We start from the raw sequence: 72,089 nt of genomic DNA, 5'->3' as shown, positions 1-72,089 counted from the left end.
AAGATCAAAATGAGTGCACCACCTGCGAACTGGGAAGGGCGATCCACTGCTAGGCCTCCACTTTTTAATGGTCAGTACTATTCTTGGTGGAAGAACAGGATGAGGGATCACATCATAGGAGAAGACTATGAACTCTGGAACATAGTCACTGATGGTCCTCTAGCAACCACAAAGAAGAATGCTAAAGGAGTGGATGTGCCAAAAACAAGAGTTGACTGCACTACTGAAGATTTGAAGAAAAGGGAGAAGAATGCCAAGGCCATGGAATGGCTTGTGTGTGGACTGGGTCCAGACGAGTACAGTAGAATTCAAAGTTGTACCACTACTAAGGAAATCTGGGACACTTTGCAAGTGGCCCATGAAGGAACACATCAAGTAAAGAGGTTCAGAGGAATACTACTGTATTCTCAGTATGAGAATTTCACCATGAAGGAAGGAGAAACCATTCAGGAGATGTATACAAGGTTCACCACACTGACAAATGAACTTAAGTCTCTTGGAAGGGTTATTCTTAAATAAGACAAAGTTGAGAAGATTTTGACAAGGGTTCTGCCAGTCTCTTCGGAAAGCAAAATCACTGCTATTCAGGAATCAAAGAATACTGCTACCCTCAAACTGGATGAACTGATTGGAAACCTCACTACCTATGAACTAAGAAGGCAAACCATGAAAATGAATGCGCCCAAGAAGAAAAGAAGTTTGGTTCTCAGAATAGCTGAAGGTTCAGATCTGGAGGATGATGAAATGGCCATGATTACAAGAGATTTCAAAAAGTACCTGATGAGAGAAAAGTATTCTTCAAAAGGTACAACCTTCAACAAACCAAGGGCTCCTGAGAAATAGACCAACGAGGGCTGCTACAAATGTGGTAAGACTGATCACATGATCAAGAACTGTCCTCAATGAGAAATTGAGTGGAAGAAGGAAAGGGCTGAATGAAGGAACAGGAAGAAGGAACAAGTTCAACCAAAAAAGAACAAAGGATAAACAAAGGCTATGGTTGTTGCTTGGGAGAAACATCAGATGAGGACTCAGAAGATGAAGCTGGAGATGAACAAACACTTATGGCCATTAGAAAATCAGATGATGAACAAGAGGTAAGCATCATTCATCTCAAAGACAAGATCAAATTCTTGTCTAAAGAAAGGTTGTCTCAGCTATTGCTAGACTTCATTGATGAGTCTAAGATAATTAACAATGAGAAGGAAGATCTGTCTAGGGAATGTGTGATCCTAAAAGCCAAGTGCAAAAATCTAGAGTCTAGGGCTAATGAGAGTGATAGTAAAAATGCTGAGTTGAAGAACCAGGTTCTTGAACTTGACACCAGTGTCCTAGAACTTAGGTCTGAGAACTTAAAACTGAAACTAGGAACAGGTAAAAAGAAAGTTGATCACACATATCTCACTCTAGAAGAAAACTTAGGAAAATGAAGGATGAGTTGTACAGGAAGGATGAGCAGATAATAGTCTTAAAAGAAGATCTACGGAAGGTAAAACATGAACTAGACAGAACTTACAAATGGAACAAGGCTTTTGATGCACTTTCCTGGCTACAAGAACATCACAGTAGCAATAAAAGAGGACTTGGTTATGGGACTTAAGCACCTCAGTGGGACCCTAAAGGTAAGTACCTCACTCTTCCTGAGAACAAAATTTGCACACACTGTTGCAAGACTGTCCATTACAAAAATGAATGTAATGCAAAAGAAAAGGTCAGTCAAAAGAACAAGCTTTTGTTCAAGAGAAAAATAGGCTGCCTAGGTAGGCTAAAAGGAATTTGATTTATCCTTTTGCCTATAGAAAGGGATCCAAACTAGTTTGGGTTCCTAAGACTAACCCTTGATTTCTTTGTGCAGGTCCAAGTGAAGGGAAGTAGCTAAATATGGTATATGGATAGTGGCTGCTCAAAACATATGACTAGAAGCAAGAACCAGTTCCTTTCACTTGAGGACCTAAAGGGAGGTAATGTCTCATTTGGAAATGGGAAGAAAGGTGAGATTATTGGGGTTGGAAAGGTAGGTAAGATAGAGTCTCACTCCATTGAGAATGTCTACTTGATAGATGGCTTGAAATACAGCTTGATCAGTGTGTCACAACTGTGTGACAGAGGTAACCTTGTAGCATTTACCTCTACTAAATTCTTTGTGATTAACCTTACCACTGACAAGATTATTTTGCAGGGAAAAAGAGTTAACAATATTTACATTGTAGATTTGTCTACTCTTTTAGAAATGAACTCACCTGTCAAAGTGTGTTGGATAATGATCCCCTCCTGTTGCATAAAAGACTTGGTCATGCTAGTCTGAATCAGCTAAACAAATTAGTCTCTAAGGACTGGTGATAGGGTTACCTAACATCAAATTCAAGAAAGACAAAATTTGTGAGGCCTATGCAAGGGGGAAGAAGGTAAGATCATCCTTCAAAAGCAAGAAAAAGGTAAGCACACCCAAGTCGTTGGAACTGGTCGATATAGATCTCTGTGGTCCAATGAGAACCATAAGCAGAGGTGGAAAGAAATACGTAATAGTACTTGTTGATGACTATTCTAGATTTACCTGGGTACTATTTCTAACATCTAAAGATGAAGCATTTGACATGTTTACTGCTTTTGTTAGAAAAACTCATAAACAATTAGGAAATCAACTTGCATCCATTAGGTCTGATCATGGAACTGAATTTGAAAATGCTAAGTTTGCTGAATTCTATGATGAGAATGGTATAAATCATAACTTCTCTACCCCTAGGACTCCTCAACAAAATGGAGTAGTTGAAAGAAAGAATAGGACTCTTGAAGACATGGCTAGGACTATGCTTCTTTCTAGTAAATTGCCCTACAGCCTCTGGGCAGCGGCTGTGAACACTGCATGTTACATTATCAATAGATGCATGACTAGAACTCTTGTTGAAAAGACTCCCTATGACTTACTTAAAGGGAGAAAACCAAATATATCCCATCTTAGGGCATTTGGATGCAAGTGCTTTGTGCACAATAATGAAAAAGACTCCCTAGGTAAGTTTGATCCCATAAGTGATGAGGGAGTATTCTTGGGATATTCTTCACATAACAAAGCATATAAAGTGTTCAATAAAATAACTTTGTGTGTAGAAGAAAGTGTGCATGTAGTGTTTGAAGAAACTAACTTTCTTTTTAAGAGACAGGAACATGAAGATGAAGCCATTGGATTGGTAAAGGATATGACTGAAGCCTCAACACAAGTTAAAGTGGCACCAAAAGAAGGAACATGCGATGGAACAGGTTCTTCCATTCAAGGCAACCTGACATGGGAACTGATCAAAGAGGAATTGAAACAAACCCTCTAAAAGAACCTGTTCATGAGCCTGTTCCTCAGCAACAGAACATAGGAGAAACATCTGGCAGAAACCAGTTGGTTGTGAAACCTCACAAGTATCAAATTTCTCATCCTATTGAGAAAATTATCACTGATTCAACATCTAGAGTCAAAACTAGATCACAATTAAAGAATATGTGTGCTTTTGATGCCTTTTTATCTCTTATTGAACCTAAAAATATTTTTGAGGATTTGCAGGATGCAGATTGGGTGAATGCAATGTATGATGAACTCAATCAGTTCGAGAGAAGTCAAGTTTGGCATCTAGTTCCAAGACCCAAGGACAAATCAGTTATTGGTACAAAATGGGTCTTCAGAAACAAACTTGACGAAGATAGAACAGTTACAAGAAACAAGGCAAGACTGGTGGTCCAAGGTTACAGCCAAGAGGAGGGCATAGATTATGATGAGACTTTTGCTCCAGTTGCAAGACTAGAGGCAATAAGACTCCTCATAGCCTTTGTAGTACACATGGAATTCAATCTTCATCAGATAGATGTCAAAAGTGTCTTCCTAAATGGTTACCTGAAAGAAGAAGTGTTTGTGAAACAACCTCCAGGGTTTGAGAGCAAGGAATGTCTTGAGCATGTGTACAAATTAGATAAGGCTCTCTATGGACTCAAGCAAGCTCCAAAAGCATGGTATGAACGACTATTCAAATTTCTGCTTGAACATGGGTACAAAAGAGGTAAAATCGACAATACCTTATTCTTAAGGTAAAAAGGTAAGGATCTCCTTGTGGTACAGATATATGTTGATGACGTAATCTTTGGGGCCACCACTGATAAGCTAAGTAAGGATTTTGCAAAATTAATGGGGATTGAGTTTGAAATGAGTATGATGGGTGAGCTTAACTTCTTCTTAGGCATACAGATCAAACAAAGCCCAAATGGAACCATGATCCAACAGCAGAAGTATGCAAAAGAGCTTATCAAAAAGTTTAAAATGGAGGAATCAAAGGAAATAGACACGCCCATTGCAACTGCCACAAAATTAGACATTGATGAACCTGGTTCATCAGTTGATCAAAAGTTGTATAGGGGTATTATTGGTTCACTCTTGTATCTTACTGCTAGTAGACCTGACATAATCTTCAGTGTAGGGCTTAGTGCTCGCTTCCAGGCCAATCCAAAAGAGTCTCACTTGACTGCTATCAAAAAGATACTAATATACTTGAAAGGCACCATTGATATGTGTCTTTGGTATCCCAAAGGTGGTAATTTCAATCTAGTAGGATATGCTGATGCTGATTATGCAGGTTTCCTTGTGGATAGGAAAAACACCTCAGGTATAGCTCACTTTCTTGGTTCATGTCTTGTATCCTGGGCCACTAAAAAGCAAAATTCAGTGGGTTTATCCACTGCTAAGGCTGAATATGTTGCTCCTGCATCTTGTTGTGCTCAATTGTTATGGATCAAACAACAGCTGGTAGATTTTGGCATTGAAGTTGGTTGCATTCCTATATTCTACGACAACACTAGTGCTATAAGTATGACAAAGAACCTTGTTCATCATAAGAGGACTAAGTATATAGATGTTAGACACCACTTCTTAAGAGATAACTATGAGAAAGAATTGATCTCTATAGAATTCTGTGCTACTGATAAGCAAATTTCTGACATCTTCACTAAAGCACTGAGTAGAGAAAACTTTGAGAGGAACAGGTTGGAATTAGGGATGATTAAGATCACCTAATAGGTCCAGCTCGGGATGCACAATGAAAAAAAAATTGGCTAGGAATTTTGAACTTGTGTAAATATCTAGATTAATTCTTACTCAACTTCATACTTTAATTAGTATACTCATGTGACATGTGTTTATATGACTCACTAATCTCTTAAATTTTTTTCTCTATTATGTCATTTGAGGCATGTTCAAGAGACTACTAAATGAAGAACTTGGTTCATCAGTATGGGTTCATATGAAAACTCAGGTATGTTTTCTATACTCTGCACAATTAGAAAGATTAATAATTCAATCATGAGCAGAAGTCCTATACTTTTCAAATTCCTAGAAAATTCTATCTGTTAGCATTGAACCAATTCCGTCCACCTAGAAATCTAAATCGTAGTTTTTGCCTAATATCTAGGGAAGCCAAATCGATCATTCAAAATCAGAATTCCAGGTTGATTAGACTCTAATTGACCACTGCAAAAGGCTATCGTTACTTATTAACTGTGTATTTGTCTTTAAATACACATCAACTCTCCTGCCTTCATCATAATTTTAAACCGTCAAAAAACTTTTCTTCAATTTCACTTGGCCACTTCTCCAAAAATTCCCAAATTCTCTCAAGAAACCTACAATCATGTCTAACCCACAAGACAATCCTGGAACTCCTCCACCACTATCTCCTTCCAATTCATCCTCAACTACTCCTCCCAGTGCATCTCCAAAACCTAGACTACGAAGGGTGAAAATGCTTGCTCGAAAGACTGTAGCATCTGGGGCTCTAAGGAAGGCTTTAAATAAAAGGTTGAAAGCAAGCGAAGTGAAAGAACTCCAAGCTCCAAATTCTGACTCCAACTCTGAGTCTGAATCCTATCAATCCACTAATGAGGGGGAAAGACATGGGTTTTCTGACTCTGAAAAGATTCAAGAATCTCCTTCTAAGGTAAGTTCATCTGTGATTGAAAATCTAGAGACTAAATTTGTTCTGGTTGGACCAATTAGGGATGTTGAATTGCCTGGGATACGTAGGAGTGGAGGTAAAAAGAATTTTGAAAAAGAAAAAGAGAGAGAGGGTGCATGTGGTGAAGAGAGGGGAATTGGGAAAGATGTAGTGCCTGCTATCTGTGGGGTTGAACATGAAAGGGTAGAAGAGAGTGGCATGAAGTCAGGGGGAAGTGGTTCTGGGGAAGCTGTTGAGGGGTTGGTTCATCTGAGCATACAGAGAGATGAACTTGTTTCATCTACTGAAGAGACCCTAGCTGATCTACTGAAAAAGGTTGGGGTAAGCTATAACCCAAAGAAACGCAGAACTCCCACAACAAAATCCCCAAATGTTCCTAAGCCTTCCAAGAAAAGAAAGGCTTCATCCCCAACACCTACTGCCTCCTCATTGCCAAGGGGTAGAGCCACAAGAAGCAAGGTGAAATAGAGTGAAGCTGATCTACAAAGGGCCTTAGAATAAAGTAAGAAAAAGAGAAAGGATAAAGGAAAGGGAAATATTGCAGAATCCTCAGAGGCTATTGAGGAAGAAGAGATAGAACTGGTCCATCAAGAAAAGGGTATAACAGTAGAGGTTCCTATACCTAAGCCTAAAAAGCCCAAGACCTCTTCCAAGAAGTCTTCCTCTGTGCCTGTGACTGACAAACCCACACTAGCCAAGAGGACAAGATCTGCAGTGAAAACCAAACAATCAAAAGTTTTTGATGATGATGACTGGAGTGGAGAAGAAGAAGAAAACGATTCTGCGAAGGAACAGGACAAGCTTGCCATTTTTGGCAGAAGAAATATTTTAAAGGGTAGACTATTGAAGGACCTGGTGGAACCAAGAATGATGAGATTGGTGGATGCCTTAGCTGCTCAGGGATGGAAGGACATGGTCCTTCAGATGGATGGTAGGCTCGCCAGAAATAAGCTGATTGAATTTATGGCCAATGTTGTTGTTAAGGATGGAGTTGTCAGTAGCCTATTGAATGGAGTCCAAGTGCAGTTTGATGCAGAAAAACTAGGAGAGATCCTGGACATACCCTCTGAAGGGTTTGATGACTATACAAGGCAAAGGTGGCTATGTCTGGACTCCCTCCCTACTGCCCTTCCAATCACCAAGAGGTTTTATGATTCAGAAGAAGTGAATGAAGCCAGGGCTGTGCAGAGAAGTGAGATGAGGCCTGAGCACAAGGTTGTGTTTGAATTTGTCAACAAGTGCTTATTGCCCAGACATGAGAGAAGGTACACTGCTAACTACATGGATCTGGTTCTTATGGAGTGCCTGGAGAGAGGAAATCAAATCAATTGGCCTGCCTTCATTATCAAACTGCTAGACAGGGTCATAAATGGCTCCAAGGCTCATGCTACTCCATATGGCTTTATACTAACCACGGTTCTAGACAGGCTAAACATACCTCTAAAGAAATGGGAAATGGCCTCTAGAAAGGAACATTTTGGCATCAATACTCTTCTTGCCTGTGATTATCCAGTCAATGCCATCCCAATTGAACCTGGTTCATCCCAAAAGACACCCATCAACAGCAAAGTTAGGACTCTGGTTTAGGAATGTGCAGCCAAGGATGCTGAAATTGCTAGGCTCAAGGCTCGTGTGGTTAAAGTGGAAATTGAGAGGGATGGTCTCAGAACTGAGCTTGCCAAAGAAAAGGAGAAGAATGATGGAATTCTCTAGAACATGCTGAATCTTCTCCAAATTCAAACCCAACCCTCCAGTTCATCCAAGCCTTAAGACTCATAGCTTCTGTCTCTTGAACTTGTTCAGTACCCCTAGTGACCCAGATTCGGGATTTTTCTATTTTTGCTCTTGGTTTGAATGTTTTTCTTTCTTTTTGTGGATTGTAGGTGGCAACATATCTCTATCAATGATAACTGTTGTTTCTCTCTTGTTCAATGATTAATCTGTCCTTGATAGTTTAAATATGCTTGTTGATTACTAATGATTGCACCATGATTGCACTTGCAGTTGCCCCAGTGGCCATGAGTATTTATTAAAATCTGGGTATCACACATCGTATGCAACTTTTCGATGATGCCAAAAGGGGGAAGAAATATTGTGATTCTAAAAATATGTGATATTTATAACCTAATTAACCTGGTCCTTGATGATAAGTGAATTTTCTAAGTTTAGTGTTGATGGTTATGTTGAGTTCCTACAAGTTCCAAATAAGTAAAAAACAAAGAGTTTGTCATCATCAAAAAGGGGGAATTTGTTGGCCTAAGAACATGTGAAGTTTTGAAGAATGACAAATGAACTCAGTTATGGACAAGGTCCATCTTGTGAAGCACATTCATGATCAACCTATACATGTGAGATGTACGTGAAGGAGATAAGTCCTACTAATCAAGCAGCAATATCTCCTAATCTGATTGAAAAGGTTGCATATTATATAAGGGGAGAAAGTCCCCTTATATGAAGAGAACAGAATCCGGATAAGAGTTTGAGATCTTCATGAACTCTTCTACGATAGAAGATCAGCAATTGAGTCCCAATCAAACTCTGATTACTAACCTATTAAATGATAGTGATTGTTCTCTTTTATAGGTAATGCACATATGCTGAAGTTAAACTAAATTGAGAGCAAAAGAGCAAGGCAATTTTGTAAGCAAATTATGTGTGATTTGAGTGTGCACTCCTGAAGCTACTTGAACGAGATAGAAGAATCAGTTCCATTGTGTCTATCTTTTATTCTAGTTCAATTGTAGTAGGTGGTTTAAAGTTGTACCTTTCAGCTTTCATAGAAGTAATTATGTTAGGTACCTAGAGTGTTCAAGTTATAGCTAACTTGAAGTTGTCGCAACAGTGGATGTTGTGTGCCACAACGGGATTAGAGTTAATCCTTAGGTTTACAAAGAGTTTTTGTAAATGTTGTTTTGGCTCAGTGATTTTAGTAGAAGTTTGGGAAAATCCTACTGAGTAGTAGGTCGTGGTTTTTTACCTTTTGAGCAAGGTGTTTTCCACGTAAAAATCTCTGTGTTATTTATTTTATGTACTTATTATTCCGCAAAAGTAGTAGTTAGAACACCTAGAAGAACCATATTCTTCTATAGCAAAAATTGAGTACCACACAAATCACCCCCTCTTGTGTGGTATTGACGCTTAAAACATCGCATGCTTTCTAATTTTTAGAGTTAACTTAACTCCTATAGACATGATCTCTAAGTGTTGACTTGATTTAAACCTCTATAAGCATGGTTTGTAAGTTCACAAACTGATTTCACCCTATAGGCATGACATCTATTAGTTTAAATCCTATATATATGATTTCTAGGTTTTGAAACTGATTCCTTTTATTCTTATAGGCATGGTATCTAAGTTGAAACTGATTTTTTTTCATATAGGCATGGTATCCATTAATCATACATGGGAAGAATATTTTTTTAGTCAAATTGCAAGGAAAATTTGTTAATTCACATAAATTGAATCTTTTTATACATGATCACTAATGCACGTTGGGATTGAAAATATGTGTAGATTGTATAAACAGGATTCCTAATGCAGAGTTAACAGAAGACCCATAGGCAGTATCTCTAGTATGCCAAAAATGTGGAAATACAGAGTCACAAACAATTAGAAAAAATCCTATAGGCAGGATCTCTACAAGTATGACATTCACATAATAAATTAACACAATAAACCTATAGGCAGGATGTCTACCCGAGTTTAACAAAGATATAAGGAACCCCCCCCCCCCCCAGCTTTTACTAATAAACCCCAGATCTGTTTATTACAGAGATTATTACAGCCCAGAATGAATAAATTACATAACAGTACCCATTACACTATAGGGAGCCTTAGCAGGCCCAAAATAAACCTGGGAACTAGGCCTTCAAACATAGCAATTTTGAAGCATAAAGGGCCTCAGGGACCTCGGGCAATGCTAACACCAGGACCATACTTAAAGAAATAGTTCATAAAAGATTGGAAGACCAGCCCCAATGTGTCAGAGTTCGGAAGAGTCTCAAGGACCCTAGGCAGTACTCACACTGGGGTGGTAGGGGCCTAAATAACTAAGAGTAGAAGTTTGAAAACCAGTACATAGAGGGTAGGGGGAGGGCATATTTAGAAATCATTACATACAGAATAGCAACAGAAATGCACCAAGGAACAAACCAAATTCATGTTCAGCACATAGTTCGAACAAGTTTGCATTTTTGATTAGGCTAGATGTTAATATTAAACAACCATGGCTTAGGCACAAAATCAATTAGTAAACAAACAGGACACATGAATTAGCCACACATTGATCACATGTTTCTAGCAAAGTTCAGAACAGGAACTAAATTAGGAAGAGTTTCATATTATTGAAAATAGCTTAGCTTAACATCATCACTAAGTGGAATCAAGCAGTCACATAGCAAACAAAATCATGTTGTAATTTGAAATAGACTAATTGAATAAAGCGTATAGAACAGAATGGAATACTAGGAGTTAAGGCATACCGGTCGAGAAGAAAGCAAATAGGGATGCAACAGTAGCCAAATTCTAGAGAGTTAGGCCTTGGCTTTCAGCCGGCCAAATAGTGCAGAAACCTGTACAGTAGAACAAAGAGAGAACTTAAGTTTTTAAGAAACAGAAAGTTTTAAAGTTATGAAGTTGTTCAGTGAAGAAGTTATTTCTCAATGGTTTTAAAGCGTGTCCGTGTTTAAAATCAGGGCAAGGGAAAGGTTTTTATAGCATACAATAGACTAAAAAAAGGTATGAAAATTAATTACACACAAATAAGGTACGAAAATCAATTAATCAATCACTTAAGGTTAGCATGAATCAATTAAGAGGACATAATCAAAAAAGTACCACTTAATTTAAGGAAAATCTCACATGGAATCAATCAGTAGCTAAGAATGAGGTTAAATAAAGTAATAACTAATTTTGAAATCAATTAGGAGTCGGCAACACAAAATCAGCCAGTAGTACGGGTACATGAATAAGGTAAGAAGAAGTAAGAACTTAATAAGAAAATACGAGTACTAAATTCAAACCCTAATTTAGGCAAGTAAATCAATTAACACTTTAATTGACAGAGCTAAGTTCAATTGGAAAGAATAGTAGAATAAATGGCCAAATAATCGAAAACCTAGGAACTACAAATACAAATATATGGAGCTTAATTAAATTAATTAAAAAAATCATTCGAAGAAGTAAATAAAAAATTAGAGATGAAAACACTTAAGTGTTTAAAATATTTTTTGTAGAAATGCATTAGAACCAAAACCCTAGTTTTTTAGGGTAATGAAATTGGTCAATAATAATAATAAAAGCAGAAAATTTTAAGGAGAAAATACCAAACAAACAAAATCGCTCCGGATCGAAAGAGATCTAAACGAATTCTACCAGAAATAGCTAGGTTCATGAAAATAGACAGAAGCGAATCAAATCTGGTTTGAACCAGAGATTTTGAACCATAAACATACCAAAACATTCGTGCTTATAGATTTCAGAGTGAACATAGACGGAATAGTCGAGAAAAGAGAGACTTTGAAGCAGATTTGGTTCGAGTCTTTGAGATTCATATCAAGCAACATGAAAACCATACAACCAGTAAAGAGATGAGGCCGGATAAGGCATGAAATCCAAGGAAAACCCCATGAATCGAGGAGGATTTGTGATGGTGGGCTAGGGTTAGAGGGGGGAAGGTGAGAGAGAGAGAAGAGATGAGAGAAGGGATCCAGAGGCGGCGGGTTGGGGTGAAATGAGGGTAGGGTTTATGATTAGTATAATTAAAAAGGGAAGGTCGTTCCTGGACCGTTGATCTTATGAGATCAACAACCAGGATTAATTTTAGGCTGGGGCATGTTATTGGACGGGTAGGGTAGTTGGGTTTGGGTATTGGGTTAACAAAGCATCGCACATCACTGTGCAATAAGAAGACACGTTAATTGCTTGGGTTTTGATCAATGAGGGCTCAAGTCTAAACATATACCCTCTGACTACCCTGAAACGATTGGGTATAGGTCTATACATGAGAAATGATAAGCATAAAAGTTAAAGCGTTTGATGGATCTCAAAGAGCTACTATTGGAGAGATTAATCTGGATCTAAAGATGGGCCTAACCTAGTTCGAGGTTGAATTCAAGGTGTGGATACATCTGCTACCTATAACTTGTTGTTGGACGACCATGGATACACACGGCTGGGGTAGTTGCTTCTACTCTACATCAGGACGTGAAGTTCGAGTAGAATCACCAAGAGGTAATTATCCACGGGGATGGAAGTAATCATATACATACCAACCAGACTGTGCCAACCATTAAGAATAGAAGAAATTGGGAGGAGAGACATTCCACAACAGTGATCGGGTGAATACAGTCGAGAAAGGATGATGGTGGAGCAACATAGTTCTAATCATACTCTTGTGGTTAGGGTATGAACCAGGCAAGGCTCTTGGTGCTAAGCTCTAGGGGATCACAGAACCAATACGACAAAAATATAATGGCACAATCTTTGGTCTCGGATATGAATACACTGCGTAGGAATATAATGATTGGACACCACCATGGCGTGATTTCTACTATCCATTGGAACAACCCATACCACCGCTACACCAAACATTTTGTCAAACTAATGTAATATGGGGATCTGAAAAGGATGAGGTCTTAGACAGCATGAGGAACCTGTTTTTGAACGAGGAAGATATGGACTGCATTGCAATCTTGGAGGAGGAGGAGGAGGAGTAGGAAGACCTCACCATTTAGACGGTGGGGGATGGAGCCATTCTCAGGAACTAGAATGCTACACCATCTTGGGCTCGCCGAGCACCTGGGTAGCCATGGTAAAACTAGCAAGATTTCTTTTAAAATTGTTTTCTGGAAATTAAGATATTTTTAGTATTTTGTTTTGAAACAATTACTCAAGACATTGAGTCGTATTTGTTTGATAATTTTATGTTTTAATCAATGCATCATTGCTTTTCATTTATTTGTATTATTATCATTCTACACTTGTTTTCAGCATAATTATTACCTATCTCATTGAATCTACGACTGTGAGATGTAATGAGACAATGCAACATGAGGAAAGTGATTTAGAAGATTGGGAAAGTGATGTAATACTTGAGGAAATTATCAAAGAAGTAGAGGATTTTGAGAACAGACCAAAGTCCAATCTGGAAGAAACTGTGGCAATTAACTTGGGGGGTTCTGAAACAGCCAAAGAAACTCGCATTAGCATTCATCTATCACCATCATAGAAGGAAGAGTAAATCAGATTCCTAAAGGAATATGAAGATATTTTTGCCCCTATGAAGACATGACATGATTGAGCACATCCATAGTAGCTCACAAACTACCTACCACTCCTATGTGCCCTCGGGTAAAGCAAAAATAAAGAAAATTCAAGCCAGATATGAGGTTGAAGATAAAAGAGGAGGTTACCAAGCAAATCAAAGACAAGGTCCTTCGGGTGGTTGAGTACCCAACTTGACTAGACAACATTGTACCAGTACCAAAGAATGATGGGGAAGTCAGGGTGTGCATCGACTATCAAGATCTGAACCGAGCAAGTCCTAAGGATGATTTACCGCTACCCAACATACATATACTGATCAATAACTGCGCCAAACAGGAACTCCAATACTTTGTAGATTGCTTCATAAGATGCCACCAGATTTGGTCGGACGAAAATGATGTAGAAAAGACAACCTTGATCACGCCAAGGGAAATATATTGCTATAAGATGATGCCGTTTGGGTTGAAGAATGCCGAGGAACTTACCTGAGGGTCATTACTACCCTCTTTCACAATATGATACACTAGAAAATAGAGGTGTAAGTGGATGATGTCATCATCTAATTTAAGAAGAGTTTGTATCACGTAACAGATCTGAGAAAGTTTTTTGACCGACTACGAAAGTACAATCTAAAGTTGAATCCTGCAAAATGACCTTTCAGAGTCACTACCGACAAATCGCTAGGTATTGTGTTGGACTCGTGAAAGATTATAGTTATTCAGGATTTCCACCGCCAAAAAACAAGAAAGACGTAATGAGTTTATTGGGCCGTCTTAATTATATAAGCCGCTTTATAGCACAATCGACGATAATATGTGATCCAATCTTTAATATCCTCGGGAAGGATGTTACGACAAATTGGACTGAAGTGTGTCAAAAGGCTTTCGATAAAATCAAGGAGTATCTCTCCAAACCACCTATGTTGGTCCCACCTGAACCCGGGAGACCTTTGCCTTTGTACCTGTCCGTTTTAGATGGAGCCTTTAGTTGCGTCTTGGGACAACATGATGAAACTAGAAGGAAAGAGCAAAAAATATACTATTTGAGTAAGAAATTCACGCCTTACGAAGCTCGGTACTCTTTTTTGGAACCTACCTATTGTGCCTTGACGTGGATAGCCCAAAAGCTGAGACATTATTTCTATGCATACACCACATATCTCATATCAAGGATGGATCCGCTAAAATATATCTTTTAGAAGCCTATGCCTACGGGAAAGCTAGCAAAATGGCAAATACTGCTAAGTGAGTTTAACATCATCTATGTGACTCGGTAGGAAGTCAAAGGGCAAGCATTGGCTGATCACTTGGCAGAGAACCCCATGGACAGAGAACACAAACTATTAAAGACGTATTTTCCTGATTAGGAGGTATCTTTCGTAGGAGAGGATATTGCTGAGGCATATAACGACTGAAGGATGTTTTTCGATGGAGCCACAAACTTCAAATGAGTGGGCATCAGAGCTATTTTGGTGTCAAAAACCGGTCAACATTATCTGGTATTTGCCAAGCTCAGGTTTCTGTGCACCAAAAATATAGTGGAATACGAGGCTTACATCTTTGGACTCAGTGTCCATCGATATGAATATTCAGGAATTGTTGGTAATTAGAGATTTAGATTTGCTAATACATCAGGTACTTAGAGAATGGGCCACCAGGAACACCAAGATATTGCCATACCTACATTGTGTGCAAGATTTGATCAAGAGGTTCATAAAGATAGAGTTCACACATGTTCCTAGAATTCAGAACGAGTTCGCAGATGCATTGGCTACCTTGTCTTCTATGATACAACATTTAGACAAGAGCTATATTGATCCCATCCTAAATATAAATCCATTAAAAGCCATCTTACTATACTCATGATGAAGAAGACTTTGATGGGAGTCCTTGGTTTCACGATATCAAGGAATACTTAGAAAACAGCGAATACCACGAAAATGCTACACACACACAGAAGTGCGCGCTTAGTAGATCGGCCAACCACTTCTTTCAAAGTAGAGGAATTCTGTATAGAAGAACTCCCGACTTGGGTATTCCACGATGTGTCGATACCAAGGAGGCATCTAGGTTGCTCGAAGAAATACATGCTAGAACCTGCAAACCTCACATGAACGGGTTTGTTCTAGCCAAGAAGATATTAAGGGAAGGATATTTTGGACGACTATGGAGACGGACTGCATCACATATGTACAGAAGTTCCACAAATGTCAAGTACATGCTGATATGATATGGGTTGGGATTGGGTGTTTGTTATACTTGTGGTTATCCAGGCCACGTTATGAGGCAGTGTCCGATGAGAGGTAATACAAGTATAGCTCAGCCAGCGGGATTTGTAGCCGGTTCGTCATCATCAGTACGCCCCCATGGGCAATGTTCACAAGCACAATAGGTCGTGGTAGAGGCAGAGGCGGAGCATCTAGCTTGAGCGGTCCTCAAAACCACATTTATACATTGGTAGGACAATAGGATCAGGAGTCATCGCTTGATGTTATTACAGGTATATTATCAGTCTCCCCATATGATGTGTATGCACTGATTGACCCAGGTTCCACCTTATCATATGTTACTCCATTGGTTGCTAGTAAGTTTGGAATAAAACCTAAATTGGTTAAACCTTTTGAGGTGTCTACACCTGTTGGGGACTTAGTGATAGATAAGCGAGTATATAGGTGTTGTATAATAGTAGTTCATAGTCGATCTACCATAGCGGACCTATTCTAATTAGATATAGTATAATTTGATGTTATAATGGGTATGGATTAGTTGGCTTCTCGTTATGCCGACGTTGATTGTAGATCAAAGATAGTCCGATTTAAATTTCCAGGGGAGCCTATTTTGGAGTGGAAAGGTAATATGGTGTCGCCAAGAGGTAGATTTATTTCCTATCTCAAGGCAAGGAAGATGATTAGAAAAGGTTGTATTTATCACTTAGTTCGGGTTCAGGATGTGGAAGTAGACTCACCAACCATTCAGTCCATCCCTGTGGTTAATGAGCTTTCCAATGTTTTTCCCAATGAGCTTCCAGGCCTTCTGCGAGAGCGAGAAATTGAGTTTGATATTGACTTACTACCGTATACTCATCCAATATCTATTCCTCCCTATAGAATGCCCCCCCCCAAAGCTGAAAGAGTTAAAGGAACAACTAAAGAACTTGCTTGAAAAAGGATTTATCAGACCTAGTGCATCACCGTGGGGAGCACCTGTGTTATTTGTAAGGAAGAAAGATGGTTCCTTACGGATGTGTATTTATTATAGATAGTTAAATAAGGTGACGATCAAGAATAAGTACCCGCTCCCAAGGATTGATGATTTATTTGATCGATTGCAAGGTGCCAACTATTTTTCAAAGATAGACTTGAGGTCTGGGTACCATCAGGTAAGGGTTAAGGAGGAAGATATTCTGAAGACAGCATTCAGGACCAGATATGGGCACTTTGAGTTTCGTGTTATGTCATTCGGTTTGACCAATGCCCCAGCAGTATTCATGGATTTGATGAACCATGTGTTCAGGCCCTTTTTAAATCTGTTCATAATTGTATTTATCGATGATATATTGGTGTATTCTCCTTCAGAGGATGAGCATGCAGATCATTTGCGTACTATGCTCAGAGTTCTACATAAAGGAAAGTTTTATGCAAAATTCTCTAAATATGAATTCTGGTTGAACTCTATATCTTTTTCTGGGCTTATCATTTCGGGTGAAGGCATCCGGGTGGATACACAAAAAATTGAGGCAGTAAAGACTTGTCCTAGACCCACAACACCGACGGAGGTTCGTAGCTTTCTCGGTTTGGTAGGTTATTACAGGAGATTTGTAGAGGGATTTTCTTCCCTTTCAGCACCTTTGACATAGTTGGCTTAGAAGGGAGCAAAGTTTTAATGGACTGATGCTTGCGAATGGAGTTTCCAGGCATTAAAGGAAAAATTAACATCAGCACCGGTTCTAACGCTCCTAGAAGGGACCAATGGTTATGTGATCTATTACAATGCTTCAGGCATCGGATTGGGTTGTGTGCTGATGTAGCATGGTAAGGTTGTAGCTTATGCTTCTAGACAACTAAGAAATCACGAGAAGAACTACCCGACCTATGATTTAGAGTTAGTCATGGTGATTCATGCACTAAATATGTGGAGGCACTACTTGTATGGCATTCATGTTGATATCTATACGGATCATAAGAGCCTATAGTATATCTTCAAGCAAAAGGAATTGAACTTACATCAAAGGAGATGGTTGGAGCTGCTTAAAGACTATGACGTTGATATTTTATACCATCCAGGGAAGGCAAACGTAGTAGCTGGCACACTCAACCATAGATCTATGGGTAGACTATCATATTTAGAGCCAGAAAATAGGGGAATAGCCCATGAGGTTCATCAGCTAGCTAGTCTTAGAGTTTGGTTACTGGACTCAAGTAATATTGGAATTACTATTCAGGATACGGCAACATCCTTTTTAGTAGCTGAAGTAAAGTAACACCAGTACAAGGATCCTGTGTTAGTTCATTATAGGGATACTACCCCTCAAAAGGAGAAGACACCATTTGAAATTACAGAAGATGGGGTCCTCAGATATCGAGGATGATTATGTGTCCCTAATGTTGCAGGGCTGTGTCGGCAGGTTATGGAAGAAACTCATTATTCTCGTTATTCTATCCATCCAGGAGCGACAAAGATGTATCATGATATTAGGGAAGTATATTGGTGTGACAGAATGAAAAAGGATATAGCGGAGTTTGTTGCTCAGTGTCCTAACTGTCAGCAAGTTAAGATTGAGCATCAAAAACCCGATGGATTATTGCAGGCTTTGGAGATTCCGACTTGGAAATAGGAAGTAATCAATATGGATTTCATCGTAGGCTTACCTCGTACCCAGTGTAAGTTTGATTCGATATGGGTGATTATTGATAGGCTTACAAAGTCAACCCATTTTCTTCCCGTTATGACTACATATTCTGCAAAGAATTATGCAAGGCTTTATATTAAAGAGATAGTACGACCGCATGGTGTCCCTGTATCTATTATCTCGGATAGAGGAGCTCAATTTATAGCTAACTTCTGGAGGTCCTTCTAAAAGGGTTGGGGACTCAGGTAAGTCTTAGTGCAACATTTTATCCCTAGACAGACGAACATGATGAGCGTACTATTCAGACACTTGAGGATATGTTACGAGCTTGTGTGATAGACTTCAAAGGTAGCTGTGATGATCATCTGCCGCTTATTAAGTTCGCATATAATAATAGCTATCATTCTTGTATTCAAATGGCTCCATACGAAGCTCTTTACGGATGGAAGTGTAGGTCGCCTATAGGGTGGTTCGAGGTTAGGGAAACTATGTTAGTATGACCATAAGTGGTACAACAGGAAATCGAGAAAATTAAGCTTGTACAGGAAAGGCTATTAGCAGCTCAAAGCCATCAGAAGTCTTATGCGAATAATCGACTGCAAGACTTCGAATTTCAGGTTGACGATTGGGTATTCCTAAAGGTATCACCGATGAAAGGTGTTATGAGGTTCGGAAATAGGGGAAAACTTAGCCCTCGGTACATTGGACCATATAGGATCATATGCAAGGTAGGCCAAGTAGCATATGAGTTAGACTTGCCTTCGGACTTGGAGTCTGTACATCCAGTCTTTCATGTGTCTATGCTTCGTAAATGTATTGGAGATCCTTCCAGAGTCAGTTGACAACGTTCAGGTCACAGAGCAGCTATCATATGAAGAAATTCCCATTTCTATATTAGACAGACAGGTTCGTAGATTGAGAACTAAAGATGTAGCTTCAATGAAAGTACTTTGGAGAAACAACAATGTGGAAGAAATGACTTGGGAGGTCGAGGAAGACATGAAGTCCAGATATCCCTACTTATTTCCTCCTCTAGAGAAGGGTCCGACTGAGACGTCATAACCTTAAGGTACGTGTATGGATTCTTGTGTTAGTTATTGTCATTGGTCGTGTGAAGCCATTGTCGTTATTGATGATTGTGGTCCTATGTGGCATTGAATTATTAAGTTTCTACAAGAAGAGTTGGTAGTAGTGTTGTTACAAAGGCGACTCTGACAAGTTATATAGATCCCGGGGAGTTAAACATTTGAGGACGAATATTTCTAAGGGGGGAAGGATGTTACATCTCGTATTTTCGTACGATTAAAGTTTCGTCTTCAGTTAATCGACGTAGACTCGGGGATGAGATTATCTTGAGGTTAACATATTTATGCTATTTATAACAAACGATAAGTAAGTTCCATAAAGGATAAAGGATACACGAATTAAATAAAATGAGTTTCGTTGAAGGTTGACAATTTGGGATAAAATGCGGTCCGAGCTATAATACTCTATATTTATGGACTAGTACCATACAAGGTACCATATGACCGTAATAGTATGATGTATAAAGTATATTAAAAATGAGTAGTATTTTAAGTAATTTGAGATAATTCTTAATTATGCAGGTAATTGATTAACTATCGGATAACGGGACATTACCTAGTTAATTAATAAATTATGAGATAAGACTACCCCAAAAAATGTGGTAGCAAGGGGCTAACCAAACAAAATGACTAAGGGTCAAATTGTCTTAGGTGTAACAAGACTTTAACGTGTAAAGTAAAGGCATTCAATGTTTATATAAAATTTGGTCTCTTTTAAAGTTTGGTTCATTTGTACAAAGAATAACAAAATGAATTATAAGTCTTTCTTCCTAATTCAAAATTTTCAAGAACAGACGCTAAGCTTTATCCGAAAAAGCTTCCAACAAAATTCATGCAAATAATTCCAATGAGAATTGTTAGAACAGTAGCAACATAAAATTTTGCGGTTCTAAAGGAGTACGGTGTAATCTTTTTCAAGAATATTATATGAATTTTTCCTACTCCGGGTATGTTAAGGTTATCCCTTCTTTCTTTTTGGCATGATCCATATGATACAAAAAGAAAGGAGCAAACGTACAGCTTTCACAAAATGACTCTATTCATAGAAATACCAGGGGTCTATATGTTCTTGATTCCCCATGTGACATATTATTATATCTTATGTTCATGGGTCTCAGAATAATACGCAGTTGATAAAGTTTATCCAAAAGGAATGTTGAGATTATTGACATATTTTCATGTATTTCATACATTTATACATGTACATTGACCCATGACCAGATGTCATTATATACGCATATATATGTATGTATAGTATATGTATATGGGGTATGGAAAAAGGTTATGGCGTTATATACGCACCACCACCTGATCAGTTGGTATATGTTGATGATGTTGCCCACAGTGGCCAAGATGATATGATGGGATGTCTTCAGTGGTTTGATGATGTTATGTACACCTATACCTATGCATGACACGACATTTATCTGCACGTGCATGACATTATAAATGTTTCAGAATTTACAAAGTTATTCAGATTTACAGATGGATCTCTTTATTCCATGTTTCATATATGTCTTTTATGTACTGATTTTCATTCCTTACATACTCAGTACATTATTCGTACTGATGACCTATTTCCCAGGGCCTGCATTTCATGCTCGCAGGTACAGGTAGGCAAGCCGATGGTCCCTTTTCTTAGGACCCTTGATCAGCGAGGCGTGCTCCACTTGATCCGGAGCTACGTTTGATTTTGGTATGATATGCTTATATATATATATGGGTATGATGTGGCTCAGTCCCATCTTTGTATAGTTGTATTTCTATTAGAGGTTTGTAGATAGTTATGTATAGTTGGATAGCATGTAGCCTTGTCGGCTTTCAGTTTTGGGTATATAGTTGTCTATAGTAGCCTTGCCGGCTCGCCCACTGTATTCCGCATGTATATGTACATATGTTTTTTTGGCAGGTTTCCTTTATGAATGTTATTTTCGAAATTCAGCAGACATCATTCAGGTTTATATCTTAGATGCATGTTTTAAGGGTGTTCGATAGATAGGACTTGGCACCCATCGTTGTCCATTGGTTTGGGTCGTGGTAGGAAGACCCCAATTATGTTCTTCGATAAATCAATGAAGGCGCTTGCGCGAATCACTCCGGTGCCGAATCTTTGATTCGTAAAGTTATTAGAGCAGGGTATTACTGGGATAGCATGGAAAAAGACACTAAGGAGTATGTTAAAAAATGTGATAAATGTCAAAGATTTGCACCAATGAATCATCAGCCCGGAGAGCAACTTCACTCGGTCATGTCCCCATGGCCTTTCATGAAATGGGGAATGAATATCGCCGGCCCTCTACCAATGGCCCCATGTAAAGCTAAATTCATTTTTTTATGACTGACTACTTCTCTAAATGGGTGGAAGCACAGGCCTTCGAAAAGGTCAGAGAAAAAGAAGTTATTGACTTCATTTGGGACCACATCGTGTGTCGATTCAGGATACCTACCGAAATCGTATGCGATAATGGCAAGCAATTCATCGGCAGTAAGGTAACAGAGTTCCTCGTAGAACACAAAATAAAAAGGATTTTATCAATGCCATATCATCCGACCGGGAACGGACAGGCCGAGTCAACAAATAAAACTTTCATTCAAAACTTAAAAAGAGGTCGGACGATGCAAAAGGAAAGTGGAGAGAAGTTCTATCCGAGATTCTTTGGGCATATCGAACGACATCGAAGTCCAGCATGGGGGAAACCTCATTCTCCTTGGTATATGGCTTTGATGCCTTGATTCCAATGCCAGATTTCCACATGCATCGGAGGAATCAAACTACGGGGCTATGAATACTAGTCTCGAGCTATTGGATGAAAAACGAGAAGTTGCACTTGTTCGGATGGCCGCGCAAAAGCAAAGAATCTAGAGATATTATAATAGAAGGACTAACCTTCGATACTTCGGAAAAGGGGACTTAGTTCTACAGAAAGTAACCCCCAATACTCGAGACCTGAATGAAGGAAAACTAGGCCCGAACTGGGAAGGACCGCACTGAGTCATCGGATTTGTCGGTAAAGGATCCTACAAACTCGGCACGATGGAAGGAGAACAATTGCCGAATAATTGGAATGTATCACTACTCAAACGATATTACTGCTAAGGTATGACCTTCTCCTTTTCCACTTGAATTTAAAACTAACTCATTGCAGGTGTCCGATCGAAGACGTCGAAGGCACCTTTCTACATGAAGACCTTAGGTTTAAAAGCATGCATTGCATTCTTTTTCCCTTAGATCGGGTTTTATCCCAAATAGATTTTTCCGGCGAGGTTTTTAACGAGCCAACAACTATGTGCTACCTAAGGAGAACTCAACAGCATCTGAGGCTTCTTTTCAATCAACCTCAATACTGGGGGAGCATCACCCTCGGGGGTTATGTTTTCAAGGAAAATACTTCATGCCAAAGTGGGCCTCGATAGGAAAACTTTGTAATGGGCCAAACGGTTATATGAACCATGTCCATATAGAATAGCCGAGCCCCGATGGCAAAACATGTACGCATGTATCAATTACCCAAAGAAGCATTCTTTCTATATCAAAACAATTTTTGTCTCAAAGAAACTTGCTACTATACAAACATCGTACTTGTGATTTCACGAGAAATGGCTCAAGAGACAAAATACAAATACACCTCGAATACTCAGGGACTGTCATCGACAGTCAACACATTCGAGTATCTAAACTCGAATTTATAAGACCTCAAAGAGGAATCCCTCGACGCAAAGGCCAAGTCTATCATACTGGGGGACTAACCTTTTGGACAAGTTAGAAAGGTTATTGGGAAACAAGTCTAAGAGACACACCTGAAGACTATGTCCATATTAAAGGCTACAGCCATATTAAAGATTACGGTCATATATACGCTACGGCCGAAATAATGCGGCTCGGAGACGTCCGACTTCCGCCATAAATTAAAGGCCTTCAAACACTTTGAAAAACTAGTTAAATAAGGCTACCCTTGGCAAAAGCAAATAAAAAGGGCTTCGATAATCAGCCCTAGAATAATTAAAAGGCTTTGATAACATCGCCTTCAAAAAAGCCTCAAGAGGTATTAACACGAACGGGTTCTGATTGATTGAACCCTCGATAAACCCAATGGGTACAAAAAACATATGCTAAGGCATAAAAAAAATTTCACTAAGTCTTTTAGCCGAAAAGAGGGAAAATATGTAGCCGTCTTAGAGGCCGAATTGGCCCAACTTAAAAAGTCTAAGGGCCAACCTAAAAGAGCCTAAGGTCCAATATAAAATAGCCTAATGGCCAAAGCATATAGATTTCGAGACCTTGCTCTCACTCAACTCGGACTCAAGAGTCACATCACCCCGAGCTCACATCAAATCGACTTAAGCATAGCTCGAGGATTAACAAAAATCTTATTATAATTTCAAAGATCACCCATTGATCACTAAAACCCCTAAGGGTTTGTTCTATTTTGAGTCCGAGCCAATTATAACATCAAAAAATTCACAAAATGAAGACAAAGCAGAATTCAATACAAATTGGAGATAAAGCAAAGGGAATTCCTTATATTTATGAAGGGTATTTACAATACCCACGAGGGGCCTTACACAAAAACAAAGAAATTTAAAAAATCCTAAGAGCCTAATCTACTTTAGGAGCTGCATCCTCGGGAACCTCCTCCTCAGGGACTCCATCCTCATATCCCTCGCCCTCAGAGCCACTAACAGAATCTTCATCATCGGAAGAAACGAGAAACCTGGCATCGGTTTCCAGCGCCCTTGCTTGGGCTATCTCCTTAGTGAGATCGAAACCTCGGGCATGGATCTCTTCGAGGGTCTCCCTCTGGGATTGGCACTTGGCCAAATCATTACTCTATTTTTCCTGGTCAAAGGCCTCCCTTAGCTTTGCTTGAATAGCCTTGGCATCCCTTAAGTACACGGCGATGGTTTTATTAGTCGTGGCCTTCGTCTTCTTAACTTCGGCCTTAGCCTCATCAACCTCAACCCCGGCTTCAGCGAGTTTGGCCTCGAGCTCCTAGATCTTCTTGGCTTGGGCCAGATTTTTCACTTTAGCACCTCGGAGTTGGGCTTCAGCTGAGACCAGTTGGGCTAGAGCATCCTCTTTATCAGTAGCAAGTCGATCCATATTTTCCACCCATCAGTTGCAGTCGGCTTTAACCTGATCGACCTCGCCCCGAAGCTGCCCGATCATCTCCAATTTTTGCTGCAGTTAAGACATTGAAGTGTTAAACTCCACAGTAAGGTCAAGTAGACCATACTCTTTCAAAGTCACAGTTACCTGCTTGTCTAGCTCGGCCTCGTTTTTATGAGCTTTGGCCAAATCTGCCTGGAGGTCATTGAGCTCCTCCTCTTTTTGGCTACAAAGGAGCCTCAGCGCCTTCTCTTCATCCGAAGACTTCTTAAGCTTGGCCTCATATTGGCTCAGCTCGGCTCTAAACTTAGTAATGGCCTACACAAGAAAAAAGAGATATCAGTTAACGCGGAAGGAAAAGAAAATAGAAAACTTTTTCAACAATAAGTGTTAGTGCTGACCTAGGAGAAGAGATTATGAGCCTCTTCAAAGAGGGTAGATGAGTCATTGAGGTCGGCGAAATCATTGACCCAGTAAAATAATCCTGAAAAGGATCTTCTTCGAGGACCTTGCTCGGGTCGGGCGTTCACAGAGCTTGAGCGTCCTTTATTGCCTCCTCGGAATAAGATGGCAGAGGAGAGGAGTGGCCTATTGTCATGGCCCCGAGCTCGTCGCTCAGGGCGCCCTAATTAGCCTCGGGATTCTTAGTACCTACCACCTCCGGTGTACTTGTCAAAGACGTGGGAATAATCTCGATCTGAGGGGACAGAGAGGCATTGTCCGAGTCGTTCTTCAGAGTTTCCTCACCACGAGACAAGGTCTCCAGTTCAGAGGGTTTGACGGCCTTAACTTGTTTCCTAGTTCGGGTCACTAGAATCAATTCCTATCCCTTGTTTCCTTCATCATCCAAAAACTAGTGGGCTGAGTCTATGTCGACATGAAGGAAATTCCTCTTGCGTCTTCGAGGAGGAGCCTTTTTGTCCTGAGGGTCTTTGGGGACTCAATCTCTTTCCCAAAAGGGGCCGGCCTTATCTCGAAAAAATCTCTGAGGCCTGCATAAATAAAAAATTGAGTATGAGGAAACAAATGACTTCGGTAAAGAAGGGAAGCCGTTAAAAGGCTTACAAAGAAAAACTCACCATGGTGTTTGGCTTCCCATTTGCCCTTCAACAAGTCACACTATTTGTGCTCGTCATACGAGGAGGTCACGGCTAACTTTTGGACCTAGTCTTTGAGGTCGGGGATCGCATGAGGCATCCAAGCAACAGCTACAAAAAAGGTAAAGGCATCACACAATACGAAGACAAAAGGATACCGGGAAAGGGATTTCACTTACGATTGGGGTTCCATTCTTCTGGGAACGACATTTTTTCCTCGGGGATGATGTCCGAGGTCCTCACTCGGCTGAACCGGCTCATCCAGCCTCGGTCTTTAGCATCATCATTACTAGCAAAGAAGGCTTTACTTGATCGACGTTGTAGCTTGATCAACCCTTGAAAAAGCTGAGGCCGATACAGCCAAATGAGGTGGATGAGGGTAAACTCTAATCCCTCATCCTTGCTAGAGAAATAGCGCAGCATAATCATGATACGCCTGAAAGAGGGATGGATCTGGCCGAGGGTAACTTCATATCTTTTACAGAAGTCAATCACTACTGGATCAAGGGGACCCAGTGTGAAGGGGAAAGTGTAAACACTTAAGAACCCCTCCATGTGAGTAGTGATGCTCTCCTCGGGGGTCGGAATCTGTACCATGACCTCATCCCCCCAACCACAATTCTTTCTCACAACCTCGAGGTGTTTCTCCATTATCGAATATATATACCTCGATGCATACTCACATCGGTCGGGAAATGCAGGGGGTTTTCTATGTCGAAATCGGTCTTTATGACGCAGGCGACAGGAACGATCTCGTGAAGGGTCGGCACTTTGTCGCTGGTCGGACGGGAGGAAGAGAAAGAAGCCTTTTCTTTTTGAAGAACTGTTTTAGAGGTTTTGCCATGGTTTTAAGTTAAGAGATGCGGAAGATGGTGGAGCTTGTCATTTTTTGGTACTAAAAGGACGGTGGAAGCAGGTGATGAGAGGAAGAGACGAAGAGAAGAAGGGATCAGAGAGATTGTAAGGAAAAAGTAAGGTTCTTAATTCAAAAAAAGGAGCCTCGTATTTATAGATAAGCGGTGATGGTTTGGTGGCGCTAGTGGCCGACATTTACTGGCACGCATTTAATATTTTGGGGAAGCGAACCAACAGGACGTTTCGGTCACCTCGAGCGCTTACGTCACGGGGATGATGTCGTCATCGAGGACTCCAGAAAACCGAGGCTCAAGTTGTTTCTTATCATCTTATTCTAAGAAACGCGGGGACTATCTGTATACGGTCAAAATCAAGTATGCTTGATTTAGTGGGCTCGAGGAACCACTTCAAGAATAAGTCCGAAGTACACTGGGTTCGAGCCCGATGGCAGAGTTCGAAGTTCGAAGATCAAAGTGACCGATGAATGTCGAGGCTGAACGTGACCGACCCGAGATAATGCCGTTGTGTCTTTGTAACAGAAAGAGAAAGATTCTCGCCATGTCCCCAAGATCGTGGCGTAAGTTCCGGAATAGATTTGTACGAATTAGTACTAATCCGTATTAGGAGGTTAGACAATTGTCCCAATAGAATTCCTTACTATAAATAGAAATGTACCTTATTTAGGGTTCCCTTATTATATAAAGGGGACCCCAATCATTTGTAAACATTATCAATCATTGGCAAAAAATATACTCTTTTACTTTCTTGCTCATATTTCATCAGAATTGTCCTTTAACATTATTGTTCTTACTTTATTGTTCTTGACCAACCTCGATGCCACCTTAGCTCAAGGTCGAGACTGGCTTGCACACTGGTTTGATCTTACTTATTTCCTTCATTTTTACGTTAATTTCTTGATTATTAATTAGTATTGAACTAAATCACATATCTTTAAAACCATAAACAAGTTTAATTGTTACTCGTATTTTCGAGGTAAACAAAACTATATGAACATTGATAAACATTTTAAAAGGTATTTTTCATCATATTTATATAGTAAGGATTGTAAATTATAGTACTTTTGTATAGTTTTTGAATATCGAAATTTTTATTTAATCCAATTTAGCTTCAAAGACTAGTCAAATTGACTTTCGATAAGTAAAAATATCACATAAATTGGGACGGAGGGAATAATACTTTTTCCAACAAATTGGTAGATAGGTAGAGAAGTTTGAATTCAAGAGATTAAAGGGTAGGAATATCTACGAAGATTATTTCTGGATTCAATCATGAAGCAAATTAATATTGGTTAGACTAACTTTAAGAAGAAGTTCAAATTCGATTGAACTACCTTCTCGAAAAGTTGTAATGCTGAAGGTATGTAAGTTTCTTCTCAGTATCTATTTATCTTCTCTTGATGACAGGAAGGAGCACAACCTAACAGTCAATATTCACAATCATATATTTTGCTAAACCTAACATTCCACGACGTACGTTACCTCATAAACCTTGAAATCCTTTCTCGTCAACCAACTTTAAGAAAACACAAATCTTTCGTCTGCGTGTCTCTCTCTCTCGTTCTTGCTGCAGGTTCATACTTTGCTTTTCTATTTTCTGGGGTTTTATTGTATGGCAACGAGGAGGAACAAAAATATACAAGCCAAGCTGGTAGGTATGTTCTTCCCTTTGTTAACTCTTTTTAGATTAATTCGCTTATTTATAACGTTATTCGGTGTTTGTCCCTTTCATGAGTTTTTACTTCTTACACTTTCTATGTTTTATAACATTAAGCATGGCTAGAAAAAATTCGCTAGGCTCCTGCAGAGGTATTTATTAATCATACGAATCTCAGTCAAAAACAACAAGAAGGGGAAATTAATGATGCAATTTCGATGAAACTAGATCTTGTTAAAATGATCAGTTTATATATATAATCAGATTTTCTAATGTTTCAGGTACTGCTGGGGGACATGGGCACTGGAAAAACCAGTTTAGTGTTAAGATTTGTCAAAGGACAATTCTTTGACTTCCAGGTTTGGTCAAATGCATGCATAACCAATTCTGAATTAGTTTCCGTGAATATCTTTCTTTTTATCACATGATTGAAACTTGTAGGAGCCAACAATTGGAGCAGCCTTCTTTACTCAGCTACTTTCTCTAAATGAAGCAACCATCAAGTTTGACATATGGGACACTGCAGGACAAGAGCGGTACCACAGTTTAGCTCCCATGTACTACCGTGGTGCAGCAGCTGCTGTTGTAGTCTATGATATCACTAGCAAGGTACCCCGGATCTATCTGCTTTCCTGTTACCATATTTTTATACATTTTTTATTTTAAAAATAACTTAACGTTAAATTCTCGTTTTACTATTGGTGAATACTTTTATCAAATTTGTCATTTAACTGGATTAAATCAATCTATTGGGTTCAGGATTCATTTGAAAGAGCTAAAAAGTGGGTGCAACAGCTCCAAAGACAAGGTAAGCAAAATTGGTACAATTTGACTGGCTTACGTTTTGAATCTAAAGAAACGAAGATGAAAGTTCCGATGTGGAAAATGAACAAAAAGTCCCTCTACTCTACTTTATGTGGCAAAATTCGAAATACTAGGGTCGAGGTTCTTAATTTTCGACGAGTTTGGATATATGTTTGAAATGTTAGCTATTTTAAGCTATTTTTGTTTAAAAAATGTTAATAAAACATTTCCATAAAGTGTTGTCGTAGAGTTTTGTAATTCCTTGTAGGATTGATAAATCTATCTAGCGGATAGATATTGCATGTAAATATCAAGTTAGGGATACATGGCTAACTGATATTAACCCATCATTATTGAGCTAAAGGAAGAAACAAAATATTTTAGCATGTATAATCTCTTTATCGTGATAATGATCGAATCTACCTAGAAGGATGGCGTGAGAACCTAAATCTATCTATCCCTAAAGAAAGTACAAATAATAAGGTATTTGTAGAGTAGAGATCTTCTTTTATTGAGTTAGATAAATGTGATTACATTCATGATTATTTTTCAATAATTTGAATTTTTTTTAATTTTCTTTTTGATAATTTAGGCACCTTTGTGAATATCATCTATGTAATTTTCATAAAATTTGTATTCATTGATATGAAATACACGCACACGTTTGTGTGTGTGTATATACATATATATATATATATATATATATATATATATATATATATATAATTATGAGTATTATGTACAGAAACACTGAGCTTGTGCAGTCGAAAATGAAAAATCCAAATTGTCGTCATATCTGTTGTACTTTTGGGACTTGTAGGAGCGGTCTAATGCTGTGTTTGTGGTACTAGGAAATCCAAATTTGGTGACTGTTTTAGTGGCCAATAAGGCTGACTTGGATTCAGAAAGAATGGTGGACAATGAGGTATTTCAATTAGTACATTAGTGATATTGCATAAGAAATGAAGGAAGATGAAGTATCCATACCATCTCCAACTGATATTATTACGCAGGAAGGAGACCAATATGCTAAAGAGAATGGCTTGCTATTCTTTGAAACGTCAGCAAAAACTGCTCAGAATATAAACGAGCTCTTCCATGTAATAGGTAATTGTTAAACATGATCACTTTCCTGATGAGTTCGCTTTGATAGGATTTTAAAAATTTCAAGCCAAAACAAATGCATTATGCAGCAAAGAGATTAGCTAGTGCTGCCCCAGCTCGCCTAGGTGGAATGAAACTAGGCAGCACAACAGGGGAAGGAGAGAGGAGACTATTCTGTTGCTCTGCATGAGATTACATTACAGTGAGTTCTTATACGTACTATGTTTATTTTGCAATGGTCATAGGATGGTAATTCTGTACTGAATGTGCAGTGTTCATACGATTCCTTGTCCTTTTGCATCATATAAAAATCAGAAAGATGTGATGCATCATTGTTGATCGGTGCTTTATCCTACAGGAGATACATGATATATAATTCCTGCAAAGTAATGATTATGGTCTTTGTGTATACTACTAAGGTTATTATTTTACTACTCTTGTATCGGATATCTTTAATCATATGTGAACCTTATTTGCGCTGTTAATATAATGTACTAGTTAAATTCATGTGAACATGGCATTTGGATGATTATGTCGAGTCAAACTGAAATTATTCAAGTGAATATTTGTCCGGCTTTTAGGAACACATATTCCTAGTTATGTTAAGGTAAATATAAGTTGGAAAAATAGTTTTGTAGCTCATAGTTCGAACATGTTAATTGAAAGAAATTTGATTCACCCTCTACCCTAAAAACAAAGTCTACCATGTTTTATGCCAAAATGTGTCAATCGACCTACATATGGTTTGGTCAATCTATCACTAATGTAAATAGAGAATATTCTTCCCTAAACATGATTCTCATAAGAGTTACATTATAGATGTTATTGTTGTTGTTCTTGTTGTGATCAGAAGAAAACGATGATTGATAGAAGTACAAAATTTCTTCTCCAAGAAAAGGATAAGGTACATGAAAGAAATTTATTTCTTTTAGGAATCTTTTTCTTGTCAAGAAAGAGAGTCCTAATAGATTCGGAATTCAGGACAAAATCCTAATAATTCTCCCCTTTCCCTTAATTTTCTTGATAAAACTTGATCCACTTTCTTCATATAATCTTCATTACTGCTACATGGCATGATTAAATATAAGTACAAGTTGAAAAATCTTGGTATTGGTTGAAAGAAAACCAATAAGGGGTTAAAAGGAGCCCACACATTAAGAATAGTTATGGCTTTAAACTAGGGGTGGCAAATGAGCGGGTGGGGCGGATAAGGACGGATCGCAAGCGGGTGATGAAAAAATCTATAAATTATCCTACCCCACCATATTTCATATAGATAAAAAATGGGTTAACCGGCGAGTAATATGGATATCCAAATTATCCATAGCTTCTTGAATATAATCACTTTTGAAAAAATTCTTTGTCTCCTAAACTTGAGGAACCCCCAATTGAGGTTTTACAAATGTAAAAGTTAAACCTATTAATTATTTATTGGTTACTTATTACTTATATATTTTCTAAGTGGATAATATGGTTCTTATCCATATTGGACTAGTTTTTAAAAAGTTCATTATCCAACCCATTTTGTAATGGATGATATGGGTGGATAACTGTTTTCTTTTAACCATTTTGTCATCACTAGTTTAAACTGACATTGATTAAAAGGAGTTCATGCGTTGCAAGTAGGCGTGGGTTAAAAGGAGCCCAAATATGAGTTAAAAAAGAGTTTTTATTTCCATAAAACAAGCCGCAACATGAGTTTTGAATATTTATGATTATAATTTATCTCCACATGTAGCATCACGTCCAAACTTTTTGGATAAACCTTCATTATCGTCAAATTAGTTGCGGCTTCATTTGAACCCTCCTGAATCTGTCTTCAATCTTGCTTCGAACCTTTGGCTCTGATACCACTTGTTGGGATCAAAATAATAATTTGCATGCGGAAGCTAACAATGAAAAACTTGATGGACGATAAATCAGAGCATAAAAGAAAAATATACTAAATTAGGCATAATAATTTATTATAGTTTGGTCAATCGACTTACATATGATCTATCACTATTATAAAAAGAGAACAGAATTTTTGAGAGAATAATCTCCCCTAAATACGATTCTCGTAAGAACTACATTGTGGATGTTATTGTTGTTGTTCTTGTTGTGAGAAGAAAACATCGATTTATAGAAGTACAAAACTTCTCCTCCAAGAAAAGGATAATGTATATGAAGGAAATTTATTCCTTTTAGGAATCTTTTTCCCTTCCTTCAAGAAAGAAAGTCCTAATAGATTAGAAATTGAGGACAAAATCCTAACAATGTGAACCGTAATTCTTATAAATAATAATCCCTCCATTTCAATTTATGAGAACCTATTTTCTTTTTAGTTCGTACTAAAAAGAACGATCCATTTCCATATTTAAAAAAAATTATCTTTATGCAATAGTTTATACCATACAAAATATATATGACTAATTTTACACTACAAATCAAATGTCTTCTTTTTATCTTTTTTTAAGCTCCGTGTCCAATACACAAATTGAAACAAGGGAATAAGAAAACAGTAGCAGCTCAAACAAAAGTATCAGTTCATGTCAGATAATGAAGCTTCTTTATTTCATAGGGTTTCAAGCAATGCATCGAAACCAACAGGAGTCGTCCTTTTCTAACAGGACAACAGACCCCACAAGGTTCCTCTCTTAAGCTTTAGTTTTCTTGTCCCAACTTCGTCGAAATCAGCACAAAGAGGTCCCTTCTCATGAAAAACGGAGATATCTGTTGCCTCTTCTTTTGGTCCGCCACCTCTTCACATCACCTTTTCAATACCAACACCCCAAATGCATTAAGAAAAAGGAAAAAAGAGATACTTGTTTCCTTCGCTCAGAAAAAGAGGGACTTTGACAATGCACAAGCAGGCTTATCTAAAAACAAGAAAATTCATTCTTTCTTTATTAGAAAGAAAGCAGAAAGGAACAGTTAGGCATGAACTTGGTTTAAGCGCCCCCATTAACACGCCTCAAACTTTGTATGTTTCCAATGAGTCTAATATTAGTCGTTATCAGCACTCTGCATCCCTTTTAAATATTGACGACTAATACTACGCAAAACTAATTAACCACACACTAGTGCAGCTCACAAGACAGCAAAATAACATTAGAACAAAGGGCTAATGAATGACCGCATTCTATAACATGAACTACCTAAACTAGTTTTTGAAATTCACCATGAAGGAGAAGTGCAAGGAGATCCTGAAGATAACGAAGTGTTGTTACTGTTGGAACTTCCAGAAGTGCCGAGTGACTAGCTAGCATCTCTTAGTGAAACTGAACATGCCACAGCTGGAAGTTTCTTCATTGGAGTTAATGGGACTGAAGAGGGACTAGATAATGATGATTGGCCACTACCATTGTCGTCTTTCCCAGAAGAATGAATTGTTTCGAGACGTAAAGGCGATGAATCAGGCGTTTCAAATACGGTATCTGTTGTGATATATACTATTAACCATGAGTTTGATTTAAATATAGTATTTATTATGAAATAATTATTTATTCAGTTTTAATAAAGTTTTAAATAGATCATATATTAGTCCGTGTCATTTGCTTATATAGTAGATGATTTAGTGTATAGAGTTTAGCTTATATACGGAAAATTAAATCATCGGTTCTTATAAGTATAAAGTTTGAGTTCACAATCTAATGATGGAATTGGACAAACCATCAGGAATGATTGTAGCATAAGATTAAATATATTTTATCTTGATTATAGGAATGGTTTAATTCCAACTTCTTGTGCTAATACATTTTGTATGTATTGAACGGACCAGGTAGAGATAAGTATTTTATACTGATTTAATAAAATAAATTTTCTAGCCATTAAATGTACTTATACTCTTAATCTTGATATAATTATTATTAGCTATGTATATAATTATTGTTTTGATTTATTAAAATGTGAGATTCTTTCGTGGGTCAATATGTCTGGTAAATTGGATAATAATAATGTACATTGGTGAAGTAATAGCTAGTTGATGGAATCCATGTCTCGATTTAGAGATTGATGATACACCTTTATGAAAGCTTATAAGTTTTCATGTGTAAACCCGGCCGGTGGATTTTGTATCCGACACATGAAATAAGCTAAACGAAAGTCTAAAGGAAATAATCAATAAATTAAATCGTCAGTAATTTAATTTACTTGATTAATATCTGAATCTTAATATGGGAAGTTAAATAAGATTTAATGGATGAATTTTGAAATTGGATAAGGAGTGCAATTACGGATTTTTAGTGGAATAATTCGTAATTAATTATGGTAGATATTAATTTCGAAAATTAGAAATTAATTCCATAATTGAAGCCTTGTTAATTAAATTTTGTGGTCCCTACTGTGCCTAAATAATAGGAAATAAAGGAATCATTTTTCTGGTGGAAAAGAAAACCCAACAGGTTTTGGAAAAGGGTCTTAACCCTTAAAACTTGTGCTATAAATACATAAGTTTTTCCACCTAGAAGCAGTTGTACATGGTGGCTGAAATTTTCAGCCAAGTTTTCCTAGAAATTTCGCCCACACGAAATTTCTATTTCCGGTATTATTTGGGTAACACAGTAGAAGACCGTGGAACGCTCGAGGATCACGATTGTGCGGGTGATGGAGATTCCATTGAGAAGTTATGGAACTGAAGGCTCACGTGATAGAAGAGATATGTTCACGCTTCAAGAGGTAACCCGTGAAACCCCGTATATACTAGTTGTCTAGATTACATGTGATTTTGATACTGGGATTGCTTCCGCTGCTTATTATAATCCATCAATTGGTATCAGAGCACACTCACATCTAATTAGATAACTAAGTTTTTCGTGAAACAAGAATATTGTATTTATGTGCGTTTTTTGAATTACATATATATATGGTTTTCTGAAAAACTGCACTGTTGTTTTGTGAATTAACTGTGCAAAATTTTTGGATTATTCTTGTAATCATGAGATATCTGTTTTCTTATTGATATTTGATTAAGATTATCTGAATTTTTTGGGGTAAACCCTAGAAAAACGCAAAACCTGTTTTTGACCGAATAGCCGGTATTTTCAGAGGTCAGCGAACTTGACGGACTCCGATTAAGCTGAAATTTGGTGGGTCCATCGGAAACTACGTGGTGAGAAAAACGCACTACTTTAGCAATGAAACATGATATTTTTCGGCATTTTGAGGTCGTTTGGACTGTATTTTGGACGTTTTTCTATTTTCTGAAAATTATTTCTTAATAATTTTAATTCCTTTTTAATTCAATGGTGGTTGGGTGACTCCTCATGGTCCCCATGATTAAATACTAGTCATATAATAGGTTTACACATTGGCTATTAGCAAATAGACGTGTTGTTGTATTAAATTCAATAATAGAGGTGTAGGATTTTATTGACTAGATCTTGCAAGGTATAATTGATATTGTGATGATATAATTATTTTGTAAAAAAGTAAAATTCTCTATTTGATATCCTGGATGACTAATGATTGGAGCGTTTGGCATATTTGTGCATAAATAATTTCTCAAATTTAAGTTTATGTTTTCATGCCCTACGTGATTATTAGTTTTGGATTTTCTATGAAGAATTTTTTGTTCTCTGATTAGAGGTTCTAATTAAGTGAAATATGACGGTATTTTGTATGAGTTTTATATTGTTGGTATGGCTTTTAAGCTGTGGTCCATATTCTGCCATAAAATAATTTTATGAGCTACATATATATTCACTTGTAAATTGAGAATTTTATGAGTAATAAATAGTTACCACTGAAGTGGTTTGTTTATATGAACAAATGAAAAGTTCTTAATAAATTTGTACATGTGAAATTGTGTCTATTCATGGATTGAGCATTATGATTAATAAGTAGGATCCACAAAACGGCCTATTTATTTGAGTCATTAAAATCTGCTTAATGTACCATGTGAAAATTATCCTTGATAAACTTACATTAGTGGTGGAGGTTCTTAACTAGAAAAAGAGTTTTATCTTTGGGTACTAGTGATACCAACTCCACCATGAGAAGAAATATTAAGTTTTTCACCGAACAGGAGAAAATATAATATTTCAGGTTCTTGTGTATTTAATAAAAGAATAATTTATTGCAAAAGAATATATTATATATCCTAGAAATAGGAAGAACATAATATATGCTTTGAGCTCATAGTGTAATTATAAGGAGAATGAAAATCAATATCATATTTATTTTAATTCATGAAACTACTTAAAACAGTTATTCTCTGAGTTTGGTTACAGGCTGGTGGTCATGAATTTGACGGACTCCGATTGACCTGAAACTTGGTGGGTTCATCAAAAATGATCTAGTGAGAAATACTCACTGTTATGCAGTGAATCATGTTATTTTTTGGCATTTTGAGATCGTTTAGATGGGTTTTCAAGCAGTTTATTAAATTGAATTTGTTATAAATATGAAAAATTATTCTTTATATATCGGCTATATTTGTGTTAAATCTGAAGCATGTGATTTAACTTGATATGATATATATGAAGAATGCAAATCACATGGATTTAATCCTAACTATGCCAAAAATAATTTATTCGAATTTGGTCTAGTTTTGGCTATCATGAATTCCACGATCTCCGAATGACCTGAAATTCGATAGGATCATCGGAACGATCATTAAAGAAGAACTCACTGCTATACAGTGAATCACATCATATTTTGACGATTCGGGATCATTTAGATGAGTTTTTTTGGAGGTTTGACGGATTAAAATGTGATTTACATACGAAAAGTCATTCTTTCTATCATTTTATTTATGTCTAATCTGGAACATGATAACACATGTTGATTTGACATGAATTGGTATATGATAAAAATGTAGGTCATATTTTAAATTCTTAAAAAATGCTTAAAATGATAATTTTCCAAATTTGGTCGCAATTTTTGGAGATTGTGATTTTAACGATCTCCGATTGATATAAAGTTTGGTAGATTTATCAGAAATAGTCCAGTGAACAATAATCACTGCTATGCAGTGTAAAATAATAATTTTAGTATTTAAGACTGTTTAAATGGGGTATTGAGTATTTTTTTTAAATTATGGAACTTAATCCTCAGAGAAATGTTCGTGGTTGTGATAAAATGGTGATAGGAATTAACCCCTATGATCTCCATTTTTTATTTATAGTGAGATAGTAAATTTACGTGTTGACATTAGGTCTTTCTCCATATCGGATAAATTTATTATGAACTCACTGGATATAGTTACTAATTATTGATAACATGTATTATCTCTCTATCTGAGTTTAAGGGTTGAATCAATTTTGTAACTAAAATATAATCATGATTAAATGGTGATAGAATTATATTTCTATGGTCTTTCACTATTAATTTCAAGTGAGTAATAAATTTACGCGTTGACTTTAGGTCTTCTTCCATATCGGATAAATTTATTGTAAGCTCACTAGGTGAAATACTAGTAATTGATATCGTGTACTTACTCTCCATCTGAGTATACAAGTTGGAACAATGGAACTAGAGCTATTAAAAATGATGTTCACTTGACTTAAATTAACAGTATACTCTCCATCTGAGTTGGGTCTGTTTTAATTATTGGAGTGAATAATCTGACATTGCATATGTATGTTGCATGAGTAGTTCTTTTCCCATCGAAATTGCTATTCAAGATGCATGACATATATGTGTAGTGTGTTTAAAATTTTTGTATTAAAAAGTTATATACAATTGACTGAAAATAATAGTATGCTCTCCATCTGAGTTGGTTCTATTTATTTTTGGATTGTATAATTCTTGCATTATATAATATACTTTGCATGAATGATTCTTTTCCCATCGAAATTTATTATTCCAGATGCATGTATGTATATAAATATTGAATGCAGTCTGAATTTTACTATTCAGTGTTTTGACTTATTATGATCTATTTAATATTTTTATCTCAACTCCACAATGATCTATTTAATGTTTGGTCGTATTACTTGTTAATATTTTCTTTTAGTGATAAGGCATTAATTTTAAGGATGCAATATATGTACTTTTGTTAAAAGGAATTTAATTCTGGTTTCTGGACAAAATAAGAGATGGATATTTGTTTTATTTTTCGAATAACTCTTGAGTTATTGAGCTTAATAAACATTTTATCTCTTGTGGTACATGAATGCATGACTTTGTTATTGTATATTGATGTCTCTCCTGAACATAACAATATTAGTCTACCTCATAAGAGGATATATTCTTCAAAATTGAGTAAAACTTATCTGTGCACTTCTGTCTAAGTCATATTAATCTGGATAGGATTTCAAGTTGGTCAAGGATGGACCATAAGGTTTATTGAAAGTAGAGGCACTACCAACTTGTGGATCCTGTTTGGAAGGAAATTTGACTAAAATATGTTTCCCTTTAAAAGGAAATAAAACTAGTGATAAGCTAGAATGAATCCTTTCTGATTTGTATGGTTAAATGAACATACTCGTAAGAGATAGATTTTGAGTATTTTGTGACGTTCATAAATGATTACTCAAAATATTAATATATTTATTTGATGCACTGTAAGTCTTAATGAATTAAGTAATTCAAGGTTTTTAAGACTTGAAACAGAGAAGCACCAAAGAAATATATTAAGTTACTACAATTGATTGTAGTGGCGAGCACCTCTCTAAAGAGTTTTTTAGTTACATATCAGAATAAGGGATTACATCTCAATTGACTACACCGTAAACTCCATAATAGAGTGGCGTAGTAGAAAGAACAAATAAGTCTCTTTTGGATATGGATAGACTAATGACGTGTTATTCAAATTTGCCTTATTTGTTTTTGGAATATTTCCTGGAAACTGCAAATTACATTCTGAATTTAGTTCCTTCTAAGTTAGTACTGGGACATCTATAGAACTGTGGACTGAATGTAAGCTTGGTCTGTGCCATGTTCAGATATAGGATTGTCCCGCATATGTGCTGAAAGGGAAAACATATATGTAAGTTGGAACTAAGGATGGATAGGTGCATGTTTATCGAATATCCAAGAAAACGAATGAAGCTTTATTTTATTGTCCTAAAGAAAATAAGGCAATTGTTAAAACAAATGCATTTTTCTAGATAAGGAATATTTAATAAAACATGTTCCGAGAAGTAAACTATTTTTACAGGAACTGGGCAAAGAAATAACTAGATGTTCAAGAACATAAAACCCCATACATCAGAATTGACGTTCCATTGCATTTAAGTAGTGGGAGAATGTTAATAGACATGATATGCCTTTATCGAGTGGGAGTGATGTTTGAACATTGAACACTATAGTAAGAAGTCACTAATATTTCAATGTCGTGAGGTAACGAAGGTAATATTAGTAGTACTTCGTCGTAGTGGGAGAAAGCTAAAGAAAATCATAGTTCGGTGTTCATTCTTGGGATAGTTTCGGTAACAGGATCCCTGAAGAATTTAATATCAAACTAGATAATTACGACAAAGTACTTTTGGACAAATATTGCATCAGATATAACTTGGCAAGATTCTTTAACAAAACCTTATTTGGTGAAGACTTTTAATAGTCATGTAAAAGAATGCCTGAGAAAGTTGTAGATGCATGGTTATGAGTCTAAATGACAGATTGTTGGGGCATATACTATTAACCATGCATTTAGATATAGTATATTTTAATAATTATCATGGTTAAAAGTCTAAGTGGGAGATTGTTGGGATATATACTATTAACCATGAGTTTGATTTAGATATAATATTTATTACGAAACAATTGTTTATTCAGTTTTAATAAAGTTTTAAATAGATCATATATTAGTCAGTGTCCTTTGCTTATATAGTAGATGATTTAGTGTATAGAGTTTAGCTTATATACGGAAGATTAAATCATCGGTTCTTATAAGTATAAAGTTTGAGTTCACAATCTAATGATGGAATTGGACAAACCATCAGGAATGATTGTAGCACAAGATTAAATATAATTTATCTTGATTATGGGAATGGTTTAATTCCAACTTCTTGTGCTAATACATTTTATATGTATTGAACGGACCAGATAGAGATAAGTATTTTATACTGATTTAATAAAATAAACTCTTTAGCCATTAAATGTACTTATACTCTTAATCTTGATATAATTATTATTAGCTATGTATATTATTATTGTTTTGATTTATTAAAAGGTGAGATGCTTTCGTGGGTCAATATGTCTGGTAAATTGGATAATAATAATGTACATTGGTGAAGTAATAGCTAGTTGATGGAATCCATGTCTCGATTTAGAGATTGATGATACACCTTTATGAAAGCTTATAAGTTTTCATGTGTAAACCCGGCCGGTGGATTTTGTATCCGACACATGAAATAAGTTAAGCGAAAGTCTAAAGGAAATAATCAATAAATTAAATCGTCAGTAATTTAATTTACTTGATTAGTATCTGAATCTTAATATGAGGAGTTAAATAAGATTTAATGGATGAATTTCGAAATTGGATAAGGAGTGCAATTACGGATTTTTAGTGGAATAATTCGTAATTAATTATGATAGATATTAATTTCGAAAATTAGAAATTAATTCCATAATTGAAGCCTTGTTAATTAAATTTTGTAGTCCCTACTGTGCCTAAATAATAGGAAATAAAGGAATCATTTTTCTGGTGGAAAAGAAAATCCAACAGGTTTTGGAAAAGGATTTTAACCCTTAAAACTTGTGCTATAAATACATAAGTTTTTCCACCTAGAAGTAGTAGTACATGGTGGCTGAAATTTTCAGCCAAGTTTTCCTAAAAATTTCGCCCACACGAAATTTCTATTTCCGGTATTATTTGGGTAACACAGTAGAAGACCGTGGAACGTTCGAGGATCACGATTGTGCGGGTGATGGAGATTCCATTGAGAAGTTATGGAACTGAAGGCTCACGTGATAGAAGAGATATGTTCACGCTTCAAGAGGTAACCCGTGAAACCCCGTATATACTAGTTGTCTAGATTACATGTGATTTTGATACTGGGATTGCTTCCGCTGCTTATTATAATCCATCAGTATCACCTCTGCTAGGCCTGCAGGCTTCGTTATCGTAAATGGGATTATATACGTAAACTAATTGCTTCTTTGTAGCACCACCGTCAACTCTTTCAATGTCACTACTAGTGCTGCACTGGAGTGGAAATTGATGGACTAGTTTAGGGGATAAATTCGAAATGAAGGAATGGGAATGTGGTGAAGAAAAAATAAGCCCAACTTGGTGATGAATGGAGGAGACTTGCGGAGAGCTTTGCATTTCAAGGTCGAACTTGTCGTTGCAAGTAACTGCAGGAATGAGAAAGTTTCTAGGAGCATGAAGAACCCCTTGCGCATTGAAGTCACTGAGAGTTGAAGCAGTTGATTGGTTTTGTTGTTGCCGGGGTGGTTCCTTGGAGCTTTCGGCCGCAGTAGCGGAGGTGGTGGAATTCAGAGGTGTCTTTTGGAGCTGTCTTCGTTGACGAATTAAGAGGGAGCAGTAGAGCTCAGCAAGTAGAACTAAGACGAGGCCTGAAACTATTGCCAGGCGCACCCATTATTTTTAATTCTTCAAACATCTCTACTTCTGTCTTTTTCATTCTCTCTCTCTCCTGCTTAGTGGATATATATATATATATATATATTCAACAACAAACCCAGTATATTCTTTCAAGTGGGCTTTGGGGAGAGTAGTGTGACGCATACCATACCCCTACCTCTAAGAAGGCAGACATGATGTTTCCGGTAGACCCTCGGCTCATGAAAGATAAAAGAAGGGGCAATGATAAACAAACCAATCAGAAAACCAAGTGAAAACACAAAACTAACACTAGGTAGTGCAAATAGAAAACTAAAACGAAGGCAACAAAAAGTAATAATAGAAGTCTAGAAATACAAAAATACACAATTTTGGCGGGAAAATAACATTTTTACTCGTGTGTGAGTTGAGAAAAGCAATGCCTGATAGAAGGAATCCAAGGGAGAAGTAGTAGGAGAAAAGCTTTCGTAAGTAGGAGAAAAGCTTTTGCTCTGAGCAAACGTGGGCTTTCTGACAGCAAGTCAATTTGGCCAACTTTTTAGGAAAACAAAACATTTGTCTGTGCTCTTTACTTTCGAATTGAAACAGGTCTCCTTGCTGACAAAAGAAACCACGTCTAAGCTGCCACTAAACAAATAATACCAGTCAAATGCTTCCTTCAATACTCCCTCCGTTCCAATTTAGGAGTTCAAAAAAAATAAAAACTTTTAAAATTTGTGATCCTAAACATGTCAGAAAGGGGTCCAGAGTATTTGTGTGGTTATAAAAGCTTCTCATTAAGGGTAGAATTGAAAATTTAAGCTAAATTGTTTCCAAATTTAAAAAGGGGCCATTTTTTTTTAACATACCAAAAAGGAAATAGGTTCACATAAAATGGAACGGAGGGAGCAGTATTTTCAATCTTTAACGCAAAAGACAACTTTATCTTATCGTCCACGAAAGCAGCACTCCTGTAGGACATGCATACATAGGAACAGTAACTCAGAAGAGTCTCATAGCCTCAAAGATCAAGGTTACATATGAATCATGAATGGTTACAGTTTTACAATCAACTAGTACACAAATGGGATTTAGAGCAAGGAACAGCTAAAGCCGTAATTGTGCCTGGACATCATTTACGTTATGAAACATGTTATATGATGCAGCTCTATGCCTCCTACCTGTAGTATTTGGAAACCTGTGCCTATGAGAACATCAAGATGAATATTTTGGGTACAGGTTGTCAAGTAATACAGGTTACAAGTTAACAGGTTCCAGTCAGTAAACAGCTAAGGACAAGATCAACCTGTGTAAATGAATGTGAGGAGGTAACACACACCAGAGTAACCAAAAAAGGTTACCACTCCCCAAGGTTAACCTATTATTAAAATTATCGGCCTCTTAAAGCAGCAAATCGGGCAGTCAAATCATCATAATCTGGTAGTTTTGGATGCACATGATATGCCTGGTTGTCTGGCTGAAATGAATTGGCACGAGCAAATACCTTTGTTGCCTCTGATGGAGCAGTTTGCTCATGTGGGAGGGAAATAGATCTTTTGGGGAAAGGAAGCATATCTGATCCCATTTCATGTTGATCTCTGGTTGTTTGACTATTTGAGGATTCACCAGTATCAGGAGTTGTCAGATGTGAAAGATGAGCTTGTGGCTTTTTCCTAAGAGTTTCCACATCACATTTTAATGGTTTTTTACTGTAATGCAGCAACAGTTTATCTATCATTCTTTCCTCATCATCTTTCTGATGGCTTTCATCCTCAAACAAAATCTGCAAGCCTTTCCTTGAATGCTCCCTTCTCCGGCTACTTGAACTTTTCTTGACCACTCTGGCATCTTCAGACTTCCCCTCTTCGCTGCGATTTGACACTGATTTATGGTGCTTTCTCCTTACAGATCTTGGTTTTGGCAAGGTCAAACCATCCTTATGAGAGAATTCTTTCTCAAGACCGTGACTATTTGGTACAGGGGGTTTCATAGTTTGAGCCTCATGACCAGGAAGATCTGATTCTTTATTGGTCTTGTTTGTGTCAAGTTTATTGCGTGGAAAGGTACTTCTGAAATGCCCATCAAATTCAGAAGCAGACTGCATAGAACCCTTACGGGCTCTTTCTTTGCTATCACTTGGTTTTACATAGGGAGGAGGAACGGCTTTCTCTTTGGACTTAATATATGGTGGAGGCATAGCAAGGTTGGCATAGGATGTCAACCTATTTCCATTTTCCTGCTGAACCATTCTTGATGAGTTAACAGTAATTTTTTCAATGGCTGTGTTCCAAGCAGAAGAGACATCATCAGTTTTGAAAGGGAGTCCCCTACTCTCTGATCTTTCCATGAGAATCTGACCATGATTTTCATTGTATCTAGTGAATTTATCAAAACCTTCTAGCCTCTCTCCATGTGATGAACTGCCTGATTTTGCTTTCTTTATTGAATTATCATCTTTCTCTAGGACTGCTTTGTTTCTTGTCCTTGTCTGTTCCACCTCTTTATCAAACGACATATCATGTTTTCGCCCCTTGGAATAACTAGCTTCCTGCTTTATAAGCGGTTTATTTCCATGCATACTTGATTCTTTCGTTTCAGAGGAATTAAGATCCCGCTGCTCTTTCTTTAAGACAATACCCTCTCTGCCATTCTGTATATTATGTTGATCATTAAAGCCCTTTTGCCTTTCACCAAGTGCAACATCGAGTTTATCAGTTTTTGAACCACCACCCTTGCCATTTGGTAGGATGTGGTTGCCAGTAGAAGAATGCAAAGATCCACTCCTGTTTGGTTTGGCCTACAATAATCAACGAAAAGGCAATGGTGAAACTTCACTTGTATCTATATTTGGGGAAAAGTTATGTTTCATTTCCCCAGATAGTTGTTGTTGAAAGAAGTAGCAAATTAGGATACTTAAGGATGAACGTTTATTTTGGAGGCAAACACTAACAACAATTTTACACCTTTTAGCAGCCAATGGTAATCTCAGTTTTGAACAAAAAAGATGTACCTGTGCAAGTGCCATCCTTTGTTGAAATCCCATGGAGTCCCACCTTATAGAAAATTCTAAAGCTATATCTTGCAACAGCTGAATTCTCTTCTCCATTGCAGGTGGTCTGGAAGATAATTTCTCGACAAACTAATTGCACTGAAGGAAGTCAGATATAAAAGACAGATAAAATAAGATGTGCAGGATAGTATAATAAACAAATCACCTTCTGGTTAACAAAACATTCTAAGGAGTTCCCATATCTCTCCTGAAATAAATCCCTTAGCTCTCTCAATTCTGGCAAATCGGAGAATCTTGCTGCAGCAAACATCAATGATGCCACAGCTTCTCTGCAGTCCTCAGGACAGTCCCTGGATATAGACAGTATGTGTCAATTACTTGCTATCATATTTGGGGAACAATGGTTTTGTTAAGTGTCCTGCATTGGTCAAGGGAAGGATTGTTGTCTCCTTGCATGATCTTGGGTTTTCTCACCTCATGAGCTACCTTTTGCGATTGAGCTAGGCCCAGTGTTGTCAAAGGCAAAAAAAGCCAAAAAGTGCTCGAGGTCTATTTGGTATTAAGTGCAAAGCGTAGTTAAAGTGTGAGCTTTAGTTAAAAAAGGCGCAATGAAGAAAAAATAAAAATATATTTATAATGCAAGAAAAAAGTGACAACTTCAACAAACATATTTGTTGCTTAGTACCCGCTATATTCAAGATAGAACTTATCAGCAATGAGGTGTACGCCTTAGTGCCTTGTCTACACTAAAGCGCAACCTAAGTGAGACGAAGCATCTGCCTTGAGCTTCAAGGCTTAAATGCGCCTCAAATGGACTTTTGACAAAACTGGACTTAGGCCCAAGGTCTATTTTCTTAATATGGTACCAGAACCGGACCATTCCTCCTATTCTTGGTTTATCCAAAATTGGGCTCCCATTTATACTGTCCAAGCACCAAATGTCCAGCTTAGCATTGGGGTGTTGTTAAGTGTCCCATAAGCGCAACCTAAGTGAGACGAAGCATCTGCCTTGAGCTTCAAGGCTTAAATGCGCCTCAAATGGACTTTTGACAAAACTGGACTTAGGCCCAAGGTCTATTTTCTTAATATGGTACCAGAACCGGACCATTCCTCCTATTCTTAGTTTATCCAAAATTGGGCTCCCATTTATACTGTCCAAGCACCAAATGTCCAGCTTAGCATTGGGGTGTTGTTAAGTGTCCCATAAGCGCAACCTAAGTGAGACGAAGCATCTGCCTTGAGCTTCAAGGCTTAAATGCGCCTCAAATGGACTTTTGACAAAACTAGACTTAGGCCCAAGGTCTATTTTCTTAATATGGTACCAGAACCGGACCATTCCTCCTATTCTTGGTTTATCCAAAATTGGACTCCCATTTATACTGTCCAAGCACCAAATGTCCAGCTTAGCATTGGGGTGTTGTTAAGTGTCCCATAAGCGCAACCTAAGTGAGACGAAGCATCTGCCTTGAGCTTCAAGGCTTAAATGCGCCTCAAATGGACTTTTGACAAAACTAGACTTAGGCCCAAGGTCTATTTTCTTAATATGGTACCAGAACCGGACCATTCCTCCTATTCTTGGTTTATCCAAAATTGGGCTCCCATTTATACTGTCCAAGCACCAAATGTCCAGCTTAGCATTGGGGTGTTGTTAAGTGTCCCATAATGGTTGAGGGGGTTGTCGTCTCTTATGTAATCTTGGGCAGTCATCATCGCATGAGCTCACTTTTTGAGTTGATAACAAACCCAAGGCCCATTTTCTCAAACAAGTTTCACTTCTTTGGCCAGTTGCGATGTCCAATAGTCATAATCAGTGTGTTAAAAATAGAAGTGAAACGGTTGTAATTCACTGTAAGATCCTTCTAAAGAGACAAGAACTCACTGTAAGACCTTCTAAAAGAGGCAATATTTAAGGATACAATTTACGGTTAACCTTTAGAGCCTTGCACAAGCTGGATTTAGCACAGAAAAGTTTCAGTACAATCCCATGAAAAATGAGGATGTATGGAGAAACTTTGGTTTGTCTAGTCAACAAGGCATTTCACTGGGAGCACCTTGGCTGGAGATCAGATTATACTTCTTAAATGACTAGACAAAAGTGAAACGGTAAGAAACCGGTGAACTCAACCACACTCTACTTGACATTTAACTTACTAAAGTTCATTGATGGTAAGAAGTGCGGAACTTTCTGAGAATTTCCATCAGTCAATTGATGGATCTTTCAAAGTCTATGCCATGTCACCTTCGTCCCAACATAAGATGCTGATAAGTTATGGTCCAGTTTGCAGTAAGATGGCACTTCCAGATTAAAGATAGTTAGGCCCAATCTACAGAAAAGAATATTGTCTATGATGATGTATTTGGTACTAAATCTGGCCTTTCCTTTTAAGAATCACAACAACTGGTTGAGCTTGAAATAAAATGCATGGACCAGTGGATGATCCGTACATTATGTAGTTCCCTTTTACCCAGTTAATTTTACATGAAAATATTGTTTATCACTTTGAGTAACAACAAACTACCAAATATGAATATTTAAACAAGTTCAACAAATTGAACTCACATTCTTCACAAGGTTTCAAGAAACTACCAAGTCTTTTTGCATTGTGTTGCATCATGACTCATGTAAAGGCTCATGCGCGACTTGCTTAATTGAAGCCTTAAGGTAGCTCATTTTCCAATTTAGTTAGATCTCTCGCGGTATCCTATTTAAAAGAATTACTCACATCTGTTACAAATCAGATGTTCCCAAGTAGAAACTTTCCTTAACCAACCTTTTTTTTTATAAATAATTGTGTAATCCACTATAGAGATTAAAATTGCATAGAATGAAAGTAATGATATACCTTAATTTCTGCATGTAGGAGAGCTGCTTTACAATATATTCACAAGATTGTTCCACAAAGTCGTAGCAGTATAAGAGGCTCTGCCCTAGCAAAATTTCTTCAGTCTGCTTCACCTCGTCAGAAATCATTAAACCACATTAGATTCTAATTTTTCAGGATATAAAAGAGTGTTTAAAGAAAAGAAAGAATGCAATAAGCCTTGTCTTTTCATTCGCCTTTACCAAATCCCATTCCATACTTCTTCTGGCATTAACTAATATTTTTGTTCGGATGATTCTAAAAGGAAGTTCCTAATGCTATAAATTCCAATCAATTAAACTGCATCCATCCAGAATTCCATTTTCATCATGTTCTTCTTTTTTCACTTTTTTCAAAGCATAAAAACGGATCCAAACACAATTGGTTTCAGAAAAAATTCAGTCAAATAACGAACTAAACAAATAGATAGAACGCAGTAAATTCAAATCGGAACAAAATTATTGTAGAAAAAGAACTTAAAGCACGAAAAAGCTTTTAAAAAAAAAGGAAAAGAAATAAATCACCCTTCCAAAAGCATTAATATCGAGGCCATTATCAAGCAATTTGGCAAGATCTTCCTTCAAAAACCTTTGTTTCGCCTCTGCTCTCCGTCTCACCACCTCGATTCGCGTCCTCGTTGCCTTTATCAGCGATTTGCTTCATTCATTTCAAAACCAAACTCAAAACACAAATCGGAATATCCATATAGAAAAAGAAAAAAAGGAAAAAGTCTAACCATTTGGAGCTGAATCCACGGTTTAGTATACCATCAAGCATCTTTGATCTCAGTAGTCCTTCACTTCCAAATAAATCCCTCTTCACTTTTCAGCTTCAAGTAATCGTGTGTATATATATGTATATATTTGTGCAAGTCATGTAAACAGATCTATAAATACACAAAGTGAGCTTCAAACACGAGATTTGTAAAAGTATGGTTGTTTGTATGTATAAAACTGTGTGTATGTGCAGAGAGCAGTGATAAGTGTAGCAGACACTTTGGATTTGGGAGTTTTTAGGGGACTTTCTGGAATTTTTCTTTTAATAGAGAAATAATGACAAAGGGGGTCTAACGGATTTCAAGCTGTCCTTTTCTCGACTTTTTATTACTCCTTTTCTATTTTGTTTTCTTACCGTTTTAATTTTAGTCATGTTTGGTTAAACTAGTCTTTATAGACGTGTGTCTCCGACGTTATTGCCCGTCAATCATCACAAATAAGTATTTAGATAATAACAAAATGGACAAAATTTCTAGAAATATATATTTTTTTTGGTCAACAAACAAAATTATCCTCCCTCCGTTCCAATTTATGTGAACTTATTTGACTGAGCACGGAGTTTAAGAAAAAATAAAGACTTTTGAAATTTGTGGTCCTAAACAAGTTAAAAAGGGACCCAGATTATTTGTGTGGTTATAAAAGCTTCTCATTAAGGGTAGAATTGTAAGTTTAAGCTAAATTATTTCCAAATTTAGAAAAGGGTCATTCTTTTTGGAACGGACCAAAAAGGAAATAGGTTCACATAAACTGGAACGGAGGGAGTATTAATTTAAACGGTAACATTACAAAGAGCTCGTTGCAATACATTACAAAAGGAGTAATCAAAATGGTGATCATTGGAGTGATCACTTGCAAAAAAGTGGTTTGATAGGTGATCATGTCGTTGATCTGCAAAATATGTGCCAAGTTCACATGCATGCAACTTGTAGGACAAATTGTGTGGGTCAGAAACCTTCACAAGTCTTGGGTAGGAAGCTCCTTGTTGATCAGCCAAAAGTTGTGGTAGCAAAAAGGTGGGTGGCTGGGTAAGACTGTCGTTTGGTTTGGCACGTTTGAAGAGGCGCCATTCTCAGAGGCGGATCTAGGATTTAAACTCTATGGGTTCAACTTTTAAGATTTTTAATATTGAACCCATTATATTTTTAAAGTTATGGGTTCAAATCTATTATTTTTATAATTTTAATAAATTTTTACACATAAATTTTTACTCTGCGTCAAAAGTTATGGGTTCAATTGAACCCGTAACTACCATGGTGCATCCGCCTCTGGCCATTCCGAGCAAAGGTATGTGCAACGTAATTTTGCTCCATGTATGTGTGGATAATAGGAGGATTACCCAGCTGCTGGAGTAAGTACCTGCATTCCATTAACGTGGATGAGTAGTGTAAATTGTGTTTGTTAAGCATCGAGATTACCTCTGTAGAATCCACATTCACTTCTAATGGTATGAGTTGATGACGCCGAGCTAATTGCAAACCCTGTAATAATGCATGTAATTCCATATAGGTGGAGTTACCTGTGGGTCTTGTGCCCATGAAGCCTAGTAAACAGTGTCCCATGGCATTTCGGGATACTACTCCTATGCCATTTTTGTTTGGATTGCCTTTGGCGGCTCCGTCAGTATTTAATTTAATTATACCTATAGGCGGGGGGTGCCATTTGACATACATGTGCGTGGGTGCTGGTGATTGTGAATTTTGTTGGATAAGGTAGTGATATTCTACTGCTTGTGATAGCATATTCCGGGTTGAGGGAGGGGGTGGTGAGTGTCATTTAAAGAGGCAGTGATTTCTGAGTTTCCAAATATGTCATACTATGTGTGGAATTAGTATACTTGGGGGCAAGTAGAATGATAGGCAGGGAGAGATAGTGATTAATTGATGGTTGATTTGGATGGGTGGTGAATGTAGGAGATCACAAGCGTGTAAGGTATGCCCAAACCCCAATTGAGTCCATACGGTGAATATACTAGGGCATTGGAAGAAAAGGTGAGTAATTGTTTCTACACTTTGAAGACAAAGATTGCATGTATTGGATTGGGTGACATGGATATGGTGAAGGTAAGTATTGATACCCAAATTTTCCTCAAATTATTTTAAATTTGCATGTAGGCCATCAAAATTAGGTTTTCATAACAATTGGTATTTTTCTATAATTTTCCTCATATTTTACTAATTCATTTTATTTATTTATCCAGTATTTTATCTCTAATAATTAATTATAAATTGCATTAAAGATGATTTCAAAAGCATTCCTTGATTTAATATATCATTTTTGATCCTATTAAGACCGAATGTATTTCACAAATTAGCCAAATTGGCACTATCTGGTTATAATTGCAATGACTTTGCAACTATGGCCTAATTATATATTTTGTGTTATGTTTTTACTCAATAATTAGTCATTTATATTTTTAATACTAATTAATCATTAATTTAGTTTATTAAGCATCAATTTCATTTTTTATAATTATTAGCCATTTTTATAATTTATTTATCTATTTTTATGGGGTATTTAACAATTAGCCATTTTTAAATTTCAATTCTTGCCTAATTAACCCAGACCCCTAACCCAGTAAACTAGCCTAGTTACCCAACCCAAACTTAAAATCTTACTCGGCCCAACCCTCGTTTGATCTGAGTCGTTGATTAATTCAAATCAACGGCCCAGATTAATACTTACAATATTAACCCCTAAACGACTACCCCTCTTTCTCATTTTTCCCCTCGTGTCACTTCTCACCCGTCTCTTAGAATCCTCTCAACTCTCTCTAGAACCTTCGTCTCCTAAGATTTGTCTCTCCCCTCTCCGGCCATCTCCTCGCCGGAAACCATGAAGTTTCCGCCTCTCATCGACCTTATGGATTCGTCTTTCACACCTGTGTCACCGGTGGAGGCTCTCAAGTGACCCTGAGGCGGTCCACCCCCATCTCTGGTCTCATGCCATATTTTCCGGCCACCTATGGCCGTTCGAGTAAGATCTCTACATTTTCCAGCCAAAGGCCGGTGATATTTTAAGCTCTCTTCTCCTTCTTTGGGTTTTCTCTAGAAACCTGAGCTTTAAATCCTCCGATATTTTTAGATTTGTGATGGATCTATGTGTCTTTTAAGGTTCTCACCTGTTTTCCTCAAAAGATTTCTCTGATTTCAAATGATTTCCTCATTTTCCAGACTAGGGTTTCAACGATTTCTTTGTGATTTTTAGCATGTTCAAACATCACCCGAGTCTTTCCTTTTGCTCGATTCATTTTTGTTAAGAAACCCTAATACTTCTGGGTTCAATTAGAAGTTTGAGTATATTTGCGATGTGTTTGCATGTCTCTCATGAACATTCTAGGTTTCATGTATGTTCTATATGCTCTTGTGCTTCTTGCTCAATTTGTTCTTAGGGTTTCTCTGATTTTGTTCAACACATGTTATATCGTTTAATAGGTCTGACTATTTATTTTATTGATTGTTCACATAATAATTTATATTGATTTTTGTGTAATCTCCTTAGACCTGCGATATCTTCCCCATACTGATTTTTCGAATTGCTTCCTTACTTTTGTGATACTTTCCTTAGTTAGTGTTGATTCCCTGTGATTTTCAATCTCATTCGTGATTCTTTGAACTAACTTTCAGAATTAAAATTGTACTCTACCTTATTTATGTGCACAAATATGTTGTTAGTTATTTAACGTGTACTTTCCTTACTTGAAAATATTCTATACTTAGTCCTTATTACATGCTACATGCTTTTACTACTCCTACTATGGTAAAATTAGTCTTATAAGTAATTCTTTTCCTTATTTGTTACAACTTGTACCCGTTTGAACTATAACTCCCTAATTGAAGGGAGTCCGGGTCTTTAATTGATTTTGATTTGTATTATTTCTATAATTGTGCTAAGTCAATACTTATTACTTTATTTTCCTATATGTTCTCAAACTATAAATACTCTAACCTCTTTTTAGCATAAAAGATGAACAATTCCACTATTCTGAACTCTCTCTTACACACATACATACTCTCTTGCTTTTCTTGCTGTTTACTTGATACTCAGTCGGCTGCAAGCCAAAACTAAGTGATTACATTGCTTTACTGCTCTATTGTTCTACTACTCTACTGCTCTACACACTACTGCTCTACTTCCCTTCATTGTACTGCTCTTCACTCCTCACTTTGCACTTATTCTCTCATTTTTACTGGTATGTTTTCAGTTTAACTTACAATATCCAAAACAATATGTCTCTATTTGTATTGCACTTCCTTTTGTTTCCCTTATGCTTCTACTTGTGGTTCTGCTGTCTCCCTTGCAATTAGCATGCCTATTTTGCCATGTGATTACCCCTTCCCTGTAATTCAACATGTCTACTACTTTCTTATATTTTCTACTACTATTCTGCCCTAACCCCTAACCCCCAATACATTATAAGCATGTGTCCGTGACACCTACTTACTATGTGATCCTAAATCCTTCCCCCTAAACCTAATGTGTAACTCTGTTTAGCACCCCTTAATCTAATACTGTTAAGCTCCTAGCATGAACACTTTGTGATAGACTATTGATGTGACTATTTAAGTTCTGAGTACTTCTCTGGTGTTAACTTGTGTGCAAATATGCTTTCACATATGAACTACTTGTCCCCAATTCCTCCTTTCCCTGTTTGTGTTTGAACTATGTATGTTGATTTTGTTTTGAGTTGCTGACTGTCCTATTTCTTTTCTTCTTCAAACTGGTTTTCACTAAGGCAAACTCTTCCATTGCTTTCTAAAACTTATTTCAAACTAATCATTGTCAAAACTGTTTCCAACTCAACTCTTTTAAACCTATGTCAAACACTCTCACATGTACTCTTAGAAGCCTAGGTTCTGCCCCTTAATATGTGACTGTTTAGTGTAGACATGTAATTTTTGACTCTCCCCAAAATTTTACACCATTTAGTGCTTATATATTGGTTTTAGGTCTAACAATGCTATTTTAACTATTTTAAACCTTTTTTTTACTTTATTTTCTCTTAGAAATAAAAATTACAAAAAAATAAATTTTTTATTTTGAGTAGTTGGCATTCTGTCTAGCCATATTGGTTTGTCTTACTTTTAAAAAATAATTGAAAACTACAAAAGAGTTTAGTACAAGTTCTGTACTTGTTTGCCAAGGAAATTATTACAAAATATGTCTTCCTTTAATTTTAGATTGTTCTTTTTAAAGAGTATTTAATAAAAAATTAAAGTGAGTAGCAATTTCAAGTTTTTAGGTTTATCAGTATTTATGTTGCTATTTTGGTTGTTAATTAATAAGAAAGAGAAAAATGATTTGAAAAGGAAGGAAATGAATGTAAATAAGAAAATCAAAGTTTGTTGAATTTTTAAGTCTCATTCACGTGCCTCTAATTTCTCCTTTTTTTCAAGTGGGGCCCACCCCCTTGAATTGTTTTGACATGCTAGAGATGCTTTTTCTGGACTCTTGTTCTTTGCATTGTGGAAAATGAGCATAATGGCATTTTGATCACTCGGTTAATTCCACTCAGCTACACACAAGTAGGGACCACATGGTTTTGCTCTCACACATTTTCTTCCTCTATAAAAATTATCGACTCACTAACAGAATAGGAGGAGGAACCCTAGGAACCATAGACAAAGAGAAGCAACAACCACCACCCCAACTCCCTCTCAACTCCGCCGCCGACCAGCCAAGCAACCACCCAACTCCACCTCCAGCTAAGACCCTAGCAGCGACAAGCCTCACCCCTTTACCCTTCTGCCGCCGTCCCTCACCACCAAAAACTCGTCTGAACAAATATTCAGCCACTGCTCATCTTCTTCTTCCTCGCAAAAAACCCTATTTCCCAACACAAAATCAGTCGTTGATATCAGTCTACACATTTTTTCCGGCTAGTTAGTGGATAAAATTCCAGATCATAAAAAAAGTCCTAAAAACGCCGTCAGTATTCAACCGAACTCCGGCGAAGAACAATGGAGAAAAGCTGGAAATATTGAAAAAAAATGCTTAAATATGGCTTCGGATTCATCGAGCGTTCCCTTGTTTTCAAGAAATGATCTCATCACTCCTTTCTTACGATAACGCTGCTAGGGATTTGTATATGCACTTATGTGAAGATGCATTTTCCTACACTTCTTGAACAGAGAACTGGGTTTCGAGGTTTCCTTTAGAAGGCTGCTAGAATAGTTGATTGAGGTCATCTCGTGCTCGAGCCTTTTCAGTCCCGGCTTTTGTTCGTATCACTGTGGTTATAATTAAAATCACTTCCCGAGGTCCATTCTTCCCCCTATTATCTTTTTCTTTTCCTCGAATTTTCTTATGCATTAGTCTACGTTTGTTTGCACGCCATATTTTAATTGTTACTTTATGACTGGTTTGTGATTTCTCCTTTCTAGATCAATTTGACTTGAATCTTTAACAATAGACAACTTGTGAATTTATCTTATGAATACATATTGATACCTAAGTTTGAATAGGCATAGTAAATACCGTAGGGAGGCATCATGATTAAATGGGATCTCGCCTTTGGAATTCAAATGGAATTAAAAGAATTAGACAGTAGATGGCATGCTTTATTGCTATTTCGTAATTACCGGAATACTCGTAGAACGCTAGGAGCATGCTAGACCGTCGACATTTGGGTAGGCAAACCTATAGGACGTTCGTATTTTAGCTTCTTTTGAGGTTAGAGGTTGCCCCTTAGTTAAATTTATCTGGGGAATACCCCGAAGACTTTGTATATATTGTTATCCAGGATATGCCCCGAAGTGAATGTAAATGAAGGCCAAAGACTGAACGGTTCGAGGAAGCATAAAATAGTATTTTATTTTTGCTTTTATTTTCATTTAGGTGGGGACGACCTCGAGCCTCTTGCGTGTGTGTTTGCCTTTTCTGTGATTTTTACCTCAATTTGAATATTTTAAAAGCCGACTAGATCAAGTATGCAACCGTACTAGCTACGGGACTTGGGAAGTGCCTAACACCTTCTCCCCGAGCCAAATGAACCCCCTTACCCGAACCTCTGGTGCAGACTTAGTTTTAGAGTTCAAAGTTTTTTAAAAGGAAAAATCATTTTTTTCTAAAAAACGGTGACTCTGAGTTATTTCCTTTTGAACACAATTTTATCGCTTTTAATTAAAACCCCTTTTGAGCTTTACAAATCTCCTTTATATATTTTTAACAGGGTTAGTGAGGTAAAAAGGGGTGTAACATCTCTGGTGACTCTGCTGGGGAGTTGCAGGTTCGAGCTGATACTTGATCTTGTTAGCTTCTAGGATATTCATCTGAGGTTTTTGTTTTCTTTATTTGCTTTGTTTATTTGATTTGTTTGTCTTATTTGTTGTTTTGTTGGTTATTTGCTTATCGCTTTTCCTTATGTTTTTACCGCTTTATAATTGTCATCATCTGCGCAACCATGAGTCTTTTTTTTTTGCAACAAGTCTTTCGGAGTACGTTTGAGCGTGCACGGCCTTTTTGTGAGTCACCCGTGTCTTTAGGGGGTGGCGTAGGAGCATGGAGTGGGCGAACAGCTAGAGCAGCCGCCATCGACCACGTGCCGCCCCGAATTGTCTTGTCTAGTGAACCCCAAATTTAGGTCAGCCGGTAGGTCATTCTTATTTGCATCATGTCATTTGAACGTAGTAGGGCTCGGTCCCAAGCACCGTGTCCCTTTGTAGGAAGCCTATCCAAATTTTATCAAAAATGAGCCCGTGGCCCAAAACGATATTCAATCATCTCTATGTGATACATGTTGCATCTTTGAGAGTAAAAAGGTCATTTGGCGGACCGATGTTTGAGAAAGAAGGGTGAAAAATGAAGCAAGTAGGGCCTAGTTGTATTTTCTTTCACAACTTTTTCAAGAAAAGACCAAAAAAAAGATTTTGCACTTTTCTAAACATTTTCCAAAAAATCAAAAAAAAAAAAAGAGAAAAAGAAATCCAAAAAGATTTTACACTTTCCCATTATTTTCCAAAAATTCAAAAAAAAAATAGAAAAATAAAATCCAAAAAGATTTTACATTTTCCATCATTTTTCAAAAAGACAAAAAAAATATTTTCCCAAATTAGTGTCATTTTTTAAGCTTTCTCTCATATCTAATCTTCCCGAACTACGCTTACCTGATTCTCGTCTTTCGAGGCGGGATATGTAGGCAAGCAACATAGGGTCCGGTCTTCCTAGTGAGTCTTAGGTTCTTGGCTTCGCAGGGTCTTAGCCAAATCTTGCATGTCTAGCCACTTTTGGCCACATCGGCCATTCTTGCAAAATGAGATTATTTTCGCAAAAGTGGCTCGATTACCCATTTCTTAGGATATTAAGTCCACAACTAGGTGTCATATTACTTTAAGGTCCGTCCTTATTGAGTTTGCATCTTTAGCCACTTTTGGCCATATCGGCCATTTTTGCAAAATAGGTCATTTCTGCAAATTAATTTTGGGACATGATTATTGGGAGTTTAAATCCATATAAGCCTTAGTGAAGTATTTTTTCATGTATGTGAGGTCATCTTTGTTGAGTTTGCCCTAATAGCCACATTTTGGCTACGTAGGTCATTTTGCAAAAATAGCCTTAATCATGCCTTGCATGTGTCCAATAGAAGGTGTCGTGGCGTCTCATGTGTCTTGAGTCACTAACTCTATTTGATCTTATTTTTTCCATTTAGGTATGAATCAGTGTACCAGAGCTCGAGCATGACAAATACCCCAAGACTACTGCATTTAGGAGCTGCATATAGATACTTTTATGTTTTGGGTGTGTCATTCATGTTGTCTTTTACTTTTTAGTCCTATACAGTTGAATTGAGTCCTTTAGTTGATGTCAGAATTTTTCATAGTATAGTTGAGTTTGTCGAGTCTCTCATTATCATACTTCCTATGATGTATTCAAAAAAATGTTATAAATGAAAATCCAAAAAGATTTTTGTTCCTTAGTTTATTTTGTCCATTATTTTTTCAGAACTACGCTTGATCTGATTCATGCGGGACATGATACGTAGGAAACCTACATATGGTTCGATCGAATCATTTTTTAAAACTAAAAAAAAAAGATGAAATTGTGGATGTGGGAAGTGAGAGGAAAGAAAAAATGTTTATTAGAAAGAAAAATAAGCAAGCCAAGAAGTGCTAGAAAAGAAAGAAAAGAGAAGACTGAAATGAACAAAATTGGGATGATGCCAAATGACTTTGTGACCCTCGAAGTCATTTTAGAACCATTAAATTGTTGCTAGGGGCATTGCACGCAATGTGATATTTCTGATAAATGTCCTAACGCTAACATGTTGGCTTTGTTTTATTCCTCTTTGTTACTTTCATTATTATCATAACAGAGGGTGGTTAGTTTGTGGCACTTTGGCGAGTCATCCACACAACACAAGGTCAAAAGCAAGGAAGCCATGGCTAGCAAAGACTTGGACGCATGCATTGTCGATCCTCCTAAGGAGATTGTTGAATCAGAATCTAAGTTGGAAGAGGTCCTAAGGTTGAAAAGACAGATGACCGAAATGTACCAAGCCTGGATTAGTGGGCGTTCTCCACCATTATTTCCCACTAGCTACACTGAAAGCCTCGTCACCATTCCGTCATTGTCATAAATCCAGATTTCCACTAGTACTGATGTCTTCCAAACTTTCCATACTCCACCAGCCAAAATAACCGCATACCCTGGTCTGACATCTTCTCCTATTTTTGTAGCCCCTCCGCGACTACCCTCCATCGATCTTCTAATGAACCTGCGTTCAAAGTCCCCGATGCCCAACACTATGCTCCAGTACCCACTTTCAAGGTCTCGGATCCATACTCTTACGCTCCTCATTTTGAGCCTCCCGGTAAAGCTAAAAAGTCTGCTAAGACAGTGAAGAAAGATGAGATATCTAGAAAGCTGAAAGGTATAGAACAATCCTTAAAGAACATGCAAGGGATGGGAAATAACATGTCTTATAACGACTTGTGTACGTTTCCGGATATTCGTCTGCCTGCGGGGTTTAAAATACCAAAGTTTAACTTATATGATGTGCGTGGAGATCCAGTAGTCCATTTGAGGGGTTACTACAATGAAATGAGAAGTGTTTGCGGGAAAGATGAATTGTTGATGGCATATTTCAGTGAGAGTTTGAGTGGGGAAGCCTTGGAGTGGTATACTCGTCAAGATGTCAGTAAGTGGCACGCATGGGTTGACATGGCTCAAGATTTTGTTCGGATCTATCAGTATAATGTAGATATTATCACAGACCACTCTTCCCTATCTCAAATGGAAAAGAAACCCAAGAAAAGTTTTAGGGAGTTTTGGTTCAGATGGAACGAACAAGTTGCTCGGGTCAGTTCTCCGATTGATAGAAAAGATGTTGCTGAGCCCTGCAAACGACAGGACCCAGTGAGCAACCCTGCTAAATGCTTTTAGCCTCAATACCGACCCCATGAATATCCCGGAGCTCCACATAATCCAACCCACTATTATCCTCTAAATAATGTCCGACCATCTGTCCAACCACTGGGTCACTCCCTGGGGTGAGCATCAGCATCCCAAAATTCTCGTGTGCCTTCACAGCATTTTCAGGCACCCTATAACCCTAAAAAACATAGGCATGGAGGGAAACAAAGGCAGAAAGATAATTTCACGCCAATTGGAGAATCCTACACAAGCTTGTTTGAAAAGTTAAAACATTCTGGCCTGATTGAGCAGCTCCTCGGCTATACTCCAAACCCGTATGCAAAAGGTTTTAATCCTATTGTACGGTGCATGTACCACTCTAATGCCCAAGGTCATAGTATTGAAGATTGTCGTACTTTGAAAATGGAGATAGAAAGAATGATTCAAGAAGGGATAATTGTGGTCCAAGGCAGTAATACCCCAAGTGTCACACATAATCCTCTACAGGCACGTGACTACGCACAAATTGTTGGGATGGTTTGCCATGACAACAAATGTGCAGGTTCTTTCAAGTCCTTCAGTGAGTCATTTGTGGCAAGATCTCTTAGGGGGTCAGTCGCTAATTCAACAGTTAGTGCTGAGGAAGGGTTATTCAAAGGAGTCAATGAGCCACGTGGTGAAGATAGTATGATTGAAGCTGGTGAAGGTCCCAGTAATTTTGATATGCAACTCAGTGGCTAAGATCTCAAGTTTGGTAATTAGAAAGAACCTCATTTTCTCATCGGGAAGGAGTCTTCGTAGTTCATTTTGACATTTTTTCTACTATCCGATTATTTCAGAGTTGTAGCCCAGATTTTATCTTATTTGTTCTGGTGATTCAAACCCTTCTATCCTCTTTTGCCTATCTCTAGGAGTCTTGTTAGTTAGTTTTATGTCTCTAAGTCTGTCATCTAGGGTTGTTTCAGGGCTTTAATATAGATCTTATTCTGCTGTTCAAACCCTTCCATCCTTTGGTCAAATGAGATTTTATTTTTCTATTATTTGTAGTCTTCGTTTAGTTCTTTTCTTGTATATAGTTCTCTCCAGGCCAGTTCTAGTGACATGACATGCATGTAGAGTTTTTAGCCAGATCTTGAAAGACAATTTAATCATAGAATAATGAAACATAGTTTTGAATATGATAAAAAGATGCATTTGAGGAAACGAGTAAAGATTCACGCATTCTAAGATAGCCTGAAGCTTGAATTGAGTGAGACCGAGGCAGTTTGTCTGGGAAATCAAGAGGTTGATAAGAGCATACAACAAGGAAATGTCTCCCGAATAGTTTGAGGTAGATCATTCAGTGTAGAAATGCATTCTTTCACATCAAGATAAGGTTGAGTCAAGTCTGCTTCGAATTGGCAAGGACCATTCATTGGGACAATGGTATTGCCCATCGGCACTTTCTGTTTGTGTTGATGCCATCGAGAAATATTATATGAGTTCTTTGCTCATTTTCAATTGCATTTTGTACTTGGCATGTTCAAAGTTGAAATGACGAAGGCATTTTGTTCCGCTACCCAAACACTTACATCATTTGCTACCCGTTTTGAGCCTTATTTATTTTCTTTCATAACCCTCTTTTGGAATCAGGAGTAGAATTAGAGATTGGAAAAAATGAAAATGAAAAATAAAGAAAAATAAAAAAAAAAGAGAGAAAAGAAAGAAAGAAAAAATGGAAAAAATAAAAAAATAAAAAAAAGAGAGAAAAGAAAAAAAAAGCAACAAAAACAAATAACTTTTGTTTGAACTACGTTCGACCTGATTCCTTTTAAGGATACGTAGGCATCCTTACACGGTTCGGTCCTTTCAAAATAAAAATCCAAAATTCCCCAAACCCAAAGAAATTGGGGCAGAAGTTTCGGTTTTGCAAAAGATCTGATTCCAAAAGTTGTAATTTTTAACCCTTCTCATCTTAAATTATTTTGAGCCTTCATGCCACCCTTTCTTTCTAGCCCTGTCCAAAAGCCTACATTACGGTCCAGAAAAAGACCTTCCGATCAATCTTTGTGGATGCCAAGCCAAGCGAGATAGAGGTATGATTTACATCATGGGTAACACTTTGTTCATGGGCACAAGGGAAAAATGAATAAAATGAGAGTCTTATTGGTGAAAACCCTCACGGGCACCGTAAGGCAATGGTGAGCTGAGAGAAAATTTAAAATGAGAGAGTCTTATTAGTGAAAACCCTCGCGGGAACCATAAGGCAATGATGAGTTAAGAGATGAACAAATGAGAGAGGCTTGTTAGTGAAAACCCTTTGGGGAACTACAAGTTGAATGAGGCTCATGACTTTACAGAGAAATTAGATCAGTGAAAGCCCGATTTTTTGAAGTATGAAGGCATGACATGAACTGAAAATATGATTGGTTGGACGGATTAGGCTGATCAGTCCGAAATGCATGTCATGATCATTGGAGCCAGCCGCTTCACTCAAATAAGTCTTCTTTTTCCCCTTCTTCTTCACATAGTCATCCGTGTTCAAAATTTTCCTTTGTTCCTTTTGCCAAAAATCATTTCACTTTGCTCTTTGAGTCTATCTTGATGAGTCTCTTTCGAGTTAGCCCTTGTTGAACAAGTAGGAAAGGATTCCAAAGCCTACTACCAGCTTCTAAATTGCACAAAGCAGAGTTCGGCCAGGCACATCACAATTGACATGGTTTTGAATAAGCAGTATGGTGATAACTGAGGTTCAGGCAATCAGGTGAATCTTGAATTTTGAGAAAATACAAGGATTCAACAACTTTCAGAATGAAAACACAATGCAACAAGTGAGTGTAAGAGATTCAGGTCATTCAGAGGTTTTTGGTCCAATTCCAATCAAAAGGTCCAAACAACTCCTTGCTGGCATGAAGCAGCTAATCAGAATGAAGCATGGCAGTGGTAGAAGCAGACACTCAGAAACGATGCCACAAACTAACCACCACATTTTCAAACTAATTTTTTTTTATTTGTCTGAAACAAGGGCAAGAAAATTCATTAATCCATAGGGACCCTCCCATGAAGAAGGCATGGTTCAGGGGCAAGAAATTCTGTTTAGAATCCTCCAAGAAGGGAGCATGGCTCAGGTAAGTTCATTCTCGGCTTTTTAGGACCCTCCTGGATAATGGGATTTAGTTTTCAAGTTTTCAAGACCCTCCTGGATAATAGGATTTAATTTTAGTTTTTTAGAACCCTCCTGGATAATGGGATTTAGGTTTTTAAGCTTTCAGGACCCTCTTGGATAATGAGATTTAATTTTAATTTTTAGGACCCTCCTGGATAATGTGATTTAGTTTTCAAGTTTTCAGGACTCTCTTGAATAATGGGATTTAATTTTAATTTTTCAGGACCCTCCTGGATAATGGGACTTAGTTTTAAGTTTTCAGGACCCTCCTGGATAATGGGATTTAGTTTTAAGTTTTTAGGACTCTCCTGGATAATGGGATTAATTTTCAAGTTCTCAGGACTCTCCTGGATAATGGGATTTAGTTTTAAGTTTTCAAGACCCTCCTAGATAATGGGATCTAGGTTTTTAAGCTCTCAGTACCCTCCTAGATAATGGGATTTAGTTTTAAGTTTTCAGGACCCTCCTGGATAATGGGATCTAGGTTTTTAAGCCTTCAGGACCCTCCTGGATAATGAGATTTTGTTTTAAATTTTCAGGACCCTCCTGGATAATGGGATCTAAGTTTTTAAGCTTTCAGGACCCTCCTAGATAACATGATTTAGTTTTAAGTTTTCAGGACCCTACTGGATAATGGAATTAATTTTCAAGTTCTCAGGACCCTCATGGATAATGAGATTTAGTTTTAAATTTTCAGGACCTCCTAGATAATGGGATCTAGGTTTTTAAGCTTTCAGGACCCTCCTGGATAATGAGATTTAGTTTTAAATTCTTAGGACCCTCCTGGATAATGGGACCTAGTTAAAATTTCAAGATCTTCATAGATAACAAGATTTAGCGTAAGTTCTACCTTTAGGAAATATAACTTAGCTTTAAAGTTGTCACTCTTAAGATGAGATTTAATTTGAAGTTTTCAGGGCCCTCCTGGATAATGGGATTTAGATTTTAAATTCTTAGAGCTCTTTAGGTAACATGATTAGATTAACACTCACAGATGTATCCAGATTCCAAACTGGGGCAGAAAAATTTCTTTTGTTTTGTCTATTTTGTTGTAATGTCAGGCGCTCACCTGGAGAACAAGGGAATACAGTTCAAGTTTTGGCAATCAGGCGCCCACCTGGAGAACAAGGGAATACAGTTCAAGTTTTGGAAATCAGGCACCCACCTAGAGAACGAGGGAATACAGTTGAAGTTTTTTCAATCAGGCGCCCACCTGGAAAACAAGGGAATATAGTTCAAGTTTTGGCAATCAGGCGCCCACCTGGAGAACAAGGGAATACATTTCAAATTTTGGCATCAGGCGCTCACCTAGAGAACGAGGGAATCCATTTCAAGGTCTTTTCAGAGTCACTTCGAATTTCAAGGCAGTAGCAGGTGCCCACCCGAAGAACGAGGGAAGTCATTTCAGAATTCAATTCAAGTTAGAAGTAGCAGAAGCTCGTGGCAAGAATGCGAGTCAACAGTCCGAGATGACCAATAGAAGTAGTCTCAATCCAGAATAAAAGAAAGGAAAAAAAGAAGTGAATCCAAAACGCAGAAACAGGTGAAAGATGTGAACTGCTCAAGACATAGTTGAAGTTATGAGAATTGCATGCCCGGTCTTGATCCAAAGAAGTTGTGGAGGAATGAATCAGCACCTGCAGCTAGCAAGCATCAAGGTTCAAATCAAAAAGTCTGCATGAAGAACCATTCAAGACTCAAGATCAAGTTTCAGCAGACTTCTAGATAGGGATCTTGTAACTCATAGCTGATAGGCTTGCTTAATTCTTTTAGATTTTGATTTGATGTAATAACAGGATCGTGGACCGGAACCTCAATGGCACCATAATCGGCTCTCCATCTCGGTATACTCCATCACTCTTTCTAATTCTAAACTACACGTGACCTGATTCCTTTATAGCCAAGGATATGTAGGCAGCTCAGAAACCAGGTCTCAGTCACGTTCTCCTTTCTTTTAGTTTTTGGTCTCTCTAAATAAGGGTCGGGTAAAAAAACCTATCTCGTTATTCTTTGTCTGAAAACTCTTCGTGTTTCCAGTCAAAGAGGGACAGCTGTAGATATGTAATTTTTTACCCTCCCTAAAATTTTACATCAATTAGTGCTTATATATTGGTTTTAGGTCTAACAATGCTATTTTAATTATTTTAAACCTTTTTTTACTTTATTTTCTCTTAGAAATAAAAATTACAAAAAAATATTTTTCTTATTTTGAGTAGTTGGCATTCTGTCTAGCTATTTTGGTTTGTCCTGCTTTTAAAATATAATTGAAAACTACAAAAGAGTTTAGTACAAGTTCTGTACTTGTTTGCCAAGGAAATTATTACAAAATATGCCTTCTTTTAATTTTAGATTGTTCTTTTTAAAGAGTATTTAATAAAAAATTAAAGTGAGTAGCAATTTTAAGTTTTTAGGTTTATCAGTATTTATGTTGCTATTTGGTTGTTAGTTTATAAGAAAGAGAAAAATGATTAGAAAAGGAAGGAAATGAATGTAAATAAAAAATCAAATTTTGTCGAATTTTTTAGTCTCATTCACGTGTCTCTAATTTCTCCTTTGTTTTCAAGTGGGGCCCACCCCCTTGAATTGTTTTGACATGCTAGAGATGCTTTTTCTTGACTCTTGTTCTTTGCATTGTGAAAAATGAGCATAATGGCATTTTGATCACTTGGTTAATTCCACACAGCTGCACACAAGTAGGGACCACACGGTTTTGCTCTCACACATTTTCTTCCTCCATAAGAATTATCGACTTCTTAACAGAATAGGAGGAGGAACCCTAGGAGCCATAGACAAAGAGAAGCAACAACCGCCACCCCAACTCCCTCTCAACTCCGCCGCCGACCAGCCAAACAGCCACCCAACTCCACCTCCAGCTAAGACCCTAGCAGCGACAGAGCCTCACCCATTTACCCTTCTTCCGTCGTCCCTTACCACCAAATACTCGTCTGAATCAGCCACTGCTCATCTTCTTCTTCCTAGTGAAAAACCCTATTTCCCAACACAAAATCAGCCATTGATATCAGTCTACACATTTTTTCTGGTGCAACATAGTCAGTGGACAAAATTCCAGATCATAAAAAAAATCCCAAAAACGCCGTCTGTATTCAACGGAACTCCGACGAAGAACAACGGAGAAAAGGTGGAAATATTGAAGAAAAATGCTTGAATATGGTTTCGGATTCATCGAGCGTTCCCCTGTTTTCAAGAAATGATCTCACCACTCCTTTCTTATGATACCGCTGCTAGGGATTTGTATATGTACTTATGTGAAGATGCATTTTCCTACACTTCTTGAACAGAGAACTGGGTTTCGAGGTTTCCTTTAGAAGGCTGCTAGAATAGTTGATTGAGGTCATTTGGTGCTCAAGCCTTTTCGGTCCCGGCTTTTGTTCGTATCACTGTGGTTGTAATTAAAATCACTTCCCGAGGTCCATTCTCCCCCCTGTTATCTTTTTCTTTTCCTCGAATTTTCTTATGCATTAGTCTACGTTTGTTTGCACGATATATTTTAATTGTTACTTTATGACTGGTTTGTGATTTCTCCTTTCTAGATCAATTTGACTTGAATTTTTAACAATAGACAACTTGTGAATTTGTCTTATGAATACATGTTGATACCTAAGTTTGAATAGGGACAGTAAATACCATAGGGAAGCATCGTCATTAAATGGGATCTAGCCTTTGGAATTCAAATGGAATTAAAAGAATTAGACAGTAGATGGCATGCTTTATTGCTATTTTGTAATTATCGGAATACTCGTCGAATGCTAGGAGCATGCTAGGTCGTCGACATTTGGGTAGGCAAACCTATAGGACATTCGTATTTTAGCTTCTTTTGAGGTGAGAGTGTGCCCCTTAGTTAAATTTATCCGGGGAATGCCTCGAAGACTTTGTATATATTTTTATCCGGGGTATGACCCGAAGTGAATGTAAATGAAGGCCAAAGACAGAACGGTTCGAGGAAGCATAGAATAGTATTTTATTTTTGCTTTTATTTTCGTTTAGGTAGGGACGACCTCGAGCCTCTTGTGTGTGTTTGCCTTTTCTGTGATTTTACCTCAATTTAAATGTTTTAAAAGTCGACTAGATCAAGTATGAAACTGTACTAGCTACGAGACTAGGAGAGTTCCTAACACCTTCTCCCTGAGCCAAATGAACCCCCTTACCCGAACCTTTGGTGCAGACTTAGTTTTAGAGTTCAAAGTGTTTTAAAAGGATTTTTTTTTAAAACGATGACTTGGCACACTGAAATCAAATGTTAGGTGGCGACTTTGAGTTATTTTCTTTTGAACACAATTTTGTCACTTTTAATTAAAAACTCTTTTGAGCTTTACAAATCTCTTTTATATAATTTTAAGAGGGTTAGTGAGGTAAAAAAGGAGTGTGACACTTAGGGACCCTTATGAGCTCCTTTTGAACTCTGACACATTAAGGCTGACTCTTCTACACTGCACTTAGTAAATTTGGTTATGAATATGGGTGTGAGCACTGCCCGGGATCCCTTGAGATCCTTAGGGAACTCTGACACACCTAGATCATGTGAAAGGCTGTGAACCAATGGCATTTGAGGCATTCTGGAGATTATGGGTCTATCAGTAGGTTCCCTATAGTAAAACTTCTTCTTTTATTATTTCAATTATGTAATTTGTGCAAACGGTTTGTAATAATTATTATAAAAACTCTCTGGGGATGGATAGTGAAAAAGGATGGGGTAAATATGCATTCTATAGTTGTTAAGGGTAGAAAATATGTTATTAGGTTTATTTTCCTAATTGCGCAATAGAACTCATGCTTAGGATTCATACATGCATTAGAAATCATGCTCTTAGGTCCCATGTTTATTGATTCAGCATGTGCATTCTTATAAAATCATGTGTTAAAATCCACTAATAACTAGCACTTTACCATTATGTTATGCGCTGCCATGTACACTTAGAGATCCTGCCTTAGGATAAAACCAACGCTAATAAACAGGCCAGTTCCATATCTTCTGCATATTCTGAAAGTATGTAACACTTATGCATTTAGAAAAAAAATCCTGCTCAGGTCCTGCATATACATCACTCTGCATTTTTTGTGCATTAGATATCATGCCTTTAGAATTGCATTCACATCCGTTTAAGCATCTCTAGTTTAATTATTAATAAAAAAATAGATTAACCCAGTTGGTAATAATTCTGGAATTCTGAACATTTAGAACAACATGTTTAGTAATACAATTCAAACAATCTTCTCTAAGTAACCCTGATAATCGGAACACTGTTTTACACCTAGGCAAACCTTAGGTGCCAAATTTGTCAAAAATGGAAACATGCTTCTTTATGTATGCTGCTTAATTATTAACTGGTTTAAAATCAATAGGCAAAACTTGTTAGGACCCCTTTTCTGAATTACAAATCAAATCTGCCTCTGTTATGTTTTTAAAATCATTTAGATACCATTCTTTAGGATTCCGAGTTCAAATGTGGACCTTATTTGTGTATGAGTCGTGCTGTCTATGTGCATTACTTGTGGAGGTATATCTGAGCATTCTATCTGTTTTCTGTGTTCCCCCCTAAATGCAGTCCTGTGTGTTCTTATTTGTCGCCTAGTATTTTGCCTTTAAACCTGAGGGTTTGCCTAGAACCTCCCTCATAGGATAGAAATCCTAAACTCCTCTAGGATTGTAGGAAAGGACACGTAACAACATGCAATAGGAGTCGAGACCAACCCTCGCTTTAATTACTTTCACGGGGTGGGAAAAGGTAGATATGGATATGATGATCGGTGAGTTAATACCACGTGTAGCCCCTCTTTGAGGAGTGTCATACCAGGTATTGTATTGATATGATCCATATTATAAACAAACCTAGGATACCCCCTTTACATTCCCAAATATGCTTAGATTGTAATTCTTTTCAAAATCTTGCTTTTCATTAACTATTTTTCAAACACTTGTGTATTTAAACTTAAATCCCCTACTATTTGAGCCATACTTGTTTATTTGCTAATTTCACAAATTCACAAAAACTGTTTGGCCGGAAACCACACTTGTGGATCCTTTAGGAGTGCCTAACACCTTCCCCTTGGGATAATTTCAAGCCCTTACCCTATCTCTGGTTACCAAACATAGTTATAAATGAACCCTATAGGTGCCCTAACGCACCTTAAATCGTTAGGTGGCGACTCTTCAAAATGCAAACCCACTTTCCAAAAGGAAAGAGTTGTCCCAACCAAAATATCATAAACCTGATTGCGCAAAAAAGGGGGCGTGACAATAAGTAGCTGTGGCTAATCTTTGGTGTGATATTAGCCAAAGAAAATATAGTATTTTTGGCGGTAGGTGGAGTTTCCAAAGCCAATTGTGTGGGTAGGTTATTGTGTGGTATAAGGATTTAATGGAGAATTGTCCACTGGGAGTCAGTCCCCAAATGAGCTGGTCAAAGGAGTGGAGGTTAGTTAAGGTTGGAATATGGATTTGGTTGATCAATGAAAGGGTGGGTTCTGGGATGACGAAAGGGAGTGAAGTGGTGTCAATTAGATTGTTGAGGATGTGGTGGCTGACTGTGGCAGTTATTTCATGAGAGGGTAGCGGTCCCTCTATAGTATTACGAAGGATAATATTAGGTCCAAGCCATGGCTCGTTCCAGAAATGTATGTGTGTTCCTTTGGCAATATGCCATACTATGCTGCATTGGCAAATTTTCCAACCTAGCTGTGAGAAGACTTGGTTACAAACTTGTTGAAAATCCTAAAAGGTGACGATTTTCATCCAAATTGGTTCTGATGCTTGCTTCATGTTATGACTTTTTAGGGGTCGTTTGGTAGGAGGTATTAGAAAAAATACTGTAAGCATTAGCTCTGTGCATTTGGTATATTTTTTCAACATATGTATAACTAATGCTTGTATTAGTTATATATCATACTTGGTATTATCCTTTGAGTCATGCATAGAAAATCATGACATTAGTAATACCAAGGTTAATAATGCATGCATTAGTATATGTAAAGATAAAATTTTCCTTAAATCTCTTAAAGCTACAGAATCTGGAGGGCATTTTTGTAAATAATTATTTTTCTTAAAATTATGCAATGCATTATAATATTGAATACACCACTATGACGACTCGGCCAGTCGTTTCATGAGTTACCACCCTGTTTCCCCCATTTCTGCTTCTTTATGCTTCGTTATTCGTGTTTTATGGTATCGGGTTGGTCGGATCGAATTCAGAATGACTTTGGTAAGGTTTGAGACACTTAGTCTCTTTTAAGGGAGTTTGAGTTAGAAAAGTCAACCGGATGTTGACTTATGTGTTAGAGGGCTTGGATGCGAGTTCCGATGGTTCGGTTAGCTTCGGGAGGTAATTTATGACTTAGAAGTGTGATCGGAATGGGTTTTGAAGGGTTGGAGTAGTTTTAGGTTTGAAATGGCGAAGTTGATATTTTGGCGATTTCCGGTTGGTAGGCGAGATTTTGATATAGGGGTCGGAATGGAATTCCGAGAGTTGCAGTAGCTCCGTCGTGTCATTTGGGATGTGTGTATAAAATTTCAGGTCATTCGGACGTGGTTTGGTTGGGTTTTTGATCAAAAGCGTATTTCGGAAGATTTTAGAAACTTAGGCTTGAATCTGATGTGATTTGGAAGATTTGATGTTGTTTGAGGCGTTTTGATGATTGGAAGAAGTTTAAATAAGGTATTGGGTTATGTTTGTGCTTTTGGTTGAGGTCCCGGGGGCCTCGGGATGATTTCGAATGGTTAACGGAGAATTTGGAATTTTGTTGTAGCAGCTGAATTTGCTGCTTCTGGTATTTTTGCACCTGCGGATTGGGGACCGCAGGTGCGGTGCTGGACGTGCGGGTGATCTATCGCAGAAGCGACAAAGGGCCAGATGAGTAGAGACCGCAAAAGCGGTATGGGGACCGCATCTGCGATGTCACAGATGCAAAAGTTGGGTCGCAGATGCGATGTAGGCTGGGTAAGTAAATTCCGCAGAAGTGGAGGATTTGACAACATATGCGGTACCGCAGAAGCAGATTTTGGACCACAGATGCGGAAAAGCCTGGGCAAAACATATAAGTTATTTCATTTCGCGAGATTTAGCTATTTCACCATTTTTGACTTCGGCTTGAGAGCTTTTGGACGATTTGGAAGAGAGATTTCAAGGGAACTTCGTTAAGGTAAGGAATTTGGACCTAAAACTTGTTCCTATGATATTATTTCATGGATTAGGGCTATAAATTATGGAAATCAACGGTTAAAATTGGGGAAACTAGGGCTTGAGAACTTAGGCCTTTAATTGTGGATTTGAAGGACCATTTGGGGTCGGATTTGAGAACTTTTGGTATGTATGAACTCGTGGGGAGATAAGAAATATATTGATGTGAAAATTTCTAATTTTCGAGAGGTGGTCCCAGGGGTCGAGTTTTGGTAATTTCGGGATTTGTGGCCTTTGTTGATTGTTTTCGCTTGGGCTTTGTTCCCTTAGCATATGTTGGCATACTCGTTCTGATTTTGGATAGATTCGACGCGTGTGGAGGACGTTTCGAGGGGCAAAGGCATTGCGAGCTAGAAATTTAGCCGATTCAAGGTGAGTAATGATTGTAAATGATGCACTGAGGGTTTGAAACCCCAGATTGCACATTATAGTGCTATATTGAGGCGAGGCACACGCTTGATGACGAGCATGGGGTCGTGCACTATTGGAGATTATGACTTGGTTCATCCCGATTGATGATTTTACCTCGTATTTGATTGAAAACTATTTGCTATCATCATTATTTGGGCTGAATGCCATATTTGGGCCTAGTGCCAACTATTTGAACCCTTCGGGGATTTTTATTGATATTTCCTAACTGTTTGACTTTATGCTTGAACCCAGTCATGTTATTTTCCATTGTTTTACTACTCAGCCATGTTTACTCAGTTTTAATACTTAAATGACATTTTAAATGATGTTTGGGCTGAGAAACATTGTTTTACTATTGCCCGAGGGGCTTGTGAGGATTTTTGACTGAGTAAGGTCGAGGGCCTATGTTGCGAGGAAACACTGATACTGATTTGAGGCCGAGGGCCTGAGATATGTACACCACAAGGTGGCTTGATTGATATGAGGTCGAGGGCCTAGTTTGATGTCACGAGATGACTTGTTATTACGCTTGGGCCTTAAGGGGCCCCTCCAGGAGTCTGTACACCCACAGTGAGCGCGAGTACCCATTGTGATGTGAGATTGAGCCCGAGGGGCTGGTATTGTTCTATGTAATTGCCCGAGGGGCTGATTTGTTGATATTGTGCCCGAGGGGTGAACTTCTATTTGTTTACGTTATCTTAATTACCTGTCAATTACTTGTTTACTTGTTGAAAGAGGATTTTTACTTGAATTTCCACTGTTTTATTGCTTTTAAATGGTTTTACGGCTTCATTATAGAATGCCTTATGCCTTACATGTTTTCTTAATTTCAGTCTTTATTTACATTTGTTACTCACTGAGTTGGAGTACTCACATTACTCCCTGCACCCTGTGTGCAGATTCAGGCGTAGCTGGCACCGCTCCTGAGTGCTGATACCTCCAGCTTCAGGCGGGTTTTCAGAGATTACGAGGTAGCTGTTGGCGTCTGCAGCCCCGTGTCTCTACTCCTTTATCGCTTCTATGACCCTTCAGACAGTTGTTTTTGTTATGGATTTAGCAGAATTGTATTATGACTTATAGATGCTCATGACTAGTGACACTCCGGTTGGGTCTGTGTTGGGTTGTACTTTCGCACTTTATTGGCATTATCCGCTACTTAGTATTGCTATATCATGTTTTAGACTATTTTATGTTATTTAAATATTTAAAAAGTGAATTGGGTTTAATTGGATGGCCTTGTCTTCACGATAGGCGCCATCACGACCGGGTTCGGGTTTAGGGTCGTGACAAGTTGGTATCAGAGCCGAGGTTACATAGGTCTCTTGAGTCATGAGCAGGTTTAGGGAGATGACCATGTCGCAGTATGAGTTAAGGTTCTCTAAGTTGGCTCGTCATGCCATCTGGTTGGTCCCGATAGATCGAGAGAGGATCAAGAGGTTTGTGGATGGCCTCACTTATCAGCTTCGTATTCTCATGACCAGAGAGAGGGTGATTAGTGCTACTTTTGAGGAGGTTGTGGATATTGCCCATGAGATTGGGCCTGTTTGTCATCAAGAGCGAGATGAGAGGGAGGCCAAGAGGCCTCGAGGATCTGGCAGCTATAGTGGTACTCTTTCGAGGGGTTAGTTTCAGCACGACAGAGGCCGTTCAAATAGGTCTGCTCAGCCAGCTCGCCCAGGTTATCGTGGGGCATCTTCGGGTCATGGTTATTATGGTTCTCAGCAGAGCCAATCATCACTTAGTTCTCTTCCAGCTCAGAGTTCATCCCGTGCTCTATCAGTTCAGGGCTCTTCTATGCCGAGTGCATTTGCTAGTCACTCCGGTGCGAGGGGTTCCATTCAGTCCCCTTCTCCAGCACCTGGGAGTTATTTTGAGTGTGGTGAGATGGGTCATATGTGGAGGTAGTGTCCTCGTCGGTTTGCTAGTTCATCCCAGTAGAGGGGTCAGTCATCGGCTTCGGCGCCAGTTGCTTCATCACCACCCGCTCCGCCAGCTAGGGGTGGAGGTCAGTCAACCAAGGGTCGCCCCAGAGGTGGAGGTCGATCAGGGGGCGGTTAGGCCCATTTCTATACACTCCCAAGTAGGCCCGATG

At 37.7% G+C, this 72,089-nt stretch overlaps 2 protein-coding genes and 1 long non-coding RNA gene across 5 annotated transcripts; 2 read left to right on the top strand and 1 right to left on the bottom strand.

Moving 5' to 3' along the window:
- Positions 1-27,724: 27,724 nt before the first annotated feature.
- LOC107796376 (ras-related protein RHN1-like) lies at positions 27,725-30,217 on the top strand. 2 transcript variants are annotated; one of them, XM_075236003.1, is made up of 7 exons: positions 27,725-27,907; positions 28,195-28,272; positions 28,355-28,522; positions 28,673-28,721; positions 29,569-29,642; positions 29,731-29,824; positions 29,911-30,217. In XM_075236003.1, the coding sequence occupies exons 1-7, from the start codon at positions 27,869-27,871 to the stop codon at positions 30,009-30,011; spliced, it is 603 nt and encodes a 200-aa protein (XP_075092104.1). In that variant the 5' UTR covers positions 27,725-27,868; the 3' UTR covers positions 30,012-30,217. The 2 variants fall into 2 exon arrangements, with proteins under 2 accessions (XP_075092104.1, XP_075092105.1); XM_075236004.1 differs by having other exon boundaries at positions 27,730-27,911.
- Positions 30,218-42,268: 12,051 nt separating this feature from the next.
- LOC107796377 (uncharacterized) lies at positions 42,269-48,166 on the bottom strand. The gene is made up of 6 exons (XM_016619129.2): positions 47,860-48,166; positions 47,648-47,780; positions 47,106-47,209; positions 44,468-44,612; positions 44,263-44,391; positions 42,269-44,049 (listed from the first exon to the last, which is right to left on the bottom strand). The coding sequence occupies exons 1-6, from the start codon at positions 47,898-47,900 to the stop codon at positions 42,643-42,645; spliced, it is 1,959 nt and encodes a 652-aa protein (XP_016474615.2). The 5' UTR covers positions 47,901-48,166; the 3' UTR covers positions 42,269-42,642.
- Positions 48,167-53,275: 5,109 nt separating this feature from the next.
- Positions 53,276-64,928, top strand: LOC107793961 (uncharacterized). 2 transcript variants are annotated; one of them, XR_001649844.2, is made up of 3 exons: positions 53,454-54,156; positions 55,068-55,124; positions 56,544-64,928. It is a non-coding gene; the product is annotated as an uncharacterized LOC107793961 (long non-coding RNA). The 2 variants fall into 2 exon arrangements; XR_001649845.2 differs by lacking the exon at positions 55,068-55,124 and having other exon boundaries at positions 53,276-54,156.
- The last annotated feature ends 7,161 nt before the right edge of the window (positions 64,929-72,089 follow it).

This window comes from Nicotiana tabacum, chromosome 18 (assembly GCF_000715075.1).
Source record: "Nicotiana tabacum cultivar K326 chromosome 18, ASM71507v2, whole genome shotgun sequence".
Classification (NCBI taxonomy): Eukaryota; Viridiplantae; Streptophyta; class Magnoliopsida; order Solanales; family Solanaceae; genus Nicotiana; species Nicotiana tabacum.
This window is presented reverse-complemented; position numbering and strand designations above follow the sequence as displayed.

What these genes read in the sequence shown, in the direction of transcription:
- LOC107796376 (XM_075236003.1), top strand. Translation starts at nt 27,869, where the DNA reads ATGGCAACGAGGAGGAACAAAAATATACAAGCCAAGCTG. An exon ending in AAAGAATGGTGGACAATGAG is followed by an intron (nt 29,643 to 29,730) that starts GTATTTCAATTA and finishes ATTATTACGCAG; the next exon opens with GAAGGAGACCAATATGCTAA. An exon ending in CGAGCTCTTCCATGTAATAG is followed by an intron (nt 29,825 to 29,910) that starts GTAATTGTTAAA and finishes TGCATTATGCAG; the next exon opens with CAAAGAGATTAGCTAGTGCT.
- LOC107796377 (XM_016619129.2), bottom strand. Translation starts at nt 47,900, where the DNA reads ATGCTTGATGGTATACTAAACCGTGGATTCAGCTCCAAATG. An exon ending in CGTGGATTCAGCTCCAAATG is followed by an intron (nt 47,781 to 47,859) that starts GTTAGACTTTTT and finishes AAATGAATGAAG; the next exon opens with CAAATCGCTGATAAAGGCAA. An exon ending in AAAGGATGGCACTTGCACAG is followed by an intron (nt 44,050 to 44,262) that starts GTACATCTTTTT and finishes TGATTATTGTAG; the next exon opens with GCCAAACCAAACAGGAGTGG.